The sequence below is a fragment of the Molossus molossus genome, unplaced genomic scaffold, assembly GCF_014108415.1.
Source record: "Molossus molossus isolate mMolMol1 unplaced genomic scaffold, mMolMol1.p scaffold_m16_p_12, whole genome shotgun sequence".
Lineage (NCBI taxonomy): Eukaryota > Metazoa > Chordata > Mammalia > Chiroptera > Molossidae > Molossus > Molossus molossus.
Window position 1 is genome coordinate 97,300,221 of NW_023425347.1, and position 68,720 is coordinate 97,368,940.

At 53.4% G+C, this 68,720-nt stretch overlaps 4 protein-coding genes across 5 annotated transcripts; 2 read left to right on the plus strand and 2 right to left on the minus strand.

The window, feature by feature from the left end:
* The first annotated feature begins 5,983 nt into the window (after positions 1-5,983).
* On the plus strand, positions 5,984-11,181 carry MAD2L2 (mitotic arrest deficient 2 like 2). The gene is made up of 9 exons (XM_036256053.1): positions 5,984-6,070; positions 6,488-6,539; positions 6,636-6,754; positions 8,047-8,118; positions 8,672-8,772; positions 9,515-9,609; positions 9,932-10,005; positions 10,503-10,595; positions 10,838-11,181. Exons 2-9 carry the CDS (start codon positions 6,500-6,502, stop codon positions 10,877-10,879), a joined length of 636 nt encoding a protein of 211 aa, XP_036111946.1. The 5' UTR covers positions 5,984-6,070; positions 6,488-6,499; the 3' UTR covers positions 10,880-11,181.
* Positions 11,182-11,325: 144 nt separating this feature from the next.
* Positions 11,326-18,984, minus strand: FBXO6 (F-box protein 6). 2 transcript variants are annotated; one of them, XM_036256180.1, is made up of 6 exons: positions 18,918-18,984; positions 15,857-16,247; positions 13,480-13,606; positions 12,883-12,978; positions 11,926-12,061; positions 11,326-11,769 (listed from the first exon to the last, which is right to left on the minus strand). In XM_036256180.1, the coding sequence occupies exons 2-6, from the start codon at positions 16,119-16,121 to the stop codon at positions 11,602-11,604; spliced, it is 792 nt and encodes a 263-aa protein (XP_036112073.1). In that variant the 5' UTR covers positions 16,122-16,247; positions 18,918-18,984; the 3' UTR covers positions 11,326-11,601. The 2 variants fall into 2 exon arrangements, with proteins under 2 accessions (XP_036112073.1, XP_036112074.1); XM_036256181.1 differs by lacking the exon at positions 18,918-18,984 and adding an exon at positions 17,852-18,351.
* Positions 18,985-20,092: 1,108 nt separating this feature from the next.
* FBXO44 (F-box protein 44) lies at positions 20,093-25,804 on the minus strand. Its single transcript, XM_036256198.1, is given in 7 exon segments — positions 20,093-21,065; positions 21,068-21,200; positions 22,092-22,227; positions 22,336-22,431; positions 22,579-22,705; positions 24,508-24,796; positions 25,740-25,804. Coding segments are annotated over 6 exon segments (798 nt in total). The 5' UTR covers positions 24,773-24,796; positions 25,740-25,804; the 3' UTR covers positions 20,093-21,024.
* Positions 25,805-26,322: 518 nt separating this feature from the next.
* Positions 26,323-31,643, plus strand: FBXO2 (F-box protein 2). The gene is made up of 6 exons (XM_036256900.1): positions 26,323-26,431; positions 29,480-29,836; positions 30,215-30,344; positions 30,415-30,510; positions 30,919-31,057; positions 31,279-31,643. Exons 1-6 carry the CDS (start codon positions 26,410-26,412, stop codon positions 31,411-31,413), a joined length of 879 nt encoding a protein of 292 aa, XP_036112793.1. The 5' UTR covers positions 26,323-26,409; the 3' UTR covers positions 31,414-31,643.
* The last annotated feature ends 37,077 nt before the right edge of the window (positions 31,644-68,720 follow it).

Sequence of the window (68,720 nt, forward strand, 5' to 3'; positions counted from 1 at the left end):
GGAAAAAAAAAAAAAAATGCGGCTGGCTGTGAGAAGAGTGATGCAGGCAGAAGGAAGAACCAGTGCAAAGGTCCTGAGGCAGGAGAGTGCTTGGTGTTTGAGGAAGAACTGCAAGGCTGAAGCACAGAGAGATCATGTCAGAGATGAAAAGGATCATGGGAGCCGGCAAAGGCCACAGCGAGGACTTTGACTTTGAGTGAGAAAGAAGCCGTTGGAGGATTATGAGCAGAGCAGAGCCGTGATCTGACTTGGGTTTTAACAGTGACTCACTCTGATTCCTAAAGTTGAGAATCGATTATAGTAGGGCAAGGGAAAGGCAGGGAGACCAATTAGGAACTGTGGCAGAAAAGAGGTGATGGTGACTTGGGCCTGGGTGGGGTACAGTCGCTATGATTCTCCTTTTCAAGGATGAGCTGTGCCCAGCTGGTGTGGCTCAGTGGTTGAGCGTTGACCCATGCACCAAGAGGTTGCCAGTTTGGTTCCTGGTCAGGGCACATGCTCAAGTTGTGGGCTAAATCCCCGGTGGGAGGCATGCAGGAGGTGGCCAATCGATGTTCTCTCTCATCGATGTTTCTGTCTCTCTCTCCCTCTGTCTCTCTCTCTAAAATCAATAAAGGAAAAAAAAAAGGGTGAGCTGTGACCGGGCATTGAACCAGAAGCAATTACTAGAGACTCTGGTTCAAATGCTGCTGCTTTGAACCAGCAGGGAATCTTTTGCTATGTTTAGACTCTCTGTTCCTTATGTTCTCCCAGAGCGATGCAGTGAGACGAGGTGGATGTCAAGAGAGGACTGGACTCCTATTCCATCCAGGTTATGGTGACTCTGGACCTCTGTTTCCCCAAAGTGGAAACAACTTATATATCCATCAACTGATGAATCGATAAACCAAATGTGGTATACTCATACGATGGACTATTATTTGGCCGTAAAAAGGAATGAAGTACGAATACACACTACATCTGGATGAATCTTGAAAACGTTATGCTAAGACAAAGCTGGACATAAGAGACCAGATATTATATGATTGAGTTGATATGAAATGTTCAGAATAGGGAAGTCCATTGAGACAGAAAGTAGACTAGTGGTTGCCAGGGCTGGGGAGAGGGACACCGGGGAGTGACTGCTAATGTGTGTGGATTTTTCTCTTTTTGGAGTGATGAAAATGTTCTGGAATTAGTGGTGATTGACGCACAACTTTGTGACTACACTAAGAACCACCATATTGCACACTTTAAAAGGGTGAACTTTATGGTTTATGAATTGTATGTTAATAAAGCAGCTACTTTGAAAAAGTGGCAGTTGAGCTGGATCAACTGTGGTTCAGGATGACTTCAGAAGGCCTGGACAGTCCTAAAGTTGTGGAAGACATTTAGTGTCTCTGTGCATCTGGGCAGAGGTTCAAAATTTCAGAAGAGATGATCTACAAGGTCTCCCTGACCAACAAGGTGTCAAGGACACTGGCGAGTCAGCTAAACCCTGGGGACGAACGGCAAGTTGAACTCTGCTCTGGCTGAAGTGTTGGAAGCACCCAGTGTTACTGGCCAAGCTTTGGCTTGGGTCTGAGATCAGCAATGGACCCCAGGGTCTGGGGCAGCTGTGCAGGTCAGCCTTCACCCCAGGCCAGATGAGGGAGGAGAGGAGCTGTCCCCTGCAGTCCCTTGTTGAGGCATCTTGAGCCATAATGATGCATGTCCTCCCTTAGGGCACCTTGAAGTTTGCCTGGTGCCTTGGGAAATGAAAATGGGGAGGGAGGCCTTTGCCGGTTTGTCTCAGTGGTTAGAGTGTCGGCCCATGGACCAATGGGTCACGGGTTCTATTCCAGTCAAGGGCATGCACCTCAGTTGCGGTTCATCCTTGGCCCTGGTCAGAGGGCACATAATGAAGGATGTTTTGGATGGGGTTTTGAAAAGCATGATTGCTGGTCCAGAGTGTTTGTTCTAGGGGTTTAGATAACGTGTGTCAATTTTAGATAACATTGTCGTAACAACCATTAATTGAGCATTTATGTACCAGGCATTGTGCACTTTATATTTTTACAAACATTATTGCATTTACTCCCACTCAACTCTCTGGAATTGGTACTACTGCTATCCCAGTTTACAGATGAGAAAACAGGTTCAGACTGGGAAGGTCACATAGCGGGTTCGGCAGCAGTGGTGGGAAAGAAACAGCAGCCTGGTGGGAGTTGGGGCACTGCAGTGACCATTCTGCATCCTTTGCTTCTTTCTCTCTGTTTTTTTTTTTTTTTTTAATCCTCATCTGAGGACATTTTTACATTTATCCTCAGATAGAGCAGGAGGGAGAGAGGGAGAAGAGAAAGAGAGAGAAACATCAATGTGAGAGAGACACAGCAAGTGGTTGCCACCCACATGGCCCAGGCCGGGGACAAACTGCAACCGAGGTACGTGCCCTTAGCGAGAACCGAACCCAGGTCTCTCTGGTCTGTGGGCTGATGCTCCAATCGCTGGGCCAAACCGGCCAGGGCCCTTTGCTTCTTTCTGAAGGCAGCTCTGCTCTGCACACCACGCCAAAGCACTGCAACCAGAGGTCTCTGCCCCTCATCTAGACTGTTAGGATTTAAGTCAGGTAAGTGGCAATGAGCCACTGTCTGCTGTTGTTTTGTTCCTCCGTTCTTTCATTTCATTTAACACAGTCATTGAGAAACTGGATTTGGCCATGCACTGGGTGAGGTGCTGGATTAAAAGAATGAATAAGGCTGGGTCTCTGCTTAGGGGGTTATCCCAACTGGCTGGTCCCTGAGCATTGCAGTGTCCACGGGATTGTCACCAGGCTGTATGTAGTTGACTCTGTGACTCCCCTACCTCCCTGTGTTTGGTGTCCTGGGAACCTTAGGCAGGGCTTGGATCCATGATTTGGCCTGCGTTCAGCCCAGTGGGCATGGGAGGGGCTTTGAAAGCATCTTAGCCATCTGGACACTGTTGTCTGTTGTTTACTTCAGTTCACTCATTGTGTGCTTGCTCAGTGAACCCCAGGAACCCTCCTTTGCCCATGCAGGCCTAAGACTTTGCAAGGCCTTTCTTTGCAAGACTTTGTTGCATCTTGCCTTCTCTTAGTTTCAATTAAAATATCCCCTGGAAGTGATTTTCTCTCTGTCCCTTTTGCAGACCCCAGGGACTTGCTCCAGTTAGCAAATAAGCTCTCCCTCCTCCTAAACATCCATCCTTCCCTCCCAGACACCCTCCTACATATTGTCATTATGGTGAAAAATATGCAAATAACTTTGAAAAACAGTCTCCCAGCAAATGGGTATTCAAAAATGTAATAAATTAACCCCATAATGTAATCTGGTTCCCTCGACCATCCATCATGCTGATGTGATTAAGATATGAAAAACCAGATGCTGCAGAGCCCTGTGGATGGAAATGACTGATGAGTTTTCATAGAGGCCCCTGCAGGCCCCTGCCCTGCCCCATCCCCAACTTCCTGGCCCCCATGGAACCCAAGGCCATTTGAGGTTTAGAGAATATCTGTCAGCCCGTTCATTTCATGAATGAGAAGAGGCCTTTTTGGGGATAAGGGTCAGATCAGTTGGAACCTCTCATCTGTCTCCCACCTGCTTTCCTGTTTATGGCTGACTCTGAATTCAAAGCCCCAAGTCCAGGTACTTTTATCTATGGGTTTTGACAAAGTGGGTACCTCTGTGTCAAACAAAGGCTGTTGGGACCTCAGTTTCCCAGTTGGAAAAATATAAGTGTTGGGTTGAATGTCCTCCACGGTTTCTCCGGAGATCTTTAGCTGTGTGTTAGGAGACCTTTGGGGGCTTGCATTGCATCTTCACAGGGCCCAGGGCCTGGCATGAGTCCTTGTGCTGCTCATACTGTGCTCTGGAGGCCACAGTAGCTGGGCTCTGAGCTTCTCCACCCCAGGCCCCAATCCTAACTGACCCTTTACAAGGAATTTCCCCCCTAAGACTGCCACTTCCTGTCACCAATGAAAAAGCTACTTGAGTAGCCTCCAGAGAGAGGCAGAGAAGGACCCTCAGTTTCCCCAGTGGCCAAAGCATCACAATGATTACATTTCAAGGAGCCAGGGGATACCTTCCACAAGTCAGTGAGCTGCTTGGCTGACTGTGTGTGAAAATGGTCCTCTCATGCATGGCATGATGTGAGCAGGGTCCCCAAGTCTTGAGAAGAGTTGCTGTGCCTCAGATGCGCTGCCAGGTGCATCAATTTCTGAAATAAATCATCCATCCCTCTGGGTTAAGCACTGCAGTTTTATGAAATGCAGACTTTCCTTGGGAACAGCAGCCCAAACCTACTGTGGCGATTCCCACACTTTCTTGGGCATCAGTGTCCCTGGGGAGCTTGTTAAAGGGCCAGTACCATGCTGTGCACACAGACTGATCTGGTAGGTCAGGGAGGCCAGGGTTCCCAGTGTTTAATGGGCTCCCCAGTGATTATGATGCGGATTGCCAAGTACTTTTTTTGAGACCTGCTATGCTGGAATTCCTGGCTTAACGGGCCAGGTTACTTATTCTGTCCTCTGCCCCAACCCTATGGGAAGTGTGTAAATGAAGATTTGAGGGCTTCTGGGATGAAAGGGGGTACAGGTATCCAACATTCCTGGCTAATTCTGTGTCCCCGCAGATGAGTGTGACTCCTTACAAGCTCTTGGAGGTCAGCGACAAGGTCTCCCAGCTTCTGGTCCTGACTTGTTTCCCATAACGTCATAGCCACTTCTCTGATCCTAGTCTTCCCACCTGTAAAATAGAGGGGCTGAAAATAAGTTGTAGTCCTGGAGTCAGAATAAAAGTCAGAACTGGGTTTGTATTCCAAATGTGATTTTGGCAAATTAGAGAACAGCTCCGTGCCTGTTTTACCATCTATAAAGTGGGGCTGTAGCCCAGTCAGTGTGGCTTAGTGGTTGAGCATCGTCGACCCATGCACCAAGAGGTCGCTGGTTCGATTCCTGTTCAGGGCCCATGCCCAAGTTGTGGGCCAAATCCCCAATGGGGGTGTGTGCAGGAGGTGGCCAAAAGATGCTCTCTCTCATCGATGTTTCTGTCTCTCTCCCTCACCCTTCCTCTCTCTCTAAAAAAGCAATAAAGAAAAAATAAAAACACCAAATAAATAAGGTAGGGCTGTATAGTGGGTTAGCTCCTAAAGTTAATGAAAGAAATCAATGCTTGACACAAAGTACTCAATCCATGTAAGTATTTTAATATTAATATTATCTTCCAGGGGCCTCTCAGTCTTTCCAGAGTCCATGAGGGGCAGGGAGAAAATGACACCCGAGCTGTGGCAGAAGACACTTCTGCCCGCCCCTCCCTCAATAGTTGTGTGACATTTCACTTCGCCCCTCTAAACCTTGTTGGCTCATTTGTAAAATGGGAACAATTAAAGTAACTGTTTCATAGAATTGTGAGGATTTAGTGAGATAATCCACGGACACTCTTAGCCCAGCACCTGGCACACGGAAGGACCTTTAGTAAAGCCAGCTATTGTTATGATGCTTGGGCCCGGGGGTTTTCAACTACGTAGACGGTAAAGCCAAGCTGCAGAGGTTCCGGGTGGCAGTGGGGGCGTCCCTGGTGCACCCTCGTCCTCCCCTGTCCCCGCCCCGGAGCCGCGGATTCGCTCTCGGTTGGGCAGCTGCGTCCCGGAACCGTGATGCCCGCGCTAGCAGTAGATGTCGCTGTCCATAGTTCCCAGCTGTGACCTCCACCTGCTCCGCACCCCCCCACCGCGCCTCCTAAAGCGAGAGAAACGCCCTGGGGAGGAAGATGCATAGGGGCCCAATGTGGAGACCAAAGTTGCCTTTTTTCGCGCCCACTCAAAACTGAAAGGAGGCGGCGCTGTCTCGTTCCACCCCGGCCCTGGGATCTCGGGCGCGGAGACCTGGCCCCGCCCCTTCTCAAGCCCCGCCCCTCGGCGCTACTCCCTTCCGCCCCCTCCCGCGGCGGGGCGAGTGGGCGGGGCCCCAAGCCGGCTCTAGGACCCGCCGCAGCGCTGCGGACGTCACGAAGCGGCGTCCGGAGGCGCAAGTGGTCGGTTCTGTGGTTCCCCGTGCGGGGGCCGGGCCCCGAGCCGGGAACCCAGGCCAGAGCCGGTACCACGGAAGGGGAGAGGGGCGGGATTCCCTCCGGGGAGGGGTCCAGCCAGGCAGGGGGAGGAGTCTTATCCCCGCCGAGTTTCTCTTTCCTCGTGTCCCTATTTACGCTCCCGGCCGCGGGCATCCGACTGTTCCTTTTGCGGCCCTTTTAGCCCGCACAGCTGTGGCCTTTCCTACCCCACGAGAGAGACATCGGGTGAGGTGGCCAGTGAACAGAGGCTGATCGAGGCGCAGCTGAAGCCCCCGAGCTATGACGCCAGAGTGGGGGTCGTGGTCCCCAGTCGCCCAACTCGTGTGTTGGGGGGTGGTCCTCTCCGATTCCCCCCAGGCGAAGGGGAGGGGCGGTGGAGGTGGGCGGGCCCTTTGGCTGCCTAGGCCTTTGGAACTAGCCCTCATTCCTGTCCCACCCCCTAGGTGGCGGGAAGGATGACTACGCTCACCCGACAGGACCTCAACTTTGGCCAAGGTAGGGAGGCTGGACCTGCCCACACGGGGTAAGAGGGCGAGGGAGGGTCTGTGCCGGCGGACGTTCCTGAGCACACCGGGTTTCGTCCCCTTGCAGTGGTGGCCGACGTGCTCTGCGAGTTCCTGGAGGTGGCCGTGCACCTGATCCTCTACGTGCGCGAGGTCTACCCGGTGGGCATCTTCCAGAAGCGTAAGAAGTACAATGTGCCCGTCCAGGTGAGCCCGCACAGCCAGGCTGGGGCCACAGGGTCATCCCTAGTCACAGAGTGAGCAGAGAGTGGATTGCACAGCCAGGCTGGGGCCACAGGGTCATCCCTAGTCACAGAGTGAGCAGAGAGTGGATTTTAAAACTCTGTTCCACCTTCAGGCCCAGCTCCTTCATTCTCCAGCAGCCGGGGCCATGCCTGCTGGCAGCTGCTGGTAGCCTGACAGTCTCCCACCCCTCACCGCAGTGGCTCCTTCCATCCCCTCGGAACTGGGAGTTCCCCAACAGAATTAGAGACCAGGCCTTCTGATTAGTGTGGCCCCTGGGGCATGGTGGTATTTTAAGAGTTCTTGAAGCCAGATAAGGGTTGATTTGGGGAGGGGATTTCCATAAACCTCAGGCATCCAATTGTAGGTTAAAAGGGAGACAAAGCCATAGCTACTCTATTCCCAGTCTCTCTAGAAGTGCCTGTCCCTCGAGAGGCACTCAGGTCACATTAGAATAAATGACTGAATACTGGAAGGTGGTGGGAGCGTAGGGAATGAACAGGGAAAAGGAAAAGAGAAGCAGCATTTACTGAGCATCCACTAGGTACATATCTCACTTAATCCTCAATTTAAAAAAAATTATTTTTCAATCCTCCTTTGAGGATATTTTTCCATTTATCTTCAGGTAGAGTGGGAGGGAGGGAGAGAAAAAAAGAAATATCCATGTGAGAGAGACACATCGATTGGTTGCCTCCTGCACGACCCCAAGCAGGGCCGGACCGGATTGCAACTGAGGTACATGCCCTTGACCGGAATCGAACCCGTGACTCTTTGGTCCGCAGGCTGAAGCTCTTAATTGCTGAGCCAAACCGACCAGGACAATCCTCACTTTTTCTTTGAGATCTTCACAGATAAAGTTTATTAAAGCTCAGAGAAGTAATTTGCCTGAGGCCACAGGGCTCCTTAACTTTTGAAAACTGATTAAATTTCTGGATCCCTTCTCTTGGAAAATGCCCATAATACTCAAGTAAACACAATTTAGGAGTTTCTCAGACTCTGGGGGAGCTAAAGGACCCCACATTAGGAAACCCTAGTGCTATAAGTGCTAATGTTGAAACTGAATTCTTACCTTTTCACTTCTCTGTGGCTAATTCAGAGTTCTTAGCCTCATGATAGGAAGCTGGTCTCAGGTAGGAAGCCCTAGGGAACTGCTGGGCTCTCTCCAAGGCAGATAGGGCCTGGGCTCCTAGAGGGAATGTTGGGTGGTTTCCTGTTGGTGCTGTGGGCCTCACCAGCCATCATGGCATTGTGTGCAGATGTCCTGCCATCCGGAGCTGAATCAGTATATCCAGGACACGCTGCACTGTGTCAAGCCACTCCTGGAGAAGGTGAGGGCACCAGGCCCCCCAGCCCACCTCACACCTGATAAGGGATGGGGTGATGCTGGGATCATGCAGGGTTCCCATGACACTCACACCCAGAAGCCTGTTTCCTGCACCCCGAGACCACCCCAGAGCAAGGACAGGCCCCAGGGCACATTGGCCACGTGCAGGGTGTGCTGGACCCAGGAGTGTGCTGGGCTCTGGCTAGTGGATGGTTCTATGAGTGGGGCCAGGATTCTGGGTTCTCACATCCATTTTTCTCCCCCCCACCCCCAAGTTCTGTCTGGGCTTGGCCCCACAGGACTTTCTCTTTTTATCTTGCATTGTTCTCGGAGATGTCCTGGGATCCCTAAGGGGCCCAGGTAGTCTCTCCCCTCAGCCTGTACCACTCCTGTCTGGGAGTGCCTACTTAAACTTCTCAAACCTCTCTCTAGGCTCTCGGGTACCCTCGGCCTAGAGGCTGAGCAGGGCTGTGAGTGTGCCCTTTTCCTTCCTTGGGCAGGGTGGGGTGGGGGGTTGGAGCACACAGTTCTGGAGTAGGGGATTCCTGTCCTTGCAGAATGATGTGGAAAAAGTGGTGGTGGTAATTTTGGACAAAGAGCACCGCCCAGTGGAGAAATTCGTCTTTGAAATTACCCAGCCGCCACTGCTGTCCATCAGGTGAGTTGCCTCTCCCCCTGCTACTGCTAGATGGTGTGAGTCTCTAGGAATACCTCCGCTTCACTCCTTTAAGGCAGCTCCAAGAATACCTTGGAGAAATGCATGGTGTGCCAACCTAACAGGCAGGCCACCAAGTGGTCTCTGGACATCGCACAGGTTACAAGGAGATCCTCCAGTGTGACACCTGGGAAACCACAGCACTGGTGAATGACTGATCCCAGCCTCATCTTATATAGAGGGAGAAACTAAGGTCCAGAGATGTGACATGAACTAGCCAGGGTCACCCATACGGTGGCAGAGCCAGGACACGACTCAGTGTCCTAACTTCCCAGTCAAGCGGTGTAGTCCATAATCAGTTACAAGTTGCCCTTGGGCAGGTATATTGGCTGGTCAGCTGCTGGCTTCCTGTGGTGAGGTCAAGGCAATAGAATCTGTCCCCATATTGCTGTGGGCAGGTTGTTTCCCCTTAGGCCTGGGGTCCTGGTTCTGACTGGGGGCAATGTTAGCATATTAGAACCACCTATAGGGGCTCCCTGCACCCCTTTCTCCCATCCTGACTTAATTAGTCTGGGATGGGGCTTTGCACTGGTTTTAAACTCCCCAAATGATAGGTAGCCGGGCCCTTAGAAGCCAATACTCTCAGGACTGGAGGAGCTGGGGACCTCCCTCTGCTTCCAGGATTGCTTGCTGGTGGGAGGGAGCACCAATGTGATGGGAGACCTCCCTCCTCTCTCCTTCCTAGCTCAGATTCCCTGCTGTCTCACGTGGAGCAGCTACTCCGAGCTTTCATCCTCAAGATCAGTGTGTGTGATGCTGTCCTGGACCATAATCCCCCAGGTGTGCTCCTTATCTACTGCCTCTTCCCTGGGTGTTTCCATGGCTCCCTTGGGTTGGTTTGTGTTCTCAAGTCCCTATTTGGCTGCCAAGAACCTCATCTCTTCCTTTTAGAACGCCTTTGAAAGTCTGCCTCCTCCAGGAAGCTTCAGGGAGCTTCTCTGATTAACTGCCCCGACTTCAGCCTCCCTGTTAACTGTCTTGTCTTCACACTTGGTTTACACTTTGATCTGTGGGGCTGCTGAGCCAGCTAGGGAGGTGGGAAGAGACTGCCTAGTGGCAGGCATGGTGTGGCCCAGCCTCGACCAAACTTTTGCCTTTTCAGGCTGTACCTTCACAGTTTTGGTGCACACAAGGGAAGCTGCCACTCGCAACATGGAGAAGATCCAGGTCATCAAGGTGCGATGAGACTGGTCAGGGCGGGTGGGCAAGGCAGGGAAACAGCTGGGAGGCTCTGATAAGCAGATGCCACAGCTCTGAGTGGGCACTGCACTCCTAATATTGCTTATGACAGTGCCTGGCACCCATTAGTTCTTGTCATGTGGTAACTATGCAGCCACATGCCTGCCACTGCTACACGTGGCACTAGGGCTGAGAGGAGGGTGGGGCTGCACGCGGGAGCTGCCAGCTCAGTGGAGGTTCTCCGGGGAGGTGGTCCTTCCCCACCAGCTTCAGAATTGGTGCTTGGGACTTAATTAAATTACTTAGGTTCCCAGCCCAGCTCTGACCTACAGACTTGGCTCGTCTAGTGGAGGAGCCCGAGAATCTGCACTTCCCTAGTGATTGTGATGCTCCCCAAAGTCTGTGGACCCCAGCTCTGGAGAGGGACGGGGAAGCAAAGGGAGGGCAGGCCAGGGTCCAGCCCCCTTCTGCCTCCTCACCTGGACTCTCCCTAGGACTTCCCCTGGATCCTGGCAGATGAGCAGGACGTCCACATGCATGACCCCCGGCTGATACCCCTAAAAACCATGACGTCGGACATTTTAAAGGTGAGCTGCATGGGGACCAGGTACACTTTGTTTAGGGTGTGCTGGAGGCCTTGTGGACAAAGCTTGGAGGAGATTAACAGGGACTACCAGGCATAAGGCTCCTCCCATCTCCCCTATTAACCCCCAGCTGTGGCCATGCAACTCAGTCACTTGGCAGAGATCTGCCTGCTGGGGGCTTGTGGGCCCTTGACACAGGTGCCCTGACAGCTCACCTGACATGGCTGTTTGTTCCTGTCCATTAGATGCAGCTATATGTGGAAGAACGCGCTCATAAAAGCAGCTGAGGGTGTGTCTGCCTCCATGGATGCCACAACTGTCAGACTTTGGGAGCCTGCAGCCTTGGGCAGTGCTGCAGGGCCATCCTGATTCCAAGTGCTCTTATTGCCTCCATGTACGGACTGCCCACGCTCCAGCCTGGGGCTGCTCAGGTCTGGTTGCCTTCATGGAGGAACCCCCCACCCCAGGAGGGCAGGAAGGGTGCCGGGACCTCAATTTCTCAGTCTCCTGGGGTTCAACCGGTCAACACTGTCTGTCTCAAATACTGTGCTGTGAGTTGTTTCAATAAAGGGCCCCAAGGGCTGACCTGGGCTATCACTCACTGTAGCGGGAGGGACAGGTGCAGCCAGATCAACCTGGGGGAAAGGCTGCTTCTCTACCAAAATACCCAGGATCCCCTCCCCCCCGCCCCGATCCCAGGCTGGTTTTACTGAAACATTTATTATGACAAGATGTGAGAGCTGCATAACAGTTACCACAAACTGGTGGGTTTGCCCAAAGTTAGAACTGTGGCAGGAAGTTCTAGGGCGGGGGCTTCCCTGCCCCACAATAGGCTCATTTCTTGCCTGGGGGAGACCTTTGGCATTTGGCACTTTGGCAGGGATGGGGGACAGAGGACAGGTGAATGGCTATCAGATACAGACTGTCAGAAGGGCATGTGGACAGGGAGTTGGTAGAGCAAGTCTCTAGTGTCCATCTGTTCCTGTTCCTGCTCCTGCAAGGCCATGGGCTAAGTTGTGGAGGCTGCTGAGTTCCTGGTCATCTTAGGGCTGATGGTGATGCTGCTGTTGGTGACACCGGGCCCATACCAGCCTGCCCAGTACTGGGTGTCCTTGCCCCCATGCTGGAAAAGGATGTAGCGGACACCTGGAGGGTAATCTGAGAAGGTGTGGGAGACCTGGAAGGAAGGGAGAGAAAGTGACCACCAGGACTGGGGAGGGGATGCGATGGGGTGATCACTGAACTGGAGAGGAGGGAGGAGTTCCACGTGGGAGAGCTGGGGCATTCCGGGCCCTGGGAGAAGTGGATGGCAGGCAAGCAGTTGAGGCCTCACCTCTGTCCACTCCACATCGCTCCACTGAGGGATGGTCACGGTTGGGGGCTCGAAGGAGGCCAAGGTGATGTTGGTGGCTGAGAGCAGCTGTACGCGGATGTTGTAGGTGCAGCCACAGTCTGCTCTGGCAGCGAACCTAGGGGAAGGTGGGGCTCAGAACTGTGCACCCCAAGACAAAGAGTGACCCTAGTGGTGCGCAGGCAGCAGACCTACAAATTGGAGCTCTGAGCCTCATTTCGCTGTGTGGCCAGAAGGCCACCTTCAGTGCTCCTGTACCCAGGGTAAGCAGTCTGTCTGTGCTGGGCCTGTTACTGTCTGAGAAAAGAGTAACTTTTGGGTATTTCAGACATTTCACCTTACAAAGCAAAAAGCTCTCTACAGAGATCAAGGGCTAGGCTGTCAGAGCTGTGTCACCTGTACACAGTGGACCATGCTGTGGATTCAGTGGGTGGTCTGTATGGTAGGGGCTGGCACAGAGCTCACCCTCTGCTTAGCCCTGCTGCCCCCCCACAGCTCTGCACACCCCTCAAACCTTACCCCTCCACCCTGAGTGGTGGCCCTGGCTGGAACTGGATTCTGCTTCTGCCATGGGCCACGGCAGAGAGCCTGGCACAGCTCTGTGCAGAGAAGGAGCTTAAGAGTTGGGATGAATGGTGAGAAGGGGCAGGGAGGCAGCTGAGAAGGCAGGTGAGCATCTGCGAGGTCCAGGAAGGCTGGGGTTTGGTTGTCTGTTGCTCTAGTGCCTGTTCGTGACAACTCATCTGTAGGTCTCAGCCTCCCCATCTGTAAATTGGGGTGAAGGTGTCCTGCTAACATGGTGATGGGGAGGCCAGCCAGGTTGGCCTAGCTTTGGGGGCTGCCCTTGCCTTAGGACAGTGCTGGATACAGAGTGGGTACCTCTCCAGGTGTTCTCAGGAAAAAGGGAGGATGCAGAGTGTAGACCCAGGCCTCACTCACCAGTCCTTAATCACAATGTCAGGCCGGAATACGTCCATTAGTTCCTCCCAGTAGCCCTCGGCTTTGAGGTCCACCATCTGGGACTTGAGGCATAACCTGGGAAGCAGAAGGAGAAGCCTATATTCCTAGATGTGCTCTGCAAGGCCTGGACCCAGGGAGGTAGTTCAGGGAACCCAGCAGTGTCCCGGCTGCTGCAGGGCAGTCACTGGCTGGTGCTGACTCTGGCCTCTACCTTGGTATAGGCCCATGAGAAGCATGCAGGGAGTCTGACTCCCTTGTGCCTGGGTGGCATCTGAGCCTAGTCTATAGGCCCAGTCTCCCAAGGCCCCAAGGAACTCACATTCCTAGGTTATGGACATCCTGTTGACACCCCTGACAGCCTAACTGCCCCATGGGCTCCCAGCCTCCTTATATCAATCCCCCCCCTCCCCCATCACTGAGCTTACTTCTGCCCCAGGAGGCAGGAGACTCTGAGCTGGTGTTGGAACCACCTCCCTAGAGCTTCACAGAGGCCCTGACATAGGTAGGCCTGGGATTTGGCAAAGGTGTCCTGACCCTCTTCCTCCAACACAGCCTGTTCAGTTCAGTTTGTCTTACCCATAGGATGTGACGAAGTAGTGCTTGACTTTGGTGTCAGGAAAATCTTTCCCATGGGGTCCATGTAAACTGTCCACCTTCCAACGGTCCCCTCCATTTCTGTCGATTTTCCAGAATCTCATACCCTCTAGGAAAAATAAGCTGAGTAAAGGTACATGTATAGCCTGCTCCTCCCCATTGGTCCCAGGAGGGAGGGGAGGATGGAGGATGAAACGCAGGGCTTGATCATGCTCAGATCTCAAGGCGTGCAACCGTGCCTTGGAACACCCCTGCAAAGCTCGACTGCAACCATTCCCACCTGTCACCAGCACATCAGCTCTGACCTGGGACCCTTTCCCCCCCTCACTTTGCCCGACTAGCCTGACTCCTAACATAAAGCCGGGAAAAACCAACCTTTGCTCACTTCCGCATTGCTGAGGATCTCTGGGAAACACCCAAATTTCAGTTCTCAGAATATTAAAGTATGAAGGGCCTGTGACGGCACTTCTGTTTTTTTTTTTTTAATCCTCACCCAAGGATATTTTTCTATTTATCTTCGGATAGAGTGGGAGAGAGGGAAAGAGAAACATCGACGTGAGAGGGACACATCGACTGGTTGCCTCCCGCACAACCCTGATCAGGAACAGGGATGAACTTTGACCGGAATCGAACCCATGAGTCATTGGTCCGCTGGTCCTCGGGCCGACCCTCCAACCACTGAGCCAATCCGGCCAGGGCGGTACTTTTGTTTTTTAATGGCTATTGTAAATTTGTCCCAATGGGGACCACTTACTTGACAACTGACGTCCCCCGATCCTAACTATGTCACTGAGACCTGAGGGGTGTGAGGACCCTGCCCTGGGTGGGAGGGATAATAACTGGGAGAATGGGTGCCCTCTGGGTTGGTGGCATGTAGTAACTGCACATTCGTGGAAGGACCCCACCAGGTTGGCTCAGCAAGTTCCGGTCTCCCTCTTCAGACTGAGCTGAGAGGACCTTAGAAAACAGCAGTGTTCTCACCAAGGCTTTCCAGAACAATCGCCAAGGGAGCCTTCCTAACGTCCTCCCTCTACAAGGAGCCCACGCCCATTCTCGGTGGCTAGGGTCCCCCAGCAGTCAGACGGGTGATATGGAGATCCAGGAGTGGGGCTGCACCAAGTGCAGCCCAAGGGGAGACCTGAGCAAGGCCAGGCTGCAGCTGGCTCTGTAGGGCTGTGGGAGCTGAGCTGGTGGCCTGGCTGGGCAGCTCCTGAGGCCGAGAGACTGGAGTGTCTGGGGTGCTGACTGTGGGACTTCTGAGAGGGGCCTGAGGGCCGTCAGCAGCTGGGCATTTCTGGATCTTTGGGCAAGACACTCATCTTGCTTGGGCCTAACACTCCCCTCTGTAAAATGGAGCTAACCCTACTCATTTGGCCAACTGGAATCCAGGTGAGGATAAAGAGAGAACAGGCATGAGAGGGATTCTAAGTAGACAGTGCCTCTTGATCTGTTGCTGCCATAGCCCCAGTAGGGAGCAAGATGCCTGCTATGTAGTAGGTACTGAACAAGGAAAAAACTCTGGCAAGTACAAGAGAACTTGAGCTAAACAAGGGCCTCAAATTGTGATTACAGTCACCTCTCAAAATCCTCATTTTCTTTATCTGTATAACTGGGATAATTACATTTGTGAAGAGCTCGGGCTAGTGCCTGGCCTGTACAGAGGAAGCCCTCCATAAACGTTAGCTGCTTGGACCGAGCTAAAGGGGGACAGGTGGATTTGCAGTTTGTTTATTCACTCAAACGTTTCTTGAGCATCTGCTATGTGAAGGTATCATTGTGGACACTGGATGTAGTGTGGCAAGCAAGATCCACTAGGCACCTGGAACTTGAAGTTTGTGGCAGAGAAAAAAAAAGATAAAAAAGCAATTGTAGGTTATGAAAAGTGGCATGAAGGAACTAAATAGGAATGACAGGATTGAGGTAGGGAGAACCAGGGCAGGTCTCTGAACTGAGCCCTCAAAAAGGACGAGGAACCAAGGGAGCGTGGCGAGTGTTAGGTTTTTTTTTTTTTTTTTTTTTTTAATCCTCACCCGAGGACATTTTTCCATTTTTTGTTCAGGTAGAGTGGGGGGGAGAGAGAGGAACAGAGAGAGAGAGAGAAACATCGATGTGAAAGGGACACATCGAGTGGCTGCCACCCGCACAACCGACCAGGGCCGGAGACAAACTGCAACCGAGGTACATGCCCTTAGCGGGAACCGAACCCGGGTCTCTCAGGACCGCAGGCCGACGCTCTAACCACTGACCTAAACCAGCCAGGGCGCGAGTGTTAGGTTTTAAGGGACCTTTCCAGGTAGTGTGGGCACAGCAAGTGCAAAGGCCCTGAGATTCCGGAAAGGGAGGAAAGGAAGCAGCCCACCTTCAGCACATGGATTACGTAGGAGGTTCCTGCGGAGGCTGCACAGAAAGTAAAAGATCTTCCAGTCAGTCACAGGTTCGTCATAGTCCTTGGTGACAAAGCCCTCATGCAGGCTCTTGCGTTTCCAGAGGGACACAGCGTCGACGAGGTCACGCCAGAGGCTGCAGACAGGGCGGCAGTCCAACAACAGCTGGCGGGCAGGCACGTATGTGAACACCTCCAGCAGGATGGTCTCAGGCAGTTCATTGATGCTGACTAGGGCCATAGCTGTAGTGGGGGTGGGGTGCACACCCAGGCCGGTGGGGGTAACAACCGTGGTTATGAGCCCTGACCAAGGAGGTGGACTCCTCAGATCCCCAGGGTCCTGGGCCAGGAACTCCTAATCCTGCTTCTGTTGTAAAACAAGAGGGGTTAAGAAAAGAGGGATTTGAGCATCCTTTTCTTTTTTTGGTACGTGCCCCTAGCGGTAACCGAACCTGGGATTCTCTGGTCCGCAGGCCGACGCTCCAACCGCCGAGCCAAACTGGCCAGGGTGGATTTGAGCATCCTTTCAATACATAGCAGGTCCTCAAAATACGACCTAATTTTTTAAAAGGCTTTTCCCTCGTTAAAATAATTGCTGCACAATGAAGTCACAGCACTAAAATATCAGTTGTGCATCGTCCCATGCACCAAAGGGTCACCGGTTCGATTCCCAGTCAGGGCACATGCCCAGGTTGTGGGTTCGATCCTTGGTCTGGGTGGGTATGGAAGGCAACCAATTAATGTTTCTCCTCCCTTCCTTGCTCTCTGAAATCAATAAAAACATATTAAAAATAAAGAAATAATTGATTAGTTTTAAGTTGGGCCAAGGCCACATTGTGAGCTCTGTAAGGGTTTGTGGTGACATTTTAGAGCTGTGAATTCACTGCTATAAAATCTTTATTACAGTCCCAGACTGTATCACAGCTTCATTAAGTGCTAGGGCTTACTTAGGAACCAACTTCTCTCCAAATTGCTTACTTTGGCCTTGAAGCCAGAAGCGATAAAACACCCAAATGAGGAGCCCCCCTGTCCCCCGGCTCTAGGGTGGGTGTCGGGCCACAGCCCACTTTGTTGTGTGTGTGTGTGTGTATGTGTGGTTTTTTGTTGTTGTTAATTCTCACCCAAGGATATTTTTCTATTGATTTTTTTGGGGGGGGGGGGCAGATGAAGGGGAAGGGGGAGAGAGAAAGAGAGAGAGAGAGAAACATCAATGTGAGAGACACATTGATTGGTTGCCTCCTGAATGACCTCAACCAGGGCCAGGGATTGAACCTGCAACCCAGGTACATGCCCTTGATTGGAATTGAACCCGAGACTCTTTGGTCCAGGGGTCAATGCTCTAACTACTGAGCCAAACCGGGCAGGGCACTTTTTTTTTTCAATTTACTTATTGATTTTGTTTAGTTAATTAAAAAATTTTTTTCCCTTTATTGATTTTAGAGAGAGGGAGAGATAGAAACATCGATGAGAGAGAGAGCATTGATTGGCTGCCTCCTGCATGCCCCCTACTGGGGATCAGGCCCACAACCTGGGCATGTGTCCTGACTGGGAATTGTTGCATCAGTCAACGCTCAACCACTGAGCCACATCGGCCAGACTTACTTATTGATTTTAGAGAGAGAAAGGAAGGAGGGGAAAGAGAGAAAAATTGACTTGTTGTTCTACTTATAAATTCATTGGTTGATTATTGTATGTGCCTTGACCAGGGATCGAACCTAAAACCTTGGCATCTCAGATAATGCCTAACCAACTGAGCTAACCGGCCAGAGCCAGAGCCCACACTGAAATGCCCAGAAACCAAAAAGCAGGTTGAGGGCCCCAGGAAGGTGTGTAAAAGAAGTGGCAACTGTCCCAACCTCAGAAGGGCTGTAACGTCTGTATAAAACATTTAGCACAGGGTATCATGACTAACACTTCTACCATTAGAGCAAAAGCGAAAGCAAAAGCAAACCAAAATAGCTGTAGAATTACCTGTTCCCAAGAAAGCCTTCCTTTCCTTGTTGTTATCTAAATTGCCCAAGAGTTTTGAAGAATTTACAATGCCACCACGCTGCAGTGGCCTGAACCTTGCCTGGGGGGTTCTGATAATGGATCTCTAAGCAGATCCCCCAGGTGGGTCGGGGAGGGATCATCCTCCCCCACACCTACAGGCACTGGGAAGACATTATTTTCCATTAGCGACTGGGACAAAGCAGCAGTTCAGAGTCTCCTCTATGCTCCTTTCCCTGAAAAATAAGAGGGTGGTGGCACACCCTGGCTCCTCTTGCCCAGGGAGGGGCATCTTAGCAAGGCAGAGAAAAAAAAACAATAAACAGATATATAAGACACTTGTGCGTTGTGCAAAATACTATGATAAAACTCTTGTTGTGTGGCCAGCTCTTTGGACTTTTCAGGAGGAAATGTAAACTTTTTAAAAAAAACACGAAACCTGTGAATTTTTCAACGTTGGCGGCTTCTAAGCGCACTATCTAGGCAAAAGTCACCGGGCTCGGAGTTAGGTCCGGACGACTCACTCGTGCGTCCAGCCTGGTCCCCGGCTCACCCCTCCCACCCTCCGTTGCCGTCCTTCGCGGGCCTGGCGCGACCGCACTGCGCGGGGGGTGTGGGGGGCGGGAGGGAGCCCATCCCGCGGCACTTGCGGTGGAACCGTCCACGCCAGCCCTAAGGAGTCACCCCGCACTCACTGGGCTCCCCACGTGCCTGGCCGGAGTCACGCGCTGGCGTTTCCTCCGTGGACCCTCCCAACGCCTCCGCGAAGCACTGTTACTGCGCCCACTTCTCGAAGCAGAAACGGGGGCTTGGGAAGGAAAGCACCTGCCCGGCCGCGCCGGCGTGACAGTGCCGGCCGGCCCGGGGGTCCGCGAGGCGTGGCCCGGCCGCCGAGCCTGCTGCGGGCGGCGCTCCCGCCAGGCCCGAGTCGGAGTCCGGGCTGGAGACGCGGGGTCCGCGCGGCCGCAGCCCCGCTCCGCCGGAGCCCACCCCGCGGCCTCGGGGGTCCGCGGCCCGCCGCCCCTCCCTGCTGGCGCTGGACACTCACCCCTCCCGGGCCTGTCACCCCCGCCGGTCCTCTCGCTGGGCCGCGGCGAGGCTGGGGCGGAACCGGAGCGGCGCCCACCCGCAGCCCGTGGCCTCCCTGACGCTGTCCGCTCGCCCCGCCCCGCGGCGACGTCACGCGCCGCGCTCGGCCCGCCCCCTCGGGACCTGCGGGCCGTGACCTCGGCCTCGGGGTGATGACGGCACCGCGACCCCGGGCCTGGTTCCCTGGAGCAGTCTTCCCCCGCCGGCGGGTGCGGCTCCGCAGCTGGGACCCATCTCTTGCTCGGCTTCTTCCGGTCCCCGGGGGCCCGAGGCTCCTCCTCTCCGAGCCCCTAAGACCCCGCCCCGGCACCAGCCACTCCTCCGACCTAGGGAAGGGAGGTGGGGCCGGGACCGGCGGGCCCTTCCCTGCAGGGCGATGGCTCAATGCGAAAGTCAGTCTTAGCCTGGGACCTGCCTTTTCCAGGGCTTGACCAAGGGCAGACCTCAGTGTACTCAAAGGTAAAACCCAGCATTTTTGTCAGGATTAAATTCGTTAATCCCTTCATTCTACAAATAATTATCGAGCACCTGGTACTCCAGGGAACCACAAGGGTGCCTGGCCAGATCACATGAACTCATTAGGGCTGTACCTTCTCCAAGGAAGGGTGTCCTCCACTAACCTGCCCTACTGCTAGTGAGTGGTGGTCCCTACCCTGGCTGAGGTCCTAATCTAGCTCACTGTGAGTGAGATAATTAAGTTTAACAGTATTTATTGAGCACCTAGTGTGTGGCCAGGCACCATCCTAAAGGCCTTGCCTTCATCTAATGTCTGAAAAGCTCTTGGCGGACTAAGGGAGACACCAGTAAGCAGTGCCTGGGGTGTCCCTGCTGACCCAGCACGAGGTGTATGCAGGGGCTGCCAGGAGGTATCCACACATCCCAACCCCAGGCTTGCAGCCAGGCCACAGAGGAAACCAGCAGTGCTGATGGCTGCTGGGGCGAGGTGTTGGCAGCTAGCTCATGGAGGGGTCTGTCCCATAGCCCTGGTTCTGCCATGGTCCGGCTCCTGAAATGTCAAACCCTCTCTGTACCTCGGACAGAAGCCACACATGTTGCACTTTCTGCAGGTCTGGGCCTCCTCTGAAGCTTGCCCTTTCCCCCCAGAACCACAGGGTACAAGTGGGGCTGGGGAAATGTTTTATTTGGCTACATGCAGCAGGGGCAGGATCGGAGCACTACTGTCCTATGAGCAGGAAGGAGAGGCAGAGGGCAGGATGGGGAGGTCCTGTGAATGGCAGTTCCAAGGGTGGGGTGAGGGCTTGGAATGCTCTCCAAGCCACAGGGAACCTGGTGTAGGCATGGAGGTGGACAGGTGGTCCTTAAAAACCCCACCACACTCATCCTATGCTCACACATCCTAACTCTCAGAATCGCAGCCCAATCCCGCACCCACCTGCCCTGGGTTACCATGCACAGGATTCTGGAGGTCTTCTGAAGAGTCCCACCCCATCTGGCTTCTGGGGCTTTATTGACAGTGAGGGCAATCCAGACCTGGCGTAGACTCCACCCCACCCTGGGTCTGCCCATCTCAGACCAGGCCTGAGCCTCTGGGCCACAGCCACCCCTCTGAGCAGGCAGGCGAAGCAAGAGCTGGGGAGCAGCAGAGAATGGGACAGAGGACAACCCGCAGCGTCCTCCTTCCACTCCCAGATCTGTCTGAGCTACAGTTACCTCCCAGCATCTGCACTATCCAGGGCAGCCACAGGCTTGCTAGATGTCCTCCACACTGTCCCTGCTCCGAGGGCCTCTCAAAAAGACAGGAGGAAGGCCCAGGAGGGGAAGGTAGAAACACAGATCTAGGCTGCCATCTGAACTTGAAGACCCACCCTCAGAGGAGTCTGGGGAAGGAACCTGGGGGAACATCCTGTACCTCCCTAACCTCAGGGGATGCAGCTCTGAAAGGTACACACAGGCCACCCCTGTCACCATTCAGATCGAGCATGTGAAAGCTGCACAAAGAGGCTCCACAAAGAAGCGGGCAGGGGCAAGGATGAACCAGGAGGTCTGGGGAAGTCTGCCCATCTCCCCTTCCCAAGCCCCGCCTTTCTCTGCCAACAGTTTACCAGTCAGGGTTCTGTGGATGGGGGCTCGGGGACATCAGGGCAGCTGGGGGCCCGATGGTGATGCTGCTGTTGGTGACCCTCGGGCCGTACCAGCCGGCCCAGTAGTGAGTGTCCACGCCGCCGTGCTGAAACCAGATGTAGCGGACGCCGGGTGGGTAGTTGGAGAACGTGTGGGAGACCTGGGAAGGGGGCAGGTAGAGAGAGGGAGAGGGGTCAGGGAAGCTGACCCTGAGGGTGGTGGTGCCCGAGGGGCAGGGGAGCAAGGAAGAGGCTGCTATCTTAGTGCTGGGCCAGGAGTCACCTAACTGAGTTCTAGTTCTAACTCCGTGATGTTGGGCAGACCACCTCCCCTCTCTATGCCTTAGTTTCCTCATCTGTAAAATGGAATAAAATCCCAGAGGGTCCACTCCACAGGATTATCTAAGTGTGGGGCAGAGCAACTGAAGGAAATTTCACAAGCGGCCAAAGGATGTCCAGTACAGTCATCACTGGGCACATGTAGCTATTCAAGTTAAAATGAATTAAAATTAGATAAAAATTAGTTCCTCAGTCACACTAGGAACTAGATCTTATTAAGTGTTCCATGGTCACACGTGGCTATTGGGTACATGCTGGACAGTGCAGACAGACCATTTCTATCATTGCAGAAAGTTCTATTGGAGAGCGCAGGTCTAGATCAGGATTTTGCCAAACTATGGCCTAGGGGTCGCCTGCCTATTTCTGCAAATAAAGTTTTATTGGAACACAGCCATGTTCACTTGCTAAAGCTGCTTTCACAACACAACGGCAGAGCTGAGGAATTGAGCTGTGATAGAGAGAGCACGGCTTGCAACGCCTAAAATGTTTCTATCTAGCCTTTTAAGAAAACATTTGCTGACCACTGGTCTAAATAATAGGAACCACCAATATTAGTAATTAATAATAGTCAACCTTTTTGAACATGCTTTTACTAGCATCACTTCACTGACATCTTTCAGAGCTCAGAGCAGCCGAAGCCCAGGTGAGAAGCAGCAGAGCGGGGATTTGAACCTAGGGCAATGAGTCTACCGCCCCCTTCCTGTCACACACACCTCCCTCCACTTGGCATCGCTCTTCTGCTGGATCATTGCTGGGTCTGGCTGGAAGGTACCCAGAGGCGCATGTGCTGAGGACAGGAGCTGAACGCACAGCTGGTACTTGGACCCGCAGTCTGGCCTTGCTGCGAACCTGCAGGCAGAGGAAAGGCCCATTAGGGCCTTGGAGATGGGGGGCAGGGTGGGGGTGGGGCGCCTGAGTGGCAGGCCCCCCCCCCAGACCCTCGCCCCAGACACTCACCAGTCCTTGACCTTGATGTCCGGCCGTGTAGTGTCCATCAGCTCCTCCCAATACCCTTCGGCCTTGAGGTCCACCACCTGGGACTTGAGGCAGGTGCTGGGGGTAGGCGGAGGGTGGGAGGGGCTGGGGCTCACCACTAGGGCCCTGGGAGGCTAGGACTGCCCTACCAGAGCAGGAGAGACCCCAGAGCGCAGTGACTTGGGCTTACCCATCACCCCGAGACCCCCTGACTTTGGATCTTACTAATAAGAAGTCACGAAGTATTTCTTGACCTGGTCATTGGGGAATTCCTTCCTCTGGTCTCCAGAGAGATCTTCCACCTTCCACTCATCGCCTCCATTCACGTCCAGGCTCCAGAACTCAAATCCCTCTGGCAGGAAAGCACAGTTCACATCAAAAGGAAGCCCCTCAGTGGTCACCCTTTCCCAAGCGCCCCTTCCTCCCGGTCCTTCTCCCCGGATCTCAGCAGCTGCCCCCTAGCCCTGTGCTGTGGAACGCTGCCTGGAATTAGGTGCTTCCTGTATGTCAGGCACCATGGTAAGGGATTTCCACTGGGAATTCTGAGGCTCGACACGTGATGATACGAGTGACTAGACCCCTTCTGTGATGAAGAACCATCTGCTGCTGGCCAGGACTGTGTGACATCAGGCAAGTTGCTTTCCCTCTCTGAGCCTTGGTTTTGTCCTCTAGAAACTGGGGTCAAGAATAGGAACTGGCAAACTTTCCATAAAGGTTCAAAATATTTTAGGTTTTATGGGCTATATACTTGTCTTTATTGCATTGCTTTTTTGTTTTTAAATAACCCTTTATTTTATTTATTTATTTACTTTTGTGGTACGTGCCCCTAGCGGGAACCGAACCTGGGACTCTCTGGTCCGCAGGCAGATGCTCAACCGCTGAGCCAAACTGGCCAGGGATAAAGAACCCTTGAAAACAGTAAAAACTATTCTTAGCTCCCGGGCCAGACTTGGTTCATGAACCATAGCGTAACTGCTGGTATAGAACGTGGCTGTTAGAGAATCAAGTGAGGCAGCCGACTGAAAGCTCTAGAGAGCCTGGAGTTGTCTTATCATCAGTTTGCTCCAGAATGTGCCCACATAACGGAGAATTAGTTTCCCATCCCACTCATCCCACCCATCCCAGTGTCTAACTGACGAGTCACAACATAGCAAGGGAACAAGGGAGCTCTGGATGACTGTAGGCTTGTTGAAATGTGCTGGAAAGGAAACTGGATCTCTCATTCTTCCATAAGCAAAGCCCCCTTCGACCTCTGGGACAGTCCTAGTAGGCCTAACCCTGGAGTCTGCAGACTAGGCCAACAATATATGGCTGACTTCCTGGTCTTGTGCCTGGAGCATAATTAGGCCTAATTGGCCAACATTTCCTCTCCTAAGAAAGATCACTGGGAAAATCATCTTAATTTTTTTTTTTTTAATTCTCACCCGAGGACATTTTTACCTTTTTTTTGTTGTTGTTCAGATAGAGTGGGGGGGGGGGGAGAAGGAGGGAGAGAGAGAAACATCTACGTGAAAGGGACACAGTGGTTGTCACCTGCACGACCCAACTAGGGCCGGGGACAAACTGCAACCAAGGTACGTGCCCTTAGTGGGAACCGAACCCAGGTCTCTCCGGACCGCAGGCCAACACTCTAACCACTGAGCCAAACTGGCCAGGGCAGGAAAATCATCTTTTTTTTTAATTTTATTTTTTTTATCTTCACCCGAGGACATTTTTGCATTTTTTGTTCAGACAGAGTGGGAGGGAGAGAGAGGAAGAGAGAGAGAGAAACATCAACGTGAAGGGACACATCGAGTGGTTGCCACCAGCATGACCAGCCAGGGCCGGGGACAAACTGCAACCAAGGTACGCGCCCTTAGCGGGAACCGAACCCGGGTCTCTCTGTACCGCAGGCCGACGCTCTAACCACTGAGCCAAACCGGCCAGGGCAGGAAAATCATCTTAAGGCTGGTAAAAGAAATGCACTCTTGGCCTCAGTTTGCTCATCTGATAAATGTGCACACTCCCAGTACCTACCTTTTAGGATTATTGTGAAAGGATTAAAATTATTAAGCCATTCAAAGTACCTAGCTCGTAGTAAGTACTTAATAAACGGTAGCTTAGATCCTGATAGTGTGTGTGTCGAGGGCACACCAGACCCACTCTGCACCCCACCTTCAGCACAGGGGTTGTGCAGGAGGTTCCTGTGGAGGCTTCGCAGGAAGTAGAAGATCTTCCAGTCAGCCACAGGCTGGTCCCAGTCCTCGGTGATGAAGCCCTCACGCAGGCATTTGCGCTTCCAAAGGGTCACCAGGTCTATGAGGTCACGCCAGAGGCTGCAGACCAAGCGGCAGCGCAGCAGCAGCTGGCGGGCAGGCACGTGTGTGAACAGCTCCAGCAGGATGTTCTCAGGCAGCTCGTTGATGTTCTCCACGGCCATGGCTCCTGACTTCTGGGCCCTCTCCTGTGGTTATTGAAAAACCAGGCTACAGACCAAGCCCTCTCACTGGACCTGCTATTTGCAGCAACCCATGGTGGTGGAGGTTCCCTTCCCAGGTCCGCCCTTTATTATCTCGGGAAGTCACTGTGCCTCTCTGAACCTCTGTGTCCTCCCATATGGGGCCAGGAAAAGCACGTACCACCTCCTGGGGAGGGTCCAAGGGGCCTGGGCCATAGCAGAAGCTCAGTAAAGGGTGAGGTCTGAGGTCTGTTTTTTTTTATTTAAAGTGGCCAGCCTCTAAAGGACGCTAAGGAGGCCTGCGGAGAGGTGGCTGGACCTGCCCAAAGTCACAAAGACAGGAGCAGAGGGAAGGGGCCCGAGTCTTCTCTGATTCTAGAGCCAGCCTTTCTCAGTAGGCCGGACCGTTTTGGAGTGGAAATCACAATTCGCAGCTCCGCAGAGCACTCCAGCCAGTCCGGGGCCTTCTATTTTCTTTCCCGTCCTCGGAGAGAAGGGGGATGGGGGGGAGGGATAAGTATCGTCTCAGACGGAGGTCCAAAGGGCTCAAGACTCTTTCTTAAGGCCGCAGAGGAAATGGTCTGCCCAGCTCTGGCTGGATAAGGGGTGGGCGATGGAAGGCCTTTCCTATACCCCACCCCCATTCCCGTTCCTGGGCTCTAGCTCCAGGTACCCTAGCGCGTCTTCGGGCTGCCATTCCGCGCTGTGACTTTAAAATATCCCCCCAAGTCAGGGTTGGACCCCTGCGTATCGAGGAGGACCCCAGCCCCGGTTTCCGCTCGCACAGCCGCTGGAGGCCGCGCAGCGCAGCCCCCGCGGCCTGGGATTTGTCCACGCCGGGCCTCCCGTGGCTCACAGCGGGGGGCCGGAAACCGCCGGCGCCCCCGCCGGGCCCCTGCCCGCCGGCGCCCCCGCCGCGGCACTCCCTGCGCCCACTCCCGCCGGTCACCTGCGCTCGCTCGGCCGCCGCTGCGATGTCCCGCTCCGCCGCGGTGCTGAGCCGGCCTCCGCTGGCGCTCGGCGGAGGAGGCGGCCCCGCCCCGGCCCTCCTGGCCCCGCCCCGGCCCCGCCTCCACCGTCCGCGCCCCTCCCCGCCCCTCCCCGCGCGGAGCCGCGCCGGGGTGCGCGGGACCTGGGACGCGTCCCCATCGCGAAGTAGGAAAATTACCCCGGGTGGGGGGTGCCAGGAGGAGCCTCTGCCCCTCCCCTTTGCCTGGGCTGCTCGCCCCGCACCCTCCGCATGACCCAGACTCTTCCCTGCCCTCTGGCCTCCTCCTTCCAGCAGCCACCCCACGAGGAAACTGGGAGAAGGCTCAGATAGAAACCTCCCCCCCCGCCGCATTAAAAAAAATACAAAAAACAAAACGACTCCTGACCTTTCCCGGCCTCCTGGGTCCGCCGAGGAACCTGCAGCCTCAGGCCTCGGGCCGACCGCTCCAGTCTGCGGGGCAGCCGGGCGCGGGGCCAAGGGCGGGCGGGGGCGGAGGCGGGGGCCTTTAAGAGGCGCGGCAGGCGGGGACCCGACCCAGACGTGGACAGCACCTAGACACGCCAGCCGCGCGGGACTCCGGCAGCCCCGCAGCGCCCCGGCTTCTCCTCTTGCGATCGCCTCCGCAGCAATGGACGGAGACGGTGACCCAGGTAGCCGCCACAGCCCAGACCCACTCGTTCAGTCTCGGAGGGGAGACCGGGACAGGCGGGCGAGTGCTGGAGATGTGTGCGTGTGTGTGCGTGTGTGTGTGCGTGCGTGTGTGCGTGTGTGTGTGAGAGAGATCCCAGCACCACAAACTTTCACCTACGCAAAGTCCTTGAGACAGTCTCAAAAGAGCAAGGTGGTCCTGCTGGTGTCTTGGTCTGGCGGGAGGCCTCAAGAGGTGACAGGCAGGGAGGGAGGACTCCTGGGTCTCATTTACCCAGGACCCAGGAAACAGCATAGGAGTAATCCCACCTTCCCACCTCCCAGCTCTCTGAGGGTCTGTGGGGCGGCTCCCAGAACGCATTGGGGATGGAGGAGGCTGCACCCCCTTTTCTTCCATCAGCTTCTTCCATTTGCCAGCTCTGGCCAGTGAGCTGCCTGAATCCTCATGGATTTCTTGGGTTTACCAGCCTCTCCCCACCCCATCCCAGCCTTCCTCCTGGGTTCTCTTGTCTGCAGGGGCCATCCTTCATCTGGGTGGCCAGATGCCCAGTGGGGACCAGGCCAGCACTGAGGGAGGGTTGGGGCACCAGCTCTTGCCAATGCCCAGGGCCCTCTGAGACTGCCCAGTCATCTTGTCTGGCACCAGAGACCCCCCCCTCCTTATCCTTTGAGCTGGCTGGGCCTGTAGGGGTTGCCAGCTGAGTCAGGGTGGGAACAAGTCCTGCCTGTGGACTCTTCCATCCCTTTCTCAGCAGGCCCCTCTGAGAATGGGCACTGCTTGGGAAACAGATCGATGCATGCTCAGGTAGCCGAACCCCCTTCTCCCAGCCCCCCAAATCCCAGTTCTTCAGCTCCCACTCCCAATCCAGTGTGGCCCCCTTGCCGCACCTTTTATAGGACCAGAATGGGCCCCTGCATTTTCTCAGGGCCCAGCTATTCCCTGGACTCCAGGGCCCAGTCCAGGTGAGTGAATCAGCCTTGGAGGCAGCTTCCAGGGGCCAGATAACTTTCCGACAGCAACAATGTGGGGAGTTGTGTGTGCTTGAGCGGGGGATGGGGGGCCTGTAATTAGATCTGGGGCCTCAAGTGCCAGGCCTGGGGCCAGGAGAGGGGACTGGGCAAGGTGCACCTTTCGGGGAGCATCAGGTGTCCACCAGGGCCAGGGCAGGGCAGGGCAAGGGGGGTGGTGGTGGAGAGGTGAGGACACTGGGCCCTGCTCCCCAGAGAGCTGTGGGCAGCAGGATGGGCAGCTGATATGGCTTAGGGGCCTGGCATTTTCCTCTCTGACTTACCACTCTTCTGCAGTGTGACATAGGAGAACCCAGGAAGCATCTCTGGGCCTTAGTTTCTTTTTTGCCAAAAAGCAGGAGGCAAAGCCCCACATCATAAAGATGAGGCAAAAAAACCAAAAAACAAAACAAAACCCACAAAACAACAAAACTAATAATGATGGGAACGTGCTGTGCTGAATAAGATTCACTAAATAAGATCTGCTGAGGACTCACTGTGTGCTCTGGGCTCTGAAGAGGTAAACCCTGATTCAGTCATCAAGGGTCTGACTGTGTGGGGAGGGGGAGAAAATGCTGCATGTGAGGAGGTAAAGAGCTGGCTGCTGGGCCCTTGTCTGTTCCCTCCCCCAGTGCCCAGCCTAGTTCCACCACCACCTTGGTTTTGCAAGGTTCAGCCCTTAGGAATCTCCCATCCTAAATTCGAGAGCTGTGGCCTCCCCCATGACCCAGAGTGGCCCTGTTTCCTCCCCACTGTCTCTCCTTCCTTCAGAGACACTGGGCACTTGATATCTGCTTACTCAAGGCTTCAATGGCCTAGCTGAGTCCAGCTGGGATCCAGAAGATAGTCCAGCCTGCGGCTCCTGATATATGTCCACCTCCTTAGAATTTAGAATGCCCTTGGCCTTCCTCAGGGGATTGGAGCATCAGCACTGTCTGAAAGGCCTAGCTACCAGGATTACTCCCATTTTATAGATGAGGCATGGCCAGAAGTGAAAAAACCTTCCTTTCCCAAGCACTTGTTATATCTCTCTGTTTGAAACACACAAACACGCACACACTCACAGGGTCTCTTTTAATGAGCCCCCCACCCCCGTCCCCAAGTCAAAGGCTCCTGTTCCCTTCCCCTCAGGCATCAGATCCCTATGTCCTCTTCCCTAATACTAGCAGCATGACCTTTGCCAAGTCACTTCACATCTCTGAGCCTGAGCATTTTCATCTGAAGAATCAAAATCGTAACAGTGACTCCTAACTCAATGCATTATTTAAAGGAGGCTCTGGGGCCAGGCTGCCGGGGTTCAAATCCAGGCTCCAACCGCTCGTTCGCATGTGATCCTCAGCCATTTCACCTCTCTGCGCCTCAGCCTCCTCATCAGTGAAATAGGGACAGCAATAGGGAAAACCTCAGAGATTCTTTGAGGCTTTAAAGAGTGAATGAACTTAAAATGCTCAGAACAGGCCTACACTTGCCAAGTGTCCAGTAAACTTTAGTTGCTGACAGGGTGCCAAATGCCAAGCTCTGGGGGTGAAGCAGTGTTTCCCAAACCTTGTTCCTGCCCTTAGGTCCTCAGTCTAGTCCCAAGATGGGTGTGTCATAAAGCTTCACACACTAGGATGAAATCTGGGAAGGACTGGAACTCCGGGGTGAGAGGATGCAATGGGGAAATCCAGGAAGGCTTCCATAAGGAGGTGACAGGAGCAGGGATCTCGGTGGTTTGAAGGATCAGTGAAGTTCATATGTGAAATGCGAGGCAGTCCTGTTAATGATATCAGTTGCTGTTATCCGCTCAGGTATGGGGTGTACTGGCTTTTCAGGGGAACAGACCTCCGAGGCCGCCCTTCGGACTTGCGGCTGGTCTGTGGCCATGGTCTCCTTGGGCCTCCTCCACTGGGCACCAGTTTCTGGTCACAGAATCTCTGGCCCCAGCTGCTGATTGTCCGAGGGTGGGTGGGGGGCGGATACCCGACACATGGCGGTTCTGGGGCGTGCAGGGAGACAGTCTGCGGGGAGTCAAGGCTCCCTCACCCCCTTCACCCCCGCAGAGAGCATGGGCCAGCCTGAGGAGGGGAGCTCGGATGAGCAGCAGGAGGAAGGGTGCGCGAGCGCGGCGGAGGCGAGCGCCGGGGAGGAGGAGGAGACCGCCTACCTGGACGAGCTGCCCGAGCCGCTGCTGCTGCGCGTGCTGGCGGAGCTGCCGGCCTCCGAGCTCGTGCAGGCCTGCCGCCTGGTGTGTCTGCGCTGGAAGGAGCTGGTGGACGGCGCCCCCCTGTGGCTGCTCAAGTGCCAGCAGGAGGGACTGGTGCCCGAGGGCGGCTCGGAAGACGAGCGCGACCACTGGCAGCAGTTCTACTTCTTGAGCAAGAGGCGGCGCAACTTGCTGCGCAACCCGTGCGGGGAAGGTGAGGGTCAGGCCCTATCACCCCAGGCCTGCGTGTGTGGGGGGTTCAGCTTTCCCCTCTGGAAAATGGGCCACAGACAATGCCAACCTGCTTTGAGGGTTACATGAGATAAAGCGCTCGGCACAATGCCCAGCACAGAATAGCCCCAATAAACTCTGTATTATTATCTCCCCTTCCGCCTGCTCCCTGGGGGTCTCTTTCCCAGGTCCTTCCACGACCCTCCCAGGAGGGAGAGAGAATCTGGGACAAACAGGAAGTGCCTGCCATTCAACCCCACCGTACCAGCTGGCCCAGCACCCCACTGCAGGGGCAAGAGTCAGCACTGCCACGCCCTCAGCAGGGGCTGGGTGACTAGGCTGGGCTGTCGTGTTCCCGCAGAGGACTTGGAGGGCTGGTGCGACGTGGAGCACGGCGGGGACGGCTGGAGGGTGGAGGAGCTGCCCGGAGACTGTGGGATGGAATTCACCCACGATGAGAACGTCAAGAAGTTCTTCGCCTCCTCCTTTGAGTAAGGAGAAGGGGGATGGGTGGGAAAGGGGAGAGGGGGCCTCCATTCACTCCGAACTCACTTTCCCCAGGTGGTGTCGCAAAGCACAGGTCATTGACCTGCAGGCCGAGGGCTACTGGGAGGAGCTGCTGGACACCACTCAGCCGGCCATCGTGGTGAAGGATTGGTGAGCCACCCTGGGGGACTGGGTAGGGGTGGGCGCTAAAGTCACCACCCTGCTTCCCAGCTCTAGTGATTGCGGCCGCGTGGGCCGGGTCTCCAGGAGAAGTTGAAATCCACCCTTCCTCCTGAGTTCCATTGTTGCCAAAAAAATATATTTTTATTTTAATCCGCCTACAGTCCAAACAAAACACGTGTTTGTGGGCTGGTTTCGGACCCAAGGTTGAGTCTGGCCCTGGGTGTTTAGTCCTTGTGTTTGGACCTTGGAAAAGCCACGTTTCCTCTCTGACCTCAGTTTCCTTATCTGTAAAATGGGGACACCGCGAGTAGGGGCGGCAGGGTTACGTTCTGCAGAAGGCCAGGCCCAGCGGCTGAAGCCTGACCCCGCGCTGCGCTCGCTCCTTCCCCGGGGCAGGTACTCGGGTCGCAGCGATGCCGGCTGTCTGTATGAGCTCACGGTGAAGCTGCTGTCGGAGCACGAAGACGTGCTGGCCGAGTTCAACAGCGGGCAGGTGGCCGTGCCGCAAATCAGCGACAATGGAGGCTGGATCGAGGTGAGGTTGGAGGCCCTGGGGCTGCGAGGCCGACCGCGATGCCTGGGCTGGGCTCGTGGAAACCACGCCCCGTGGGCGGGACGGGGCTGGGAGGGCCGGCCGGCGTAGAAGACTACCCCCGGGCTTAGAAATCCAGGGAGGCTAAAGGCGAGTCAGTGCTCCGGGTGCGGTGGCCAGGGAAGGCCTTGAGCCCCGAGCCTGATCTTCCCCTCACCCCCCAGATCTCCCACACTTTCACCGACTATGGGCCCGGCGTTCGCTTCGTCCGCTTCGAGCACGGCGGACAGGATTCGGTCTACTGGAAGGGCTGGTTCGGGGCCCGGGTGACCAACAGCAGCGTGTGGGTGGAGCCCTGATTAATCCCTCCTCCGGCTTCCCCCAGCTGCCCTGGAGGAGCAGAGGCCTGGGGTAGATAGGCCTTAGTGTAGCACCCTCGACTTTCCCACCCACGCACCCCTCTACCGCGCCTTACTCCAAGCCCAGCCTCCACACGGGTGGAGAAGGGTTTTGTTAGCAAAGATTTGCATCTGGGAAATAAGATGGGTGAAGGCTTGGGCTTGGACTGGGCCCACTACTGAACCCTCACCTCTAGCACAGTGCCTGCCATAAAGTGGACATTCAATAAATATTATTTGTTCAAGGAAGAAATGAATGAGCAAATGGATGAGTGAACACCCCTTCCTTTGCATCCTTCCCTGTCTCCTGGGGGCTCCTGGCTCGGCCTGGAAAAATACTTGGTGGGGCTCCAGCTGCTTTGGTTTCCAGGGCCCATTGGGCGGTGCAGAGCCAGCCAGGGCTGGGCTGGTGGACAAAGGCTGGGATTGTGAGACCAGGGAGTGGGGAGCTGGGCCTGGCGCCTGACTGACACCCAAGCTGCCCAGAGGCCAGAACAAGGGGGGGGGGCTCTGTGTGTGGGGCCACCCTCCAGGCCTTTCTTGATCCCCATTCTCATTTCTTTCTGAAGGCAGCGTGGTAGGTGATGTCAATACCTTATGTAGGGTGCGAATTCTCCTGGGCCCAGGGATAGATGCCCATGACCGGGGGGTGGCGGATGGAAAGGTGAGGTTGGGGAGCACAGAAAGGTGAGCTGGGTGTCCCTCTTCAATTCATGCCCACTTCATGCTGCCTCCCTGGCTTGCTGTGGAATTGGACAGGAGTCATTAACATCTGGTTTCCTTCGTCATTTTCTAAGCCTTGCTCAGAGGCTGGCCCTGGTACTGGTTGGAGGGGAGAGGAGGAAGGAAGGGTGTGGTGCCAGGCTCTGTGCCAGGCACTCTCTTTCTGCCCCCCCCCCCCCAGCAGCTCTCAAACCTGGCCCCTCACCAGGACTCTCCGCTGCTGGTCTGGGGCTGTGGAGGGTCCTGAAACATCTGCCCTTGTCAGTGTGGCTCCCACGCCTCAGCTTTCCTTTGATTCTGAGCCCTGGCGCCACCTGCTAGTCGGATGGGACTGCAGGGTTTACGCTGCGGTCTGCCTGCACTTGTTCAGTGGTTCATTCATTCACTTATGATTCCCGAAGTCCCCATCATGGGCCAGGCCCTGAGCAGGGCCCTGAAGTGACAGCGAGAACAAGAACTCCTTGTCCCAGGAAGAGTTATCATCCTGGCTACACTGAGGAGGGGGCACCCTGGGAAGGCGGGGGTCTCCAGTCTAATGGTGGAGGCATAGTCCCTGCTCTGGGGACATCCTCTGTCCGACAGGGGAGGCAAAGTCCTGACTGAGAGAATGCCCAGTCTGGGGTTGGAGGATTAGCCCCTGCTCCCAGTCCTTCCTAGGAGATTTCACAGCCTGGTGGGGAGGGCACCACCCACACCCACCCGGGGAAGCACCACCTGGCCCTGGGCCCAGTTTGACGAGGACTCATGAAGTAAGAGGGCCCTCCATGGGCCCAGGGTTAAGCATAGGAGGAACAGGCGACCTGAGGCGTGGGGATGAGCGACTAGCATGGGTATGCGGGGAGCCAGAAGGGGACGAGCTGGGAGAGGACCGGAGCCTTCCTCGGGGCTGTGGGGGGAGGTTGGACTGAGGTCAGTGGGTCTGAGAAGCAGGGATTGGCTCTGGGTACCTGTGAGGACTGGATATGAGGGCAGAAATTTGGGGGCATAGAAGGTGCTGCAGGTAGGGGAGCTTCCCCCATGGGAATTCAGGAAAGAGGCCCATGAGGTATCTGGGGTTCCGGGCTGGAGATGTAGGAGTTGCAGTGTATGTGGCCAGCAGTCAAAGCCAGGGGCACTGGTGAGGGCCAGAAACATTGCGAAGTGAGGCAGGAGAGGGCCCAGGGAAACCTGGGTCTTGGGCGGTGGTGGGAGACAGAGCAGCCGCGATGGAGTGGGGTGGTAAGAGGGTGCAAGTTCAGCGGGGCCCCGTCCAGCCAACGGCCTACTCTCAGAGAGAAGAGCCACGAGCCCAGAAGCCAGATTCTTTCCCTGGAGTCCGCAGAAGAGACCTGAGGGGTTCGGACAATGGGGTGGTCCAGACCACTGTCCCCAGGTGTCTGTCACTGGAGGAACGTTGTATAGACGGGTGGTGTTTAGCTTGGCGACACAAATCAGCTGCTCCTGAGTGATCAAAGGGCTGACCCTGTGGGGGAAGGTGGGCCTGGAGGGCTCACTGTGTCCAGGGCACGTCCTGTCACACCCCCGCTGGAGGAGGGGAAGGGGGAGAGGGCATTGTTATCCCCCCTCTTCACATGATGAGACTGAGGATGAGAGACTTTCCTGGCAAATGACACACGGAGTAACTGGAGACGCACAGGTTCTAATCTAGGTCCATCTTGCTCCAACGAGCTTGCCCTTAACCCTTCAGCTTTATCGTCTCGATTACTCTAGAAGGCAGAGATGGACCCCCAAGACCAGTACAGTTACAGGACTGCAGATACCAGCTTCCTTCAAGGGGAATCTACAGACTGTCCAGCAGGGGGCGCTTCAGGGCCCCTCTGGACAGTAGGGTGTGTGGAAGCCAGACACAGAGGACAGGTTAGCCAGCCACATTGCGCAGTGGCCTGTGAACATTGGCTACGGAGAGAGAAGCCTGCGTGTCCCCTAAGATCCTTTCTAATGAATGGATACTTATTGAGCACCTACTCTCTGTCAGGCAGGGATAAAACCGACAAGGACTCTGCCCTCCTGAAATACACAACCTAGATGGAGAAACATAAACACAAGAGGTTAAATGAATAAGAAAATTACTAACATGGTATAGCACTTAATACCCATGCCAGGCACTACTCTAAAAGCTTTATACATATTTTTTCATCACAATAACCTTATAAAGTGGGATTTATTATTACTTTCAGTTTTTACAGATAAAACCGAAACACAAAGAGGCTAAGCAACTTGTCTGAGACCACACAGCTAATAAGTGGTGGAACTGGAATTCTATTCAGCCACTTAGGCTCCTGACCTCTATAGTATAGTAGAGAGTGAGGATGGTCACGGTGATCAGGGATGTCCTCTCTGAGGAAGTGACATTTGAATGAAAAGGAGAAACCAGCCATGCAGATAACTGGGGGAAGAGTATTGCAGGAGTAGTAAGTGCAAAGGCCCTGAGGTAGGAATGGACTTATTTACAGATCAGAAAGGCAGCCAGCATGGCTGGAGCTCAGTGAGCAAGTAGGAGAAAGGTTTGACATGAGGTTGGACATGTAGGCAGGCAATCCTGAGAGTTTCCTGAGCACCTACTGTGTGCCCTGTCTTATAAGGTACAAATGCTATAAGAAGCAATATGATATCAGTGTCCTTTAAGGAAAAATCTTGCTTTGTCTAGCAGGAGCTGGGATGGGGAGTTATACCAGCAGCTGACGGTCTAGTTGATGACACCACATTTCCCAAAGTAACAGGAATGATGATGATGACAATTATGATAGTGATGGCAACAGGCATTAGCTGAGGCCGTATGGGTGCCAATTCCTGTGCTAAGAACCCAGGCTCATTTAATCTGCCCAATGCCCCTTTCTAGTAGATATAGATATTCCTATTTTATAGATGAAAGAGCTAAGACTCAGAGATGTTGGTTAACTTGTCCAGGGCCATCATACAATGAGTAGTTGGGGCTGGGTTTTCAGCTCAAGTCCTGGCCACTTCACTATGGTACATGATCAAAGACGGGCACATGCCAGGGGACAGAGCAGGGGCAGCAGTTAGGGGCTCTGAGCTGAGGAAGAGTGGAAAAAGCTGGAGATGGTAAGGACTGTGGGGCTTTAGGGCTTCTATAGATATCATTGCCCCAGGAAGAGGAGGAGATGCTGTGTTTCTGGGCCGTCTTGGTTAAGGGGTCAGTGGAGGTAAGATTTCTTGGTGGAACCCTCTAACTATTTTGCTGTTGAAAAAAAAATCCCCTTTCAGCCCTGGCCGGGTAGCTCAGTTGGTTAGAGTGTTGTCCCGATACGCCAAGGTTGCGGGTTCCATCCCAGGCCAGGGCACATACAAGACTCAACCAATGAATGCATAAATAAGTGGAACAACAAACTGATGCTTCTCTCCCTCTTTCTCTAAAAAAGAAAATCATTAAAAAAAGAAAAAAGTTCCCTTTTTGTTCTGATTTATTTACTTGTAAAGCTGATTTTTGTATGTGCGGTACATTGAGTTGTGGATGGAGGAGAGAAGGAAGGACTGCTCCCTCTACGTACCACTAGGTGGCAGCGTTGTCAAAGGGAGTACCCAGATTTGGCTGGTTCTATCAGTTGTTCACAGAGAAGGGGGCTTCAGAAGGCTGTATTTGAACTCAAAGCCTGATTTCTTTCCATTGCTTGGAAAGTTATGTCTGGTCTGCAGTGGCTGGGCCTTCTGCCCTGCTTTGGGGCTGCTCTTATGCTAGAGGCTCCCGAGAAATATTTAGGAGGCTGGGTCCTCTGAGGCCTAAACCCTGTAAGATTAGGAAGGGCTGATGGCCTCCTGGGATTCAGCCCCAAATAGGTCTGCATCCAGGAATCCCCACTTCTGTCTAGGCAGAGCCCTAGACCTGCAGTGAACACAGATCACCCAGGCAGATCCAATCTCGATCTCCTGGTGAGTAATGACTTTGCTATTTTTCCCCCATAAATTAAACCTAATCTTGTGTTGACTCTGCTGAATGAGGAGAATAATGAGGAAGATTAAGATGAGATGGTATTCATTCTCCTCCAACAAAAGCCAATTAATTGTCAGCAGGATTACTGCCCTGAGCCAGGAGCTCTGCAGACCGGGTGGGCGGGGTGGGGGGCATCTCCAAGCGCTTCAGCTGGGGTCTGCTGGTGATGCAGCAGGAAAGATTCCAGTTAGCTGTAAGGAAGAACGGCCAGGCTGAGGGACGGGCCAGAGTCAAGGAGGGGGGTGTGTAGAGCCTGGAACCACCCACCCAGGTGAGGTTTGTGAGACACGGAGGGAGGTTCCAGGGGGATTCCTGAACCCCCTGCACTACTGGCCCCTGACCTCCGAGGCCCCTGACCACTCAGCCATCTCCATCCGAGGCCACCTGGCATCGTCCCCCGCGTTCCCTCCCTCAGGGGATGTCCCTGTGACCTATCTCAGCCTCATGGGCTCCATTCCAGGGTCACCTTTGATTAATGAACGTGCATGCAGGGGTCTCCAGCCTCCTCCCCATGCCGCCCCTCCTCCTCCCTTCCTCTCCTAGAACTCAGGGAGGCCATATGTCCAGGTTCAAGAGTATGGATCTGGAGACAGAAACGCTTGGGTTTCACCTGGCTTTGCCCCTTGTCTCATCTGCAAAATGGGACCTGCAACCCCACCTGCCAACCTGCTCTGCTGTTCTGAGGAGCTAAAGTGCCCAAGGTTCCGGACACAGCTTCCAGCCCCTACCAGGTTTTCTCCTCTGGACCGCAGGCCGACGCTCCAACCGCTGAGCCAAACCGGCCAGGGCCCCTACCAGGTTTTCTGTACAAGCTAGAAGGCCAATGGGCCGGTGACTGCTGCGGGGCTGGGGTCACTGTTGTTGAGAGGCGGGAGGAACTAACATTTATTGGTCTCTTACCCCGGCTACATTATGTCTTCAACTCCCCAAGGCAGCCCCTGGGGAGACTTCATTTTGTCAACCCAATTTATGGAAGGTGAAACTAAGACTCTAGTGGTCAAGGCCACAAAGCTGTAACCTGCAGACCTAGCTGGGCCTGAGTCCGAGGGGCCCCAGCTTGTGCCCCTCCCTGACTCCATGTTGCTTCACGCACACAAAAGGCATTTAACATTCACAGGACCAATGAATAAAACACCCGTCAAGCGCTATTTCTGGTCTAGTAAGTCCCGTTTCAGACTCTCTCACATCTTGGTAATTCCCAGAAGTAAATGGATTGTGCGTGATTTGCAAAATCCTTCTCGGTAATTCTTAGCAACTCACCCATCTTCCCTCTGCTATTAAGAAAAATCCACCCTTCCATTCACATCTCAGAGCTTGCCTCATTGACTTGGATGGATAAGGCTTTGTTATTTTCTGAGTGTGGCAAAAGTGTCCCCATCGCCCATATGTTATCACCCGTGATATCGGACACCGACTGCGTGCTCACTGTGTGCGAGGCATGTTTAAAGCATCGTGTGCACGTGGTTTTAATTTTCCCGGCACACTTATGTATGACTGTCATCCCCATTTCAGAGACTGACCCAACCGAGGCTCAGAGAAGGTGCAATGTCGCCCGCGGTCACACAGCTAGGACTTTGCAAGGCTGCGATCCACTCGAGGTCTGTCCCACTCGAGACCTGGAACTCTCCCCACACCAAAGGGCTTCACCGTGGGGTGTGACAACTTACGTGGGGATTCCTGTCCTGTGGGAGGGAGGGTTGGTGGAGGGCATGGGCCTCAGGGTTCAGTGGAACCAACAGGATTAAATTAAACATGTATATATATGTATATATGTTTTTATTTACTTTTTAGAGAAAGAGAGAGAGATAGAAACATGGATGTGAGGAAGAAACATGGATCGGCCGCCTCCTGCACACCCCCTACTGGGGATCAAGCCCACAACCCGGGCATGTGCCCTGACTGGGAATCGAACCAGGACCTCTCAGTCCATGGGATGACGCTCAGTCCACTGAGCCACACTGGCTGGGCGGAATCAACCGGATTTTAAGCTCAGCCTCAGGGATCGACCTGTGGTTCATATGTGAATGCGCTTAGCGTCAAGTATTCATTGAGCACCTCCGTGTGCCAGGCACCTTGGTATGCTCCAAAGAGAAACAGTGAGCCAATGAAATCCTCACCCCCTGGGAGCTCACAGGAGAAAGGGGGAGACAGATCTGGATTCCCAGCCTGACCCTCTCTGCCTGTGTGACCTTGACTAGGTCACTTACCCAGGAAGTGTCGTCTCAGTTTCCTCATCTGCAAAACGGGGCCCATCATAAGTCCTACCTCATAGGGTTGTTATTACAGATCAAGTGCATCGATATCCGTAAAGCCCTTAGATCAGGGTCTGCACATAGTGCTGTGGATGAGTTTGTTAAATAAATAAAATGAACAAGTCGGGCAACTATGATCCCATACTGAAAGGGTCGTGAGAGAAAAGCCCCTGTATTTTGGGAGCCCAATGGAGGGGCATCTAACCTGGACCATAATCAGGGAAGGCTTCTTGGAGGAGGCATTGAGTGGACATTTGACCTGAGGATGCTAAATTACTTCCCTAGCCAAGGAAGCTTCCTTAGCTACCTGTCCATCCGTCGCCACTGTGGTACTAACGAATCTTTTCCCGGGGCTTATTGTCATAATTTATCAATGTGCTAAGTGGCATCTAAATTCAAACAGAAGTCTCTGTCCTCAGGGGTCCATTGTTGAGGGGGCTGGGTGGAGAGGGACCCAGATCTCCGGGACAGCAGAGGAAGACCCCAGACAGGTAGGCAGGTTCAGGGAAGTCTCTGGCGGCAGCGGCTAAAGCAAGGTCCTCAGAGCCTGCAAAAAGACAAAGAGGTCTCTGAAAAAAAACAAAAAGAAAAAAAATAAAAAGGCAAGGGAGAATCAGGCAAGGAAATGATTTTTCTCGGCTGGCCTTCTCGGGGAATTAAATCTTGTTTTTTGTCACCACCGAGTGGAATAATCCAATATATTAAAGCAGAAACCCCCTCCTATTTATTGCTATGACTTTGGTCTAACAATTTGGAATCAGATGGTCCCGGGGAGGGAGGGAGGGAGACATCAGCCCCTTGGATCAATTACTCTCCTCTCTGACACCGGAAAAATGAATTATTCCCCGAAAAGCAGGCTCCTCATCCGATGAATTCTGCACTGCGGAGTTAGATCAAATTGAATTTGGTCTTTGAGAAACATTTAAAACCAGGTGGAGTGTGTGTTGGTGGGCGGGTCTGACTGCCACTGGGGTGTCTGTCCCCTGGCTGAGGAAGACCTTTGCTCACAGTTCTCTGGGGTGGGGACAAGAGGTGGCCACCCTGCTCGAGGGGCACCTGCACTCTGCAGGGCTAAGACATTTGCTTCTAGCCTGAGGCTCAGAGAAGCCAGGTTGCCTGTCTGAGGCCATACAATGACATGGTGACCACGGGGCAATCTGTTACCTTTTTGTCCCTTGTCCTCTGGGTCCTGCTGAAAATGGCCTCAGAGTACTTCCCTCCCCTCAGGAAACCTTAGGTGGAATAAGTTGGGGTTGGGAGCTTTTCACTCTGGACACTGGTTCTGCCCATGCGTTGCTGTGTGACTTGGAGCAAGTAGCTTGGCTTCTCTGGGCCTCAGTTTGCTCATCTGAGAAATGGGGTTTACTGAAATCCTAATACTGGTTGCTACTCTGTCAGCTACACATGACAGAAATACAATTCAAAGTGGTTTAATTAAAAAGCAAATTTGGGGGCTTACATAACAGAAAAGCCCAGTGTAGATTTCTTTCAGGTATAACTAGATCTAGAGGCCCCAAAGGTATATTTAGAACTCAGTCTTTCTCTTTGTCTCTGAGCTCTGTGTGGCTTCATCCCTAGCAGGCTCCTCCAGAAGGGGCCAGGCACCCCCAGATCTGTGTCTTTCCAGAATTAAGTCCAGTAGGCTCACATACTCACCTCTGCACCGTTACCGTGGTGGGAGGGCACCCTGCTGGGCAAGGCCAGGGTGGAGTTGCCCAGTGAGAACCGCAAGGCAGGGGGAAGCGGGCAGATGCTGTAGGGCTTGAAGAAGGGGGACTGGGTGCTGGGACAGAGCTAACACAGAGCTCCACCCCTCCTCGCTCTGGCAGGGGTGAGTGGGTGTTTGGCCCAGCACTTGGCACAGGGCAAGCTCTCAGCTAACTAGGGCCCTGCTGACAGTCATTGCCTCCGGTGTTCACTGACGGGGTGGCAGTGTCTTCCTGGGCAGGGTGCGCGGGGCTCTGCCCAGACTCCCTCTCCTCTCTCACGGTCTGCAGTTTCATCTGCTTGCCAAGCCCACCCCCAGGCCAGATCCCAGCCTTCAGCCCTCTGCCTGCCTGGGGGTCCCCAGGGAGGGGGTGTTCATCACCCCACACAGCCCTGGGAGCTGCAGAGGCTGCACTTTCACTAATGATGTGGGAGGAGTGGAAGAGGTAGCCTGGGATGCAGCTCCCCCTGGACTAGAGCAGGTTTTCCAGGCCTAATGAGCTGGGGCCGAGGTAGTGGCCAGGGAGGGGCTGCTTCTGCTCCAGCCTGGGGTTCTACAGGGGTAGAGGCCCGGACAGGGAGGGAGGCATGGGGACCTGAGGAGGGGTGAGGAGGGCTCTGTGCCCCTGGGTGGAGCTCACCCCTGCCCTCCTCACCACCCCCACCACCTGACCACCCCACACAGGAAATACCCCACCGGCCAAGACAATTTTGCCAAGCTTGGTTATCTCTCGTCTGTATTGTGGAAAACTTAGGTATCTTTTTTATTTTTCCCAAATATCAAGTGATGTTATAATATTGCAATTGCCTTTGCATATTACAACCCCCACTTCAAACCCCATCTAAGAGATTCTGACTCACTTTAGCGCCTGGCCAGCGGCCCAGGGATCAAGGAAGGGGAGAAGGAGACGGTGGAGAAGACACGTGTCCTGTTTTGCACTCAACGCAGAGTGGGGCACTGTCGGCATGATCTGTTTAGGGGTTGCTTTCCAGGTTACAGATGAGGAAACTGAGGCCAGGCTGGGGTGGAAACAGATGTGCCTCGTTGAGAGTCAGCGTGGTTGGAAGAGAGTCAGCTAGGACCTGGGTCCAAATTTGATTTTTACCATTAACAAGCCTGGATATTTATCTTTCTGTATCTCAATACTTTTTTTCTTAAGTGAAAATATATAATACCTACCCTTGGGTTTACGGTTTTTTCTACATAAAGCATTGGGCATACACCCAGTGCTCATTAAGGACTTTGGTGTTGATCTGGTTTTGACATAATCTGGGTGGGGGCTCAAATCCCCTACTGGGTCCAACACATACTAGAGAGGTGGGGGCTTGCGCTTGGGGTCTTTCTGGTCATAACTGCCCCTAAACGCTGTGGCTTGGAGGACAGAGGAATAAAGATGCTAGAAAGGATGAAAGTAGGTGAGTTACCTTGGAAGATGGTGCTTCAGCCTTACCTGAGTCCAGGTGTGCCCAGTCTTGAAAGTGTGTGTGGGTGCATACACCCATCTGCCTTCTCTCTCTCTCTTTTAATTTTTATTTATTTATTTTTTGGTACGTGCCCCTAGCGGGAACCGAACCCGGGACTCTCTGGTCCGCAGGCTGATGCTCCAACTGCTGAGCCAAACTGGCCAGGGCTTTCTTTTTTTTAAATCCTCACCCGAGGATAGTTTTCCATTTACCTTTAGATAGAGTGGGAGGGAGGGAGAGAGTAACATTGATGCGAGAGACACATTGATTGACTGCCTCCCACAGGACCCTGACCAGGCCTGGGGACTAAACTGCAACCGAGGTCCGTGCCCTTGACTGGAATCAAACTCGTGACCCTGGCCCAGGGGCCGACACTCTAACCACTGAGCAAAACCGGCCAGGACCCCACATGCCTTCTTGAGTCCAGCCTGAATCCCTGCAGGTTCAGTTCCAGGCCCCCAGAGTTTTGCCCTGAGAGGGCTTTGGTCCTCCCTCCCTTCGGCCAGCTCCCATTCCCTCCTGAGTAAGGTGGCCTGGGGTGTGAGGACAAGGAGAATGGACTGCCCGAGTCCGGAGGTCAAGTCCACACGCTGCTGCTTTCTCCCAGGGCGGCCTTCGGCAGGTCACTCCACTTCTCTGAACCTCAGCTTCCTTCCCTGTGAAATGGGATCACAGTACTTACCACACAGGACTAACTGCTGCCAGAGCCAATGAGGCGAGTGGTTGAGAAAGTGTGTCCTGCAAACAAGGTCCTGCCAGAGTCAAAGAGCTTTCTCCTTTGCAAAACCCTCCCTTGGAGATCTGGCCCCATCCCAAACACACAGCCGTGGAGACACTGCTGTAGCCAGAGTCTGGGCTGCCGCCCCATGTCTCCCCACCCCTTCGGCCAGTTTCTCAGGGCTTTGGGGACGCGTTCACCGGGCCTGCTGTTCACGGAGCAGACGGGAGCTCTAGAGCTGACTGCCACACCGGGTAGGCTTGTAGTTTTCTCTGGGTCTTTGTTAGCTGGCCTGTAGAGTGGGGGTGAGAACCTCCCCCTTTCCTTCTCTCCGCCCTAATTCCACCCAATCAGAGTTGATCTAGAGTTGAGGAGCCATGTAGTCCATGCACATACACCATAACCGGCCACTTGCAGCATCTCCGAAACCAGCTTGTCCCTGAGTGTTGGGACCAGCACACAGTGTAGCCAGAGAAGGCGGCCCGTCTACACCCCGTCCAGAACCTAAAAGGAGAGCAAGCATAAGCCCGGAACAACAAAATCCTCAAGCACAACCTGGCAGCGTCCTGCAGTCAATCTTTGCTCAGCTGAAGGTGGGATGTTTTTGTGTCAACATGGGCTGGGGGGTCAGGGTTCAGTCAGACTGTTCCTTTGGGTGCCTCTGCCCTCACTTTGGAATATGGGGAAGCAGACCCTTCAGGGGAAATCGGGGCCTTTGTCACCCAGGTCACCTGCAGTGGCTGCCCGGGTGAGGTGAGAGTCTCAGAGCCAGCTGACCGGGCTCGGGGCAGGGAGATAACCCATCTGGAACCGAGAACAAGCGGTCGGTGTGGTTCAGCACCAAGGACAGCACACTGCTAGCTTCCAGATGGCGGAATTTCTGCACAGGAGAGACAGGGGTGACAATCGAAGGGAGGACAGAGGGAAGGCACCAAGAGTATTGGGCAGTTATAACAGCCAGGCCAGTGCTGGACACTACTACGTTATTCCAACTCGGCCGCATCTTCATTCTCATCTGACAGCCCAGAAAACGAGGTTCAGCAAGGTTAAGTACGTTGCTCCGGGTCACACAGCTGGTTAGTAGTAGAGCATCCAAGTTTGCCTAACTCCAGGATTTCTTACTGTGTCTGATCAGATGGGAGAGGCACAGCCTCCTCACATCTGTGGCAACGGTGACCCCAAAGCTGCTGGGTTTGTGGATGGGAGTCTGGGTCTGTGTTTGCATGTCTGGGTCTGTGTTTGCATGTGTGGTGTGTGAGTGCCTCTGGGTGTGTGTGCGGGTGAATTCAGTGGGGTGTGACTTACAGGAGGCTGTGTGAATCCTCGTGGGAGCCAGACGACGAGAGTTGGTGTCACATCTCGGAGACACTCCCTCTTCCTGGAAAGAGATCTAGAATTCACTGCTGGCCTTTTTTTTTTTAAGCACTTAAAGAACAGACCAGAACTGATAGCTAAATTAAACCTGCTGAACGCGCCTGTTTAATTGAAAATGCCATCTGTAATTTAAATGTCAGAATCGGGATGGTTATTACGGCTGCCTTAAAGACCAGGGCTCATTTCACAGTTTCAAAACAGACCAAGAAAAGCAGCAAATGGACCATGGCCTGTGGCATTAATTAATAATTGCTCCGGTCCCATTGAGCTCTGTCTCCCACCGCAGCCCCCACCGAGGGATTCTGGCTGCGAGCTGGGAGCTTGAGGCTCGGGCTCCAGGACTCAGTTTCCTGCCTTGTCCCCTCTTCTCCAGCCCCCGCGCAGCTGCAGGGCAACCTTTCCAAAGTGCAAGGTTCATTTTGTCCCTCTTCAGGCTCCCCCTGGCACTTCTGGGATGAAATCCCAACCCCTGAGCATGGCATTCAAGGCCTCGGGGAGGCAAGGCCCTGCCCACCTCTCCAGCTTCAGCTCACTGCCATCTGCAGAATGCCTCTGGGCCTTTGCACAGGCTGAGCTCTCCGTTTGCAAAGCCATTATTGCTTCTCTTGTCCACCTGGTGAGCACCACTTATCATTCATGACCCAGCCCTAGTGTTCTCACCCACAGGAAGCCTTCCCAGATTGCCTCATGCTTCCTTAAAACACCGTGCCAGACAAGAACAAGTGCGACCTTCTTGGTCTCCTAGGACCCTTTAGTCACCTCCACAACTTACCATTATTCCCTTCTTAACCCTCCTTTTTTTTTTTTTTTTTGTGGTACGTGCCCTTAGCGGGAACCAAACCCAGGACTCTCTGGTCTGCAGGCTGATGCTCTAGCCACTGAGCCAAACCGGCCAGGGTTCCTTCTTAACCCTTCTTATCACAGTGCTATCTTTTTCCCATCCTCCTCATATTAGGAGCTCCTCAAGGAGCCTCATTCATCGTGAGACCCGGTGCCTGCCCTGAGCAATCACAGTATGTAGCTAACGTTTATTGAACACCTACTATGTATTTAGCACTGGCATCAGTCCCATTTTAGAAATGGAAAAACCGAGGCATGGGGGTAACTGTCATAAGCCAGATGGCTGCCAGAGGCAGAGAGGGGATTTGGATGGAGGAGCCTGCCTCCAGAGGCCAGGCTCTTGACCCCTGCGCTATAGTGCCTCGTGCCGGGCCCTCAGCTTAGAGAATGTTTGCTCACTGCACACTGGAGAGCTTCTCAGTTGTGTTCCAGTCTCTATCGCGGGAGGAGATGCCGTAACGGTAACGAAGCAACTGGGCATAAACTCCAAAGGAATTTAGCCAGCCCCGCGATGCTCTTCCTGACCTTGGAGCTCAGGCCTGGTGCTTCCTCCCCGCACGAGGGGCCTGCAGGAAGGCCTCCAGGTGGGAGTCCTTGTCCGCTCTTCCATCCCTCCATAGGCAACTCTCTGCCTACCCATGCTCTGCCTATGATCCCCCAGTTGCACTGAATGAAGAAGTGGGGTACAATGGGACAACCAGGGCTGGTGTCCAACCTCCTACTTACAGCATAGGACGCTGGCAGGACATTTCACCTTGGTGACCTCACTGTCTTCATCCTTGAAGTGGAGTCATAGAAGTGCCTACCCCAGAGTGTTGAGGATTCAATGAGAGCATGGAGGTACAGGGCTTCACAGAGGCACAGGGCGAAGGTCCAATGCATGGTAGCTGTATCATTCATTCATTCATTCATTCATTCATTTCCTTCTTAGCCTGTGTCTGGGGAAAGAGACTCTGTCTGCTCTGTGTTCCTTGGCCTCCAACTTCGAGCTTTGGGGGATTCTAAGCTGCTTAGTGGAAAGAGAATTTCCAAGACCACATGTTTGTGCCGTGATTGGTCCTGCAGCGGCAGGCCGTCCGCATGGCCCCATCTCCCAAGCCCCTCTGGCTCACAGCCCTTCGTCCTGTCCTGTCTGCCCTCTGCTTGCTTCACCCCCCGACCTCTTCCCCGGGGCTGTCACACAGCCATTTGTTCCTCAGCCAAGAGAAAAACAGAGAAACTCATTGCTAATTAGATGGGTTTCCGTCTCCGCAGGTCTTCATTCCTTGCCTGTTCTCAACTTGTTAGGGGAAATCCTATATCGACACCAGTATTGATTTGCATAATTCGGATATAATTAGGAGAAGGATTTGCCAGAGTGGCAGGCAGCGGGGCTGGCGCTGCTATGTGCTGCTGACCTTGGGGAGAGTGTGGAACTGGGCCTATAACTCTTACCAAGTTCATGGCTTCCCTTCAGTACAAGGTCCTGTAGGCACCCATCCCTAGAGATGTGCTCCTCCACAAGGTTTCAAGGCAACAGGAAAACCCTCTTGCCCCCAGCCTATCTCTTTGCCTGGCCCAGCATCTGGAATTCTGACCATGAAGCCTATCTCGGGGGTCCTGCTGGGGATGTTGAAAGACATTATGCTGGCCGGGCGGCCACGGACATGGGCCAGTTTGCTTATGATACCCACCATCTGGAAAGGGGAGGAGGACGTCAGGGTAGTGACATTCTGACAGTGGAAGAAGAGCAAGCAAAGCCAAGCAGTGCCTGAAGCAGGAGACGAGACAAGCGTGTGAGCCAGTGAATTGCTTCTGTGATGAAAAGTGGTGGTGTGTTCTTAGGAAAACTGGGTCATAACGAGGCAGAGAAGGAGATGAGACGTGCACACCTTGCCTGCTCTGTTCTGTAACCATTTCTTCATGCCTTTGTTCATGCATCTAGTTATACAACAAGTATTTATTGCGGGGCTATTATGTGCCAGGCGACAGCAAAGAATTGGGTGTTGACACTGTGTCTCTTATCACTGTCACTGGTAGATACGCTTCCACCCACTCCAGCCCAGGGGGGCGGCTTTTTGTTCAGGAATAGAGCCCAGGGGCAGGCCCTGGGAAGGACCACTGCCCAGAAGGCCATACAATGCTTCCTTTGATGTGGGCCCCTGTATATTTCACCTGAGCTGGTTCTGCCTCAGGAAGGCAAGTAGGACGAGTGGAGTGGGGTGTGGCCAATCAGATGAGAACCCGGGAAGTGACTGCGCAGGCATGGACGTGGGGCGGGGCTCCCCATCAGGTGAGCTTCATGCGAAGCAGGAAGATAGGGAGTTTCTCCATAGCCAGCCCCTGCCCCCACTCCTGCCCCAGAGCGACCCCTCCTCCTCCCACACAGCCCCTGCAGACTGGCCCTCACAGAAGCTACATCCAATTTCCCCAGGGAGCAATCTCCAGGCCACCGATTTACTCGTTAGCTGTCACCACCCGCACTGAATAATAAGGCCTCTTCCTGCGGAAAGGATATTAGACGCCGAGACAGGAAGGGCTGGGGCAGTGTGATATTTATTTCCTGGGCATTTGCTGCAATTAATCACAGGGCTGTCTCTAACCTGCTCTCACACAGAACCCCAGGCCCATCCGCAGGCCCCAGGACACTTTCCCAGTGTCCAGGGGCTGCTTGGCTGGTAACCACGATTCGGGTTGCCTGTCATGGGTGCGCATGGGCTGAGAGAGGGAGAAAGCTACCACCCTCCATTGGAGAGGACTCCCATTCGTTCGTTCATTCATTCCCTCGCTCATTCACTCATTCGGCAAACAGTTGTTAAGCATCTGCCGTTTCCTGCTGTGCACTGGGCGGGGAGCTGGGCATACAGGGGTGAACCAGCCAAGCCTGGTCCCTGTCCTGGGGAGCCTAAATCATGCTACATTTCCCACCCCTCTACTGCCAGTCAGTAGGCGAGACTGTTCTGGGTGCTGGGTGGGGGTAGGAATTCATCCCTACAGTCTTTGTCCTGCCTCCTCCCCTCCAGCCCACCCGTCTCTGCCCAGAGGGTTAAACAAGACAACCCAGCCCTAAATCCTCCGAAGGTATCTCCCAGCTTCGCTCCAGGACTCCTCTACTTTCCTCCGCGGGAGAAAGGAACCCTTCTTTATCAGCACCAACCTGCGGCAGGCCCTTTCACATGGTGCTGGTCATTCACCTACCTCATTCAATCCGCACGTCACAGATGAGGCAGCTTGTCCAGGGTCACGCTCAAAGCAGTGACGTGCCGGGCAGACGCTTCCCAACTCGGCCTTTGCTGACGTCAGGCGGGTAGTGTGAAATCGACCGTGGTGGGAGTATTTACACCCTGGAAGTTGGCAGAGGTTACAATGCGGGGCTTTCCCCCTCTGGAGAGCTGGTTGTTACGCACTTAGCAGCACGCCACGGCCCCTAAGTGCCCTGACCAGTGCTGTCCTCTAGAACAGCCATGGGACGGGATGCCCCTCCTCCTGGTAAGCAGCTGCTTCATCCTGGGAGAACTGGGGACCGGCCAATTCCCATGGGGGGACTCGGGGGTTTTCAGCCTCTGTCTGGCCACTTTTCACCATCTGTCTGGCCATTTTGGGAATCAGATGCGGTTCCCACTACCCTCCCCTTTCACATCCACGTTAATGATGGAGTCAAGACCTTGCAGCTAATTGAGGTCTCACTCAAGGTTAATCAGTGCTTTTATTGGTGTGAGTGATAGCTCTGTGCTTTGCTCTGGGGAGAGGCAGGGATCTGGTGTGGGGGAGCACTAAGGTCCCTCCCCTAGAATACCTGTTCTGTATGGCTGGGATCCCCCCCCCTTCATGCTTTTGATTTCAGCGTAAATGTCATCTCTCAAGGCAGTGGTTCTCAACCTTCCTGATGCCGCGACCCTGTAATGCAGTTCCTCATGTTGTGGTGACCCCAACCATAAAACTGTTTTCGTTGCTAATTCAGAACTGTAATTTTGCTACTGTTATGTCTTAGGCGACCCCTGTGAAAGGGTCATTCGACCCCCAAAGGGGTCACGACCCACAGGTTGAGAACCGCTGTCTCAAGGAGCCCCTGGACCTTCCTATCTACAGTTCACTTCTCTGCACCCACAGTTTTTTCTCAGTTTATTTCCTGTTTCCTTATTTCTTTGTTTCTTTCACTAGAATGCAGGCCCTGTGAGGATGGGAAGCTGAGGCAAGAGGGCGGAAGCCGTTCCAGATGTTTCTCAAGGAAACACGTCTTGTTTCCCGACCCCTGGTGTGGGGAAGACACCACTCCCAGCTGTTTCATAACGCAGCCTGGGTCAGCAGTGGTCCCTGGCTCCAAGTCAGAGCCCTGGTTTGGACCCTGGTTTTGGTGCTCACCAGTTATGGGATCATGGGGAGGGAACCGACAGGGACAGCATGGAACAGAAGCTGCGAGAGCCGAGGGAGGCCCGTCCCCGGGCACATAGCCCAGCGCGCTGTGGCTCCATCCTCCAGGCGCGATTTCCCTAAACACTAAGGCCTCCCCTGCTTTAAATTTACACACACACACACACACACACGCACACATGCGCACACACGCACACACACGCACGCACACACGCACACACACACGCACTCGCACACACACGCACACACATGCACACACACGCACACACACATATATATTTACTTTTGATATTATAAGAATACAGTGATACCTCGGTTCTTGAACATAATTCGTTCCAGGAGGACGGTTGAGAACCGAATTGTTCGAGAACCGAAGCAATGAAACCCAATAGGAAAGTGTGACTCTCTCCACAAAGCGTGACTCTCTCTCTGCACTCACACTGATGGCGCAAGCAAGGCGCGCTGGGCCGAATGAACGCCATTCGGCTCAACTCGGCTCATCTCGGAAGTTCGAGTTCCAAATATTTGTTCGGATTCCGAGACAAAAGTTTCTCGAATCTCCTGGTCGAATACCGATTTGGTCGAAAACCGAGGCGTTCGAGAACCGAGGTATCACTGTAATGCTTTTCAGGGGAGGAAATTTGGAAAATGCAGAACAACATTAGGACACATGAAAAGTCATTTAAAAAAAATGTTTTTTAAATTGATTTAAGGGAGGGAGGAAAGGAGAGGGAGGGAGGGAGAGAGAGAAACATTGATCTACTGTCTCCTGCACACCCCCCACTGGGGATCGAGGCCACAACCTGGGCATGTGCCCTGACCAGGAATCAAAGGGGCAACCCTTGGGTGCATGGACGACACAACTAAACAGAGCCCCACCAGCTCTGAGTCATGTTTTAGAAAAGAGAATCAGGTCAACTTTCCTGAATAGCCCCGGCCACCGAGCTGAGGACCCCACCTCCCCCAGCAATTATAAGTAACATTAAAACTGCCTCCTGGACCAAGTTATTGCTTCCAAGAAACATGGTCTCTGTTACTACAAGGAACTAATTAACAGCGTGCAATGAGGGGGGGAAATTCAATTAATTAGTGGCTTAATAAGCACCGGCAATGACTCTGGCCTGGCTTTGGGAGTTGGGGTGTGTGGGGGATGAAGCCCCCCCAGAGGGCCAGGGGTGGGGTCTGAGAAGTAGGGGGAGCTCCTGGTTTGGGAATGGGGTTCCCAGGAGGCTGTCCTCAAGGAGAGAACCCCGTTTCTGTCTCTGCCAGTGCTTTGCTGTGCCCCTGGGCTGACGCTCTGGCACCAGGGCAGTGTGGCGGGATGGTCTCCGTCTTGTCCCAGTCTCCGTCTTGTCTGGTGGCTTCAAGGGAAGTGAGGTAAGACTTCTTTTTCTGTCCTGTGGGCTGAGGTAGGAAAGGGAGGTGGGCACACGGGTCCCCTCTTTCCCCTCACAGCTCCTGCTCCTGGACCGCCCTCCCCTTCGAGTCCTCCATCTCTCAGCCAGAAGTTTGGAGTCACCCCGGACAATGCCTTTTCCTCAAGCCCCGCCTCTAATCTGTTCCCAAATCATGTGGATGCTGCCTTCTGGGTGGTGCTCCCATCTTCCCGGCCTCTGCTGGGCTCTTCCTGCGAACCTGCTGTAACCTTCCCAGCACCAGGCCCTGCTCCTCCACCCAGCGGCTGTTTAGTGCAATTTTTAAAAATGTGTAATTCGGCCCTGGCCGGTTTTCTCAGTGGTTAGAGCGTCCGCCCGTGGACCAGAGAGTCCCGGGTTCGGTACCTCGGCCCTGGTTGGGGTCATGTGGGTGGCAACCATTCGATGTGTCTCTCTTATGTCGATGTTTTTCTCTCTCTTCCTCCCTCTCTCCCTCCCGCTCTATCTGAAGATAAATGCAAACATGTCCTCGGGTGAGGAGTAAAAAAAAAAAAAAAAGTGTAATTTTAACGCCTTTTCATTCTAAATATACATTAACTTTCACACCCAATTTTGCATTCTTTTGAATGAAGAATTTAATTTTGCACGTCTGTAGTCTTTTTTAAAAAGCCCCTGCCCCCACTCAAGTTGTGTAAACTTTAAATCCTCCTGCTGCTCCCACCCCAGGGCCTTTGCACATACTGTCCCCTGTGTTGAGAGCTCTTTATGCCTCTCTCATCCTCTCCGCTGGGCTCATCCTTCAGACCTCAGCTTGAGCTTTAGTTTCCCACATAGATCTTCTCTCACTGCATGTACCCCTCCCAGTCTGGTTGGGTTTCCTGGGCTTCTCCTTTGTGGCCCCTCTGCAATTATAATCAATTATCCATGAAATTGCCCGCTTATATCTGTCACCCCCTTGGAATGTCAGCTCCATGACCTTGAGGATCTTGCTCGCTGCTGTTTTCCCCCAGTGGTTAGCACAGTCTGGCTCTGGGTCAGAAATGTGTAATCGTGCACAATGAGGGGATGGATGGAGGGGTTGATGGATGGTCCCCTCGGAGTGGGAGAGAAGGCCAATGCTCCTGAACACGCACCTGTCCAAGGCCGGGCCTGCCTTCCTGAGCTGACTGGCATTCAAACCCAGAACTTTGTTGTGTCAAAGTATATCCAGCCACCACACACATTTGAGGCCAGAGGCCATTTAATGGGTGTCCATGCGGTGGGTGGCAGAGGTGCGGATCAGCAATTCCAAGGCAGGAAGTTGGGGAAGGGCTGGGCTGGATTCAATCGTGGGGGTGATAGGGAGCCACTGCTAGTTCTGGAGCACTGTGGGCTGTCATGGGCTGCCCTTGCAGGAGCCTTCTCTGGAGAACTCCTGACCTGGCCCCATCAGCTTGGGCTGGCAGTGGGGCCGGAGTCCCCCCCTCCTGCAGCCTGCCTGGTGGTACTGACCTGTCTTCCCAAGGCCCCTCCATTGCCTGTCAAAGTCAGGCGCTGTGGGCCAGCCATTTTCAGAGGGAGGCTGATAAGGCATTTATTGAATTTATGATTTTAATTTATGGCAATTCTAATCCTATTGTGTATTCCCTTTTGTCTGCACTCTGTGCGGTGACGGAGTTTAATTACAGCCAAGTAAGGTTCCCCTGCTCGGGGGACCGCTCCCGCCAGCCCCGGACGTCCATCCATAGCTGCTCGTGGGAGCTTGGTGGCCCAGGGCTGGGGGGACAGGTGTGGGGAAGGAGGGGCGCCCTGGTCTTTGGAGTGGCTGGAAGCTGCACCGTGTAGGAGGAATTCGAGGCCTAGTGAGTGACAATTTCGACTGTAGCACGTGGCTGCAGCTGGGGAGCAGTTCAACCCGCTCAGCTGTATGCACGGAAGCTGGGGGCACCCAGAGATAGGCAGAGTCCCGGGGAGGGGAGGGAGGCAGCTCAGGGATCTGCCAGGATCTGTGTATCAAAGGCACTGAGAAAATGACTGTCTTGGGGTAGGTTTAAGACTCCACTGCTGCCCTGGCTAGTTTGGCTCAGCGGTTGGAGTGTCGGCCTGCGGTACAGAGAGACAGGGGTTCGGTTCCTGCTAAGGGCACGTACCTCGGTTGCAGTTTGTCCCCGGCCCTGGTTGGTCGTGCGGGTGGCAGCCACTCGATGTGTCCCTTCACATTGATGTTTCTCTTTCTCTCTCTTCCTCTCTCTCCCTCCCGCTCTATCTGAACAAAAAATGGAAAAATGTCCTTGGTTGAGGATTAAAAAAAAAAAAGACTCCACTGCCCACCCAGAAAAGAGGGCGGCTCCCAGGTGATCAGGATCCCCAGAGGGAGAGCCAAGCAAGGAGAATGGTCACAGTGATGTCACAGAGTTCCTTCTTGGCTTTTGTGTGTGTGTGGGGTCAACGCAGAGTGGAGCAGGAAACATGGTGAAGAGGGGTCAGGGGTCAGGGGTCAGGAGCCAAGTGCTGGTCTCAGATCTACCAGGAGCCGCTGTGACCTTGGGTCACATTTGGCCTCTGTGATGCACCTTCTTCAGCTGGGAAATTAGGGGCAGAACCAGGTCCTGCCTGGGCCGGAAGGAGGGTGTTTGGTGGGGTGGGTTTGAAGGGTGTGGGGTGTGGCCTGACGGGTGTGAACCTCAGAGGAGGAAGGTCGGTGGAGGCACCAGGCTCAGGCTCCTGGAGGCCTGCGTCCAGGGAAGGCGAGGGGGACCCAGAGTTCAGGGACACATAGGAGAGTCAGGAAGACGAGAGAGAATTGGCCTTGGCTGGTGGGGCGGGAGAACTTGGACGTGAGAGCAGCCTCGGATGTTGCAAAGAAGGACCCAGTGTCTCACCTCAGTTCCCTCATCTGTCAAATGGGTATGAGAACAGCATCAGCCCTCTCTCTCCCCACAGGAAGGAAGGGAGAGGAGACCTTGTTGGTGGGACGAGACTTAATGATTCGATGAGGGGGGAGCAGTATTTCAGGGCTCCCTGGGCCGCAGTCTCTTCATCTGTAACTGCTGGTTTGGACCAGATGACCTCCAAGAATGCTTTCAACTCAGGCATTGGCAATGTTGGTGATTAAACAAGGAAGGCTCCCTGGAGGCATTGTTCTAAAAGAATGAAGAGTGGAACTTTTTGCAGATCTGCAGGTCTCAGACCCTGATTCCTTAAGAACCAGGTGAGCCCGGAGGAAGCACAGGGGAGAAGGCAGCACAGAGGACGAGTTGAGAGCTCAGACATCTGCCCGGGTGGAGCAAGTCACTTACATGAGCCAGGCAGACAGGGCGTAATGCAAAAGGGGGTGGTGGGGACTGTGGCTAACTGGAATGGACATATCGCACCTACAGGGGCAGCCATTCTTCTGCTCCAATGATCATTGCCACAAGGGTGCTGATACTGGTTGTCAGGTGGTCTCAGTCTTTGCAAGCACCCCCATCTGTAACATGGGCACAATAATAATACTCGTCTCACGGAGTTGGTGTGAGGACAAAATGAGCTAATAAATGCAAAGCGCTTAGAACAGTGTGTGGCATATAGAAGGCGGCAGTTACTTGTATTGACAATGACTACAGTTGTTATTCTCTGTCCTCACAAGAGACCAGATGTCTTCCTTCCCTGACCCCCAACACACTCAAGGTGGGAAGGTGGGTGTCTACTCATTGTGGTCCAGTTGTTTGGGGTCTTTGGAGCAATGGGCTTCCCTGGCTGTCCTTGGACTTGGCCTGAAGGGCTACCGTAGACAAGAAATGTTTGTGATCTGGGGAGAAAGCAGTCACTGGAAATGCTGCTGTGAACAGAAGCCTTTGAGTCAAATTAAATCACTTCATAAGGGTTTTTATTACATTAGGGGAAGTTACTCTGAGCCTGAGACCTACGCGTTGCTGGAAGGTTTTGTCTGGCTTCGCTGGGCTGTGACTGCAAAGCCTGGGGAGAGAGTCACGTGGTGAGGCGTGGAAACAATACCAGTTGGAGAAGGAGCCTAATTGTGAGCCTAAAAGAGATTCCCAATTGTGTCCAAGGACAAGGAGGGAGGAATTAGGAGCGGGAGTGACAGGGTAATTGTCTGGCCAGTTCTGTACACTGCATGCATTTCTGATGCTGCTGGGGCTGGCAAGAAAAGAGGGGGTGAATGCGTGTCTGCACATATACGTGTGTGCATGTGTGAGGCGTGTGCCTGGCTACCCCTGCCCCACCTCCTCCAAGATCTGCTCCCTGGTCTGCATCACACCTTCTTCCAAGTCTCGATTTCCAGTCCTGAATCTTTGGATAACCAGCTGTGCGTCTTTGGGTAAGTCATTTACCTTGCTATGCCTCAGTTTACCTATCTGGAGAGAGGGCTGATTATTTGGGCCCTACATGCTCCAAAGAGGTGTCGTCAGGAGGCCATCGGATGGATGGTGGTGTTTTCGAAGGACTACCTTTGGGGTCGGCTCTGCCTTCTCTCACCCCCTCCTCATTGCAAGGCTTTTTAGTGTTACCACGTCTTATTCCTGCCGAGACGCTGTGAGGCAGGGTGGGTGGATGTAACCCAGGAATAAATGGGGAAACTGAGGTCCAGGGGTTTTAAAATACAGTTTTATTATCATGTAGGTGTGGTGAGACCAATGATCAGGAGGCAGTTGCCATGAAGAACAGTTTGTCACTCACAGGTACCAAGGGGAGGGGCGTGGTGACGAGGGGTAAGAACTCGGGGCAGCCCGGTCCAGTCACCCCCCGCCCATCTGTGTGTGTGTGTGTGTTTGTGTGTGTGTGTATGTGCACGTGTGTGAGAATGTTTTGCACAGAGCACTGTGACTAAGCTCCATCAGGACCTCATGGAAGAGGGAGATGGGTAGAAACAGGACTACCTGTCCCCTTGCATGTTCTTCATTCCCATCCAACACTTCTCCACGGAGGTCCTGCCTTCAGCCCTGAGCTAGGAGGACTTTCCTGCTGTTCCCTGAGATGGCTTAACAGAAGGGCTCATGTCTCAGTCTGGGAGCCAGGACACCTAGGTTTGAGTCATAGTGCTGTCATTGAGCTACCCTGTGACCCAGGATAAACCCCATAAGCCTCAGTTTTCCCACCTGCACAATGGGTGGGCTGGGCTACAGGGTCTTTAATTTGACGCTGTGTGAATCCAGTGACCCAGTGGCTCCCAAGCCTGCTCGCCAGAACTAGTTGGGAGGGCAGGGGGCTTTTCAGTACAGATTCCTGGCTCTCTCCTAGCCCTGCCCACCACACTGTCCGGGAGCAGAGCCCAGGGAACTGTGTTTTTGAGAAGTGATTTCGATTTAGCTGGTTCACAACCTGGCATCTGGGAGCCATGGCCGCCAAACCTGGCTCCTCAACAGGGACAACGACTAATTTCTCTTTGAGGCACCGCTGGCCTCCTTGGCAGCTACCGGGGCCTGGCTTGCACACTGTTGGGAGGGACAGTGCCGGCTGAGCATGCTGATTGTCCTGAGTTCGCATGTGGTCGGTGACCCAATGGGGGCCCCGCCTGCCAGCTGGTGAAGTCTGTTGGAGCATCGACAGGAGGTCTCAGCCCCTGCCAGTGCCTGGGGATGAGGGGTGAGGAAGAGAGGAGGCTGTGGGCTTGGGGTGGGCACCAGGAGCCCATGCAACAGGCTGCTTGAGTCGAGCGGGGAAGGGGAGCCGCCTGTGAACTTGGGCAGGGCAGGGCAGCCTCTCTGGGGCCTCAGTCTTCCCACCTGTAGAATAGACATGGCAATGGATGAGATGACCTGTCAGGTCTGTATGGCTCGGGCATTCTGATTCTAGCCCTTAGGGGGCACTCAGCTGGCCAGAGGGGCCGCAGAGGGGGGCTGGCGGGAGGGCGATAGTGAGGGCAGCTGCTGCTGGAGCTCAGCCTACAGGAGCCAGTGGGCAGCTGAGCCCCCGCCCCTCATTCTGATGGGGTGGGTGCAGGAACGCAAGAGCTCAGGAAGGGAGGAGGAGGATGAGGTGAAATGGGAGAAGCCGTAGGACAACGCTGGGATCCCCTGGTCACTGCGTGAGAGGAAGGGGCTAGCAGTACGGACCCCAGAGCTTCTCTGTTTGGTTCAAATCCCGGCTCAGCCTCCTCCCAGCTGTGCGATCTCGGGGAAGCCACTCCACCGCTCTGTGACCCAGGTTCCTCACATGTCCTCCTTTCTCGGGGGTCCTTCGGAGGACTGAGGCCCTGGAACAGTGCCAGCCAAGCACTCAGCTGTTGGCATTGCTGTTATTATATTAGGAGAGCAGCATCCCCGAGTGGTTATGGGCAGGCCTCTGGAGCCTGAGGCTGGCCGTGAGGCTTTGTTGCCTGACCTCCCCGTGCCTCAGTTTCCCCACTTCTCAAAGGAGCGAGTCTTCGGTGAGTTTCCAGGGAAAGGGCTTAGCACAGCGCCCAGCCCATGAACGCGCTCAGAAAAGAGCCATCCTCGCGGCCGGTGTTGTTATTAACAGTTGAACTGCGTCAGTGATGTCAAAACAGTTACTGACATGTTTCCTCCCAGCGCCAGGGGGACGGCAGAGGTGGGTCCCGAGCCTCCAGGCAGCCCTGGGTCCAGCCGGACTCGGCGTGTTTCGGCTCAACCACTGGCCTTCCTGATGTCTGTACCCTGGTACGAAGCAGGCGCTGAACTTCGAGTCCAGGGCCTGGGTCCAAGTACCAGCCTCAGCCCTGGCCAGGACGTGCCCTCAGCAAGCCCGACCCTCAGTTTCCAAATCTGTGAATTGCGACGATGCTGTCCTCTTTCCCGGGAAGCAGGGCGTCTGAAGGACAGAGCAGAGCGGAGCATGAACGCCGCTGTGACAGTCTGCGGTGGCCGCCCGGCACACAATCAAAGGGACCAGCATTTGCTCAGCAGCTCTGCCCCTCGCTGGCCGAGCGATCCTGGGGCAAGTCCCTCAACGGCTCCAAGCCTCCCTCCTTACCTGTCCAGAAAGATGGGTTATTCCGGAGGCTTGCAACCTCGCCTCCGCGTCTCCACCCGCTGCCCCCGCTGTCCCTTCCGGCTTCCTGGCTTCCCTCGCGGTTAATGAAGATGAGCCTCTCCGCCTGTGTCTTGAGGCTGTGGCTATGACACGCTGGCGTCTTGGTGTGTTTCTCCCCGCCGGGCTCAGCCCGCGTGACTGTCTCGGCTGCAGCGGATCCAAGGGCCGGGTCCTGCACCTTCCGCAGCTGTGCAGACCTGCAGCTACACGGGGTGGGGGTGGGGGTGGGCCTTTCTTGTCTTTCTGCCTCCTCACCCCCTGTGCTAGATGTGGTCTCCTTTTCCTGTGATATTCAAGATTCTAATTAAGTGGAAAAAGCTTTTACTCCCTATAATTCTCCAGTTATGAATAATGATACTGGCTCAGACATGAAAATTGCTTCCTGCTTTTCTTTTCTTCTTCTTCTTCTTTTTTTTAAAGAAGGTATGAAACCAGGGCTCCTGGGTCATTTACAAGTTATTAATTTCAAGCGGAGCTCTTAGCTAGCTTATTAATGGTGAGGGTATTACAGCTGAGTTAAACGACTGCGGTATTAATTACCTGCAGGCTTCCACGCGTGGGCAATGGCTGCTTTCCATGTTGGCGGGTGGTCTAGGTGGGCACACAAGACTCCACTCCTAGGAAGCCTGAGAGGAAGTGGGTTCTGGGGAGATCCTTGCTTGCTAGACATTGGGTCCCAAGCCCTGGTGCTGGGACCTGTTCCAGCGCCTAGAGGATTCTGGGGCAGGGGGCTGATCATGCCGCGGTGCTTGGACCACGGGTCTCAAAGCCAGACACACGTGGAGTAGTCAACACTTCTTCCCAACACATGGGACTCTACCCCCTGCGCTTCTACCTTCACTGAGGACAGGACAAGCAGAGGCGGGTCCCCATGGGGCAGGGTTTCTGAGATCGCAGCCATTTCGGTTCTGTTTCGGTCACAGTGACAGGCTGCCTGTTCTCATTATTTACTTACTACTTTGATTCCCATTGACTCACTTGAAAAAAAAAAAACCCTTAGATGTAAAGGGAAACTTTATATTACTGCCATAAATGGCAAACCAGCACCCCTAGTCATAAATTCAAAGCAACATAAAAATGAATGCATGGGTATTAAAAGGAAAAATGTCCTTTTTTCAACTACCTGCAGCAACTCCCACATGGGCAGTGGGGACTTTACCACATGGTGGGAAACCTGGGTCAGTGGAAGAAAGGACTTCCTGTCCTCACGGCCCATGCAGCCCCAGGGTAGGGGTCAGGAGACATGTGGGGGAAAGGACAGGGGACAGGTGGGCAGGTGACCAACCGGAAGAACCAGTGCATTGTGAGGTCCTTCCAGCTGAGGTGAGGAGACTGTAGGGAAAAAGATGGATCTGAGGAAGTTCTGTATATTTTGAACTTTAGGGAACAGCATGTAAATAATATGCAAATGCCATCCCAGCCAGATGTGTTGGATCAGCGATGCGGCTCAACCCAACCTGTTGCTCCTGCTTTCATCTAACCCTTGGGCTCCAGGAGCCACAGTAGGAGTGAGGGGACTGTCCAGAGAGCACTGGCCTGAGAGTCAGGATGGAGGTAGCCAGGCTACATTGCTGTGTGGACTTGGACAGACCACTGGCCTCTCTGGACTCTGTTTCTTCATCTGTACACAGGGAGGTTAAGCAAGGTCCATCTGGATGATTTATTTTACGTGTCAACTTGGTTGGTGATAGTATCCATATTATTTTGGGTGTTTCTGTGCGGGTGTTTTTGGATGAGATTAACGTTTAAGTCAGTGAACTTGGAGTGAAGCAAATTGCCCTTCGTACTGTGGTGGGCCTCATCCAACCAGTCGAGGGTCTGAATGAACAAAAGGTGGACCTCCCTGAGCAAGGGGCAATTGTGCAGCAGGTGCCTTTGCACTTGAACTGCAACATGGGCTCTTCTCTGGGTCTTCAGCCTGCTGGCCCATCCCACAGATTTTGGACTTGCCAGCCCTCATAATCAGGGGAGCCAATTCCTTATATAAATCTCTTATATTTAATATATTTACACACATCCTGTTAGTTCTGTTTCTCTGGAGAAACCCTACGAGTACAGATGCTCTTCCATAGCCATTGGCCACCTTTGGTATCAGGCGGACAGATAGATGCTCAGGGAGAGCACGGTGGCTGGTCTCCATTTCCCTCAGCTTTTCTATGGCCCTTGAATAAATGGAATTGAAGCTCAGTGCCAAGTGGCTTAAACCACCGAGGGATTCTCCCCCCAGCCCTTGCACATAGCTTCTTTCATGTATCTTTTCCACCTGATTTCAACCCCTGCCTGCCCCCTGCTCGGGGGCCCCCCATTGGTGGCATGCCACAGACGCTTTTTGGGTTCCTCCTACGTATCCAACCCTGATTGCTTGGGCATGGAAGGGCCCAGACTAAACACTTACAGGGTTTACACTTATAGGGCTTGAAGGGAATCTCTCCCTGTCTCAGCTCAGTACTCCATACCATCAAAGATCTTGTCTTTTAAAAAGTATGATTCAGGAGGGAGGGGGGAGGGGGGAATCAGTGGGGGGGGGGGAGGAGAAACCTCTGTAACAAAAATTAATTAATAAAAAAAAAAAGAAAAGAAAAGTATAATTCAAAGGATAAGATGACATGAAGGGACCTGGAGAGTATCATCCTAAGTGAAACAAGCCAAGCAGAGAAAGACAAATATCACATGATCTCACTTATTTGTGGAATATAATGAACAAAACAAACTGATGAACAACATAGACCCAGAGACATAAAAGTAGGGTACAGACTGATAAACCTCAGAAGTGGAGGGGGGAGAGGAAAGAGATAAACCACAGATACGCATGTATGCATAGCATGTATGCATAACCAGTGGACATAGACAACAAAGCTGAGGGAGGGGGAGGGGAGGGGGATGGGGAGGAATGTGTCAATGAGGAAAAAGGAGAAACATCTGTAACAAAAATAAATAAAAATAATTTAAAAAAAGATTTTAAAAAGTATAATTCATAAAACATAAAATCTTCATTTTAAAGTATGTAATTCCATAGTTTTTTGTTTTAGTTTTTTTCAGATAGAGCAGGAGGAAGGGAGAGAGGGAGAGAGAGAAATATCAATGTGAAAGAGACACATCGATAGGTTGCCATTCACACTACCTCCACCAGGGTTGGGGACAAACCTCAACCGAGGTACATGTCCTTGGCCAGAATTGAACCCGGACTCTTTAGTCCACAGGCCAATGCTCTAACCACTGAGCCAAATTGGCCAGGGCTAATTCCATAGTTTTTAGTATAGCCACCCTGTGGTGCAACTGTCACCACTCTAATCCAGAACATGCATCCCCCAGAAAGGGACCCTGCACCCATTAGCAGTCAGGCCCAATTCTCCCCTTCCCTTAGCCTCTGGCAGCCACAAATCTGCTTTCTGTCCCTATGGATTTGCCAGTCCGGGTATCTTGTATAAACAAAATCATTGCAATGTGTGGCTTTTGTCCCTGGCTCCTTTCACTTAGCATGTTTTCATCCATGTTGTCGGGTGCATCAGTACTTCATTCCTTTTTACGGCTGAGTAATATTCCACGGTGTGCATAAACCGCATGTTGTTAATCGAAAGGACCTTTTAGAGGCAGGGATTGGCTGCTGCCACGTCATGCCCACAGCTCTCTCAGGGCACAGGCCCTGTGTCTCTGCGTGGTTAAACACCTCCTGTGGGTCTGCCCCCTTCTGACTTTCGTACCCATCATCCATCGTGCTCCAGCCACACTGACATCCTTGAGCTGGCCAGCTGCACACCAGCCGCAGGACCTTAGTAATAGTTGATATGCCCAGAAAGTTCTCCCCTGTATCCTGCTCTCTTTGTTTGTTTTTTCTTTTTATTCTGGAAAACTTTCAAACAGATACAATAGAAAAGACAATATAATAACAATAAACCTCCCCTCTATCCATCACTCAGATCCAGCAATTATTAATTCATGACCAGTCTTGTTTTATTTATAGCTCTACCCACTTCTCCACTGTGTTATTGTGAAGCAAAACCCAGACACCTCGTCATTTAATCTGTAGATATTTTAGCATTCTCTCTAAAAGATAAAGGGACTCTTCCCCAAAACATAACCACACTACTATTATCACACCTGAGAAATAAACTGTATTCCCTCCGCATCACTCAGCATCTCGTCAGTGTTCAGATTTTTCCCACTGGCTCATGCATTTATTTTTTACAGCAATGTTTCAATTTATTTTTATTGAGTTTTCACTTGGAACACCGTGGGTTCCTGCCCATCCTCGGATTCAGGTGGCTTCTTAATTCAGCTAAGTATTCTTTACTTTACCTTTGATTATGGCTTCTGCCCCATTTGTTCTATTTTCTTCGAGAACACACATTATATTTAGGTGAAAGTTTTAATGATTTTATATAATCACTCCCTTTTCTCATTATTCTCTTCCTGATCTTTTTCTTCTGCATCCTCGGAGCACCGTTTCTGCAGCTTGGTTCTGCACCTCAGTTTAATTTCCCACAGTGACTAGTCTGCGACATTCTCTTCCATGTAAGCCCTGGCCAGACAGCTTTTAAAATGCTTTATTTTTATTTATTTATTTATTTTTTATCTTCGGGTGAGGACATCCCTGCATTTTTATCTTCAGATAGAGCAGGAGAGAGAGAGGGAAAGAGAAACATCAATATGAGAGAGACACATCAAGTGGTTGCCACCCGCACAACCCCAACTGGGGTGAGGACTAACCAAAACCCAGGTATGTGCCCTTAGCGGGAACCGAACCCGGGACTCTCTGGTCCGGAGGCTGATGCTCCAACTGCTGAACCAAACCAGCCAGGGTGGTCAGACATCTTTTAAAAGTTTGTAAATAGTTTGTTAAGTAACTTAATAGAATAATCTGAACATTGCAATTTGTTGATATTTCTCTTATGCCTTATTGTAGGTTAACACATCATCTCTCCATCTCCTCCTCCTCCTCTTCATCCCTCCTTCCCTTTTTTCTCTCCCTCCTTCCTTCCCCTTTTCCTCTCTCTTTGCAACTGATGTGGTAAAGAAACTGTTTTGTCTATTTTAGAGTTTCCTGTCGTCTGGAGTTTGCTGATTGCATCTTTAATGTTGTCATTGAATATAGTCCCTTGTCCCTACAAAATGGCAATGATCTAGAGGCTTGATCAGAGTCAGGGAGATATTTCAGCAAGAATATGTCAAAGCTCAGCACCTGTCTAAGGGATAGACAGGGTTCCCAGGACGCAGAACTTTTGGTCTTAAAACCAGGACAGCCCTGGCGGGTCTGGCTCAGTGGTTAGAGCATTGGCCTGCGGTCCAAAGAACCTGGGATTAGTTCCTGCTAAGGGTGCGTACCTTGGTTGCGGTTTGTCCCCGGCCCTGGTTGGTCGTGTGGGTGGCAGCCACTCGATGTGTCCCTTTCACGTCGATGTTTCTCTCTCTCTCTCTCTCCCTCCTACTCTATCTGAACAGAAAATGGAAAAATGTCCTCGGGTGAGGATAAAAAAAAGAAAAAAAACCAGGACAGTCTTGGGTGCACTAGGATGATATGGTCACCCTACCTGTAACGTAGTAAGTGCTCATTAAATATTGATTAAATGCATTCATGCAGACTGAGGGCAGGTATGTCTCATTTGATCTTCACAGCATCTGATTAAATGTACTTTAATTGGATAACTTTTGCAAACCAGAGGATCTTGTGTAAAAATCTGGATTCTTGCTTTCTGGAGAATTAGAAGACATTACCCCCAGGGCCTACACTTGCACGTGGCAGGGTGGGCGGAAGCAGAATCGGCCGTCCGTGTAGACCCGGGCCCCTGCTTGCTGACTCCCGACAGGACCCACGGCCGCACGGTCTCCTCTCCGAGCTGCCGAGCCCTGGCAGCGGTTTGTGTTTTTGTGGTCTGATGGCACTAGACAGACTTGGCTGCAGCCTGGGGCCGGGACCCTTGGCTGCCCTGCCCCCCTCGGGGCCTCAGTTTCGTCCCCCTCACCCCCTCCTCTTCTCAAGGTTAAGGCGTCATTTTTCCCTGCCACTCCTGTTACCACGTGACGGTCTTACAGACTGAGGGATGTATTCGTCCATTATTCCCCCTTCCCTGACCACCCGTCCTCTAAATTGGAGAGCTGGGTCCTGGAGGGCGGTGTTCCCCTCCCCCATAGCCTTTGTGGGGACACTGAGCTCCGGTGCTGGCTCAGCCAAGGTTGGGCTTGCTGTGTGAGACCCAGTGTGCTGCAGGCTGGAGACAGGGGCAGGACCCGGCGTGGGGGTTACCATGGTGATCACCCCAGAAGACGGGTGCTGGGTCTGGAGACCAGAGGGGGGCAAGGAGGGGAAGCTGGAGGAGAAGGGACAAGCCTCAGCAGGCTTGCAGAGTGGCGAGGGGACAGGCGCTGAGGTGGGGCAGGTTTTCCATCTCCGCTCTGATCCTACTTAACATGCAAATCCCCCAGGAGGCTGTTGTTGGCTGTTTTTAGTTTCTCCTGCTGCTGTAAAAGGTAGACGATTTGAGGCCCCAGCAGCCTGAAATTGGGGGCTTGGACTTGCTCCCCATGAGGCTGTAGGTGGGGAGGGAGGCCGGGAGAGATGAGGCCTTGTGGCAGGAGGAGCGACCACAGGCATTGGGGCCACTTGATCATGTGACTTCCCTTGTGCCTAGGGACTGGCCAGGCCTGATGTCACATCAGCACTTCCATTCCATGGTGGAGTGTTGCTGTACACGCCCAACACGACGGCTGGGACGGGTGTGTGTGTGTGTGTGTGTGTGTGTGTGTCAAATGATGTTTTACCAGCTCTCCGGGTAGCCTTAGGCCAGTCAAGTTGACACATAAAATGAACAATCACAGCCCTGGCTGGTTTGGCTCAGTGGTTAGAGTGTTGGCCTGTGGACCTAAGAGCCTCGGGTTCAATTCTGGCCAAGGGCATGTGCCTTGGTTTCAGTTCAGTCCCTGGCTCCGGTTGGGGTCATTTGGGAAGCAAACAGTCCATGTGTCTCTCTCACTGGTGTTTCTCTCTCTCTCTCTCTCTCCCCCTCCCACTCTATCTGAAGATAAATGGAGGAATATCCTTGAGTGAGGATTAAAAAAAACAAAAACAAACGATCACAGTAGCTTAAAGCCACAATGTATGATTAATGCTCATGTTTCTGTGGGTTGACTCAACGGGGCGTATCTCCCTCGGGGCCTGTCAGGTGGTTATAGCCAGATGGCTGGGGCTGGAGTCATTCAAATGCTGGACGAGGCTGGGATCCAAGGTGGCTTCCTTTGCGCTTGTCTGGTGTCTCATTTGAGACGCTGGAGGGGCTGGGGCTGCCCAGCATTGGCTCCCCCTGTACGCTGACTCTCTGTGTGGCTCCTTGGGCCCCTGTGGTGGCTGGCTTTCCCAGGAGCCAGTGGTCCAAGAGTCTGAGCTAAAAGTGACAAGGTTTCTTGTGACCTTGAAGGTCAGCACCACTTTCTCATGTTCTCTGAGTCAAGAGCAAGTCACAGGCGAGCCCAGATTCAAGAGGGCATGCCACAAGGGTGTGACCATTGGGAGGTGTGGTTGACTGGGGTTCACCTCTGGAGATGAGCTGCCGCAGGGCTGAGGAAGGTGTGGCATCATAATGGACAGGTCTCTGCACGGGGCGGTCAGAGGACCTAGTCTTGGTTTTGCTGCTCACCCTTGGACAAGTGTCTTGCTCTTTCTAGGTCTCAGCTTCCCAAGGTGTAAAATGACAAAACTGGACTCGAAGATCTCGAAGATTCCCTTGGCACCCACAGACCTGTGCTTGGCTCCCCGACGTACAAGGCTGGTCCTCTTTCTCCAGGCTGGGTTTCTGGTGAAGTTGGTGGGCTGGTTTTCCACGTCCAATTCCAGAGTTCATGACCCCCAGCGAGGCTCCTAGACATGATTACTGGGAACAGCTGGGGCTCGGCTTCAGAAGAAAATCTCCGTCCCCAGCCGTCTCTAGGCACATTATTCCCGGGTTCATTACTATTTAATTTAATCACCAAATGTCATCCAAATACCATTTATTCTGCCTGCTCACCAGAGATTTACCTATTTGTTTTACATTTCAAACGAATGGCTCATTATTCTGTCATTCGGGGCTTTATTTTGTAATTCATCTGGCAAGTTCCGACAGGTTGAAATGATGCTGCACGGTACCAGGTACCTTCCGGGCCCCCTCGCAGGCACCCTGGCCCTGATAGGGTCTCCCCCCAGCGTCTCTTCGGGAGGCCAGCCCCAGGCACTTCACCTTTCTGATGGGTAATAGAGAGAGAGAAGCAAAATTCTGCTCTTGCCTCGAATCCAGACCCTGCTTTTGCGAGACTCTCAGCCAGGCGCATGGAGCTGAGGCAGGTGAGTGAGACAGCTCGGGTCGCCCTGCAGGGAACACACATTGGTTTGAGTTCTGATTTTGCCATTTGGTTGTCGGCCTTGGGCCTTCATTCCCTTGGGCAAGTGGCTTAATTGCTCTGAGCCTCAGTTTCCTCATCTGTGGAATGGGCTGGTAATAGGTCATCTACTGGGTGGTTGTGAAGGTTCAGGGGGATGAGGCTTGTCCAGTGCCTCCCAGCGCTGGGCACACGGTGCTGCCTAAATTAGCTGTGAACTCATTTTATCCTGAACTCAAAGTTGAACACGGTGATCAGATCAGCTCTTGCCAAGAAGCAGGGGATTAAAGTCGGGGGTTTGAAGAATGGATTGCATTAGGCAGTCGTGGGCACCTGTGGTGTGCAGGGCCCCGCCACGGTGGTGGCTGACCCTGTCCCTAAGCCTCTGGTTGGGAGTCTGGTTGGGAGGCTCCCCAGCAGCCCTCCACCTCTTTGGCGCTTCCTGAGGACTAGCTGCTGAGCCAGCAACCCCGGAGGAGCCATGGATCTCGGAGACGGATGACACCACTGCCTGGAACCAAAGCCCACATCTGTATATTAAAACCTCGCGGTGCCGCCAGGCAGCTTTATGGGCTGTGCGGGAAGGCCACAAAGGCTCTGAGCAGGGCTCCCTTCGACATCGAAGGGGAGCCTCCGCCCCAAGATTCAGATTCCAGAAGCCCGGGTGGGGCCTGGTGTGAATCTCAGGGTACCCAGAACAACTGCCTCTGTGCGTCCTTCTCTGACCCAGACGCTTCTCAGTTCTCTTGGATTCTTTAAAGAAAAAAAAAAATATTAGCTGGCTGATTTTGAGACCAGTACCCATACAATGGAGACTGGGAAGACACAGAAAAACCCCGTTGGGGGAAATGGTCATTCTGCTCCCCAGAGCACTAACATTTTGGCCAGTATCCCCAGACACCAGACTCCCCATCCTAAAATACGTCCCCTCAAACCATTTACCACACTCCCTCTTTCATTGACTGCCAATTGTTGAAAAAGCTACCTTCTCTTCCCACCCCCTCTTCCTGTCCCCTTAATTGAGTCACTTCCTGACTCCCAAACTCAGGCGTGAGACCCTCCCCGTCCCCCCCGGAGATGCCCCAGGGCAGCGCTGCCCAGTGGAAATGGAATGCCAGCCACGTACGGAATTTCAAACCTCCTCGCAGCCACAGGCAAAAAGTAGAAAGAGACAGGTGAAATTGATTTTAATAATATATTCCATTTAACTCAGGATAGCCCAACTATTATCATTTCAACCTGAAACATAATCAATATAAAAGTTATTCATGGGCTATTTCACATTCTTTTTATTTTTATTTTTGTACCAACTCTGCAATCTGGTATTTTTACACTTCTAGCACATCTCGATTGGGACTAACCATCTTCCAAGTACTCAGTAGCCACGTGTGGCCCGTGGCTATGGCATTGGATGGCGCATATGTCTGGGGGACTCACCAAGGACCCGGTGGGCAAACCCAACCACCTCTTCTGAGGGAACTGATTCATAGAGTCTGTTTTCAGGCCCCCCACAGCCTCCCAGGCTGCCTTTCATGTCACCTTTACCAGTTGCTACTTTATTTCTGAAACTTCTTTATTCTATCGGTAATACACAATCATTTGTAAGTATCAGAAAAGCCCAGATATGGGGATTCAGATCTTTGAAATAAGGTGTTTGTGACTTTCTGCCCCTGCAGGCCCTTGTAGGCATCTGGTCTTGGGCAGGCAGAGGGCTCACCTTGCATTAGGATGAACTGTGGCCGGGGCTCAAAGAGGTGGGAGTAGTCACTGGAGGATTTTTTTTAGAATCAAAGGGAAGGTTCGAAGGGACCAGGTTTGGAGTTTGTACCATAAATATAGACAGAGCAGAGAAGATGAGAAAGCCGGACCCTGCCTCCCTCCTGTCCTGTGAAATGAGATGAAGACGCTCAGGCCAGATTCAGGGGAGCGAAGGGGACCTTGTGCAGGGTTTCCAATGGCCCGTAGAATCGCTGGGGCTGAGGGCCCAGGTTCCAGGGTGATTCATGCAGCCCTGCAGCAGCCCTGGACCACCCACAGGGAGGCAACCGCTCCTTTGGTCCAGAAGCTTCCTGTGGAGTCGGGAGGGCTGTTCTCACAGCTGCCGGTCCCAGATCCACGCTGCGGCCACCGTGACCATCGCCATCGCCACCCTGACCCAGCTGCTCGATCAGGACGAAGCTGCCACCTGGGCACTGGAACTTCCCCCAGATGGGGTTACAGCCACCGGACAGCAGCAGCCAAAGCGGCCATGCCCTGAGGAGGTCAGTGTTTAGAAAAGAAGAGTTTACCCTTAAGAAGAGGAAGGGAATTGGACTCAGAAGTCTGGCCACATAAAAACAGAAACGTACGTGTATCAGTCTGCTTAGGCTATTATAACAAAGCACCGTAGACTGGGCGGCTCAGACGACAGGCATTTATTTCTCACAGTTCCGGAGGCTGGGGAGTTCAAGGTCAAGGTGCTGGCTGATTCAGTTCTTGGTGAGAACTCTCCCTGGCTTACCGACAGCTGCCTTCTTGCTGTGTCCTCACGTGGCAGAGACCTCAAGCTCATGAGCAAACCGTCTGGTGTCTCTTCTTACAAAGGCATTCATCCCATCACGAGGACCCCACCCTTATGACCTCATCTAATGCTAAGTGCCTCCCAGGGCCTCATCTCCAAATATCACAGTGAGGGTTAGGGTTTCAACCTATGAATTTGTATGTGTGTGTGTGTGTGGGGGAAGGGGGGCGGCCACAATTGAGTCCATAGCAGTATTTTAAAAATTGTGAGATCACTGAGTTACTGAGCTGCAAGGGAGTCTGGGAAATAGACTTTTTTTCCCCCTTGGGCTTTCTAACCTCTACAGTAAGGAAGGTACATGAGGAGGGAGTCGAGGGTGCTGGCACCATCTGGATGGGCACCACCTGAAGGTGGCATCAGGAACAACATGGAAACACCCCCCACCACAGATACCCTCACCATCCCGCAGGGAGAGGACCCCCGATGATACTGTGTTGCAGTTCTTGTAGGCTTCTAATCAATTTCTATTAAGAAAAAGAAATCGAGATCATACTCAACATATGGCTCCGTGGCTTGTTTTCCCATTTGCTGTGTTGTCCAATCTTTTCTCACGTCAATAAACATTCACGCCATCGCTGTGCACAGCTCCCGGCGTTTTGCATCCTTGCTAAAACCATCATTCACTGAACCAAATGTC

Bases quoted from the DNA above. Each gene is read 5' to 3' on its own strand.
- MAD2L2 (XM_036256053.1), top strand. From the start codon at position 6,500: ATGACTACGCTCACCCGACAGGACCTCAACTTTGGCCAAG. The intron at 8,773-9,514 runs GTGAGTTGCCTC...TCTCCTTCCTAG, and splicing joins CCGCCACTGCTGTCCATCAG to CTCAGATTCCCTGCTGTCTC. The intron at 10,006-10,502 runs GTGCGATGAGAC...GACTCTCCCTAG, and splicing joins AGAAGATCCAGGTCATCAAG to GACTTCCCCTGGATCCTGGC.
- FBXO6 (XM_036256180.1), bottom strand. From the start codon at position 16,121: ATGGCCCTAGTCAGCATCAATGAACTGCCTGAGACCATCCTGCTGGAG. The intron at 13,607-15,856 runs GTGGGCTGCTTC...TATTTTTCCTAG, and splicing joins ACGTAATCCATGTGCTGAAG to AGGGTATGAGATTCTGGAAA. The intron at 11,770-11,925 runs GTGAGGCCTCAA...CCTTCCTTCCAG, and splicing joins GCGATGTGGAGTGGACAGAG to GTCTCCCACACCTTCTCAGA.
- FBXO2 (XM_036256900.1), top strand. From the start codon at position 26,410: ATGGACGGAGACGGTGACCCAG. The intron at 29,837-30,214 runs GTGAGGGTCAGG...GTGTTCCCGCAG, and splicing joins GCGCAACCCGTGCGGGGAAG to AGGACTTGGAGGGCTGGTGC. The intron at 30,345-30,414 runs GTAAGGAGAAGG...CACTTTCCCCAG, and splicing joins TTCTTCGCCTCCTCCTTTGA to GTGGTGTCGCAAAGCACAGG.